At 38.6% G+C, this 72,089-nt stretch overlaps 1 protein-coding gene across 1 annotated transcript; it reads right to left on the bottom strand.

Moving 5' to 3' along the window:
• Positions 1 to 14,995: 14,995 nt before the first annotated feature.
• Positions 14,996 to 63,808, bottom strand: SUCLA2 (succinate-CoA ligase ADP-forming subunit beta). The gene is made up of 11 exons (XM_082602655.1): positions 63,695 to 63,808; positions 57,011 to 57,191; positions 47,046 to 47,145; positions 46,690 to 46,852; positions 35,850 to 35,978; positions 32,792 to 32,930; positions 26,404 to 26,565; positions 26,167 to 26,309; positions 21,638 to 21,758; positions 20,581 to 20,669; positions 14,996 to 15,783 (listed from the first exon to the last, which is right to left on the bottom strand). Exons 1-11 carry the CDS (start codon positions 63,782 to 63,784, stop codon positions 15,709 to 15,711), a joined length of 1,392 nt encoding a protein of 463 aa, XP_082458781.1. The 5' UTR covers positions 63,785 to 63,808; the 3' UTR covers positions 14,996 to 15,708.
• Between the last annotated feature and the right edge of the window lie 8,281 nt (positions 63,809 to 72,089).

Here is a 72,089-nt window from a genome sequence, read left to right as displayed (position 1 = left end):
AGGCCAAGTGCTGTACCACAAAAAGTAACCTTTGCCTGTTGTGGCATTAATGCTCAGCCAAGCAGCTGGTCTCAGTCCACAGTCAAGTACAGAACAGGTATCAAAGGGCAGAATCTAAACCACTGGGGGAAGCACCACAGAAAGGAATCATACCAGACACCAAATGTCAGGAATGCTGGGTTTACCTAAGGTGTCAGATACGGTTCCTTATCTGGTCCTCTTGAGGACCTCCAACAGTAAGAAAAGGATTAGATAGGAAGATTCAGATCTACGCCTTCCCCCTTCACAAGAGTCTTGGTGCACCAGACATAAAGTAAATCATCACTCAAACCAGTATTTCCATTTCTTCCTTATCTGCCCGCACAGGCTTATACATCTGGTGTCAAATATTATAGCTTATTTTTGCTCTAGTAGAATCTGAATCATCAGAAAGAGGAAAGTTAAATTTTTCACAAATAAACAGTGATAACTTTGATAGCTAAATGACTGAAGGGGAAACTCCTTCGCCTGTGATAACTTGTGCCATGGTTTCAACATTCTCCAACCGCAAGTAAAAGTTAAATAAAGAGTGTGTCTGTAAATGCTAGTTTCATGTACATCCAAGAACACACAGGAAGTTGGTATTTAATAAAGATGGTATTCTAAAATTGGTGGGAAATGGATGAAAGAGTAAACAAATTGTGTTTGTGAAGTTGGCCAGCCATTTAGGGGGAATAAATATATGCATTCATAACTCAAGTTCAGACCTTATGCCAAAATAAATTAAGCCTTTCAAAATATGTCACAAAAACCAGAAACCACAAAGACTGTACATTTAATTATATTAAAAAATTACATATGAGAAAAATACTATATGATTCCACTTATATGAGGTATCTAAAATAGTCAAACTCACAGAAACAGAGTAGAATGGTGGTTTTCCAGGGGCTGGGGAAGGGGGAAATGAGGAGCTGCTATTCAATGGGTATAAAGCTTCAGTTGTACAAGATGAACAAGTTCTGGAGATCTGCTAAACAGCACTGTGCCTACAGCTCACAATACTGTTATGTGCACTTAAAAATTTGTTGAGAGGGTAGATTTCCTGTTGTGTTCTCACCACGATAAAAAAACTACAAATGATAAAACATATGTATTATAACAAATGGTTAATCTCAAATACGCAAAAAAGTTCTTAAATATCAAAGAATAAACGGTCATTGGAAAAATAATCAAAGAGCATGGAATGGAAGTCATACACATACACTCCTCCACAAAGGACTAGTAAACAGATGAAAGCCTAGTCAACATTCAACAGGAAGAACATGGTTTTTGCCTATTTGGAATTAGTGACACGCTGTTGTCAAAGGTTTGGAAAAACCATTATGCACCGCGAATGGGAGAGTAACCAGTACAGATTTTCTGCAAAGCAGCTCAGCAACTGCCATGAAAATATTACATACAGTTATGATTCTACACAGCTATTCCACCTACAGGTTTTTATCTGAAGGAGAAATTAACCACGTGATAAACATAGGCACCAGGGCATTCACCTCTGTTATTTATAATGCTAAAAATGTAGAAACTAAATGTCCATAATGCAAGACTGGGTTGTGTAAGATGATAGTACATGCATTCTCTTGTGTGTGTAGCCATTGAAAAAGATGCAGACCTATATCGGACACCATGGAAAGTTACCTAAGTGTTTACTGAAGAAAAGCAAATTGTAAAACATTATATATAATTTGATCCCATTTGTGTAAAAGTATATTCGTATGTCTGTGCACATATGTTCATATGTAGAGAAGACCAGAAGTATGTTTACCAAACTGTTAACAAGTTATCTCTGGGATCTGGCATTGCAATTGATTTTTACTTGTCTTACACTTTCTGTATTGTTGGGGGTTTTTGTTTTTACAATGAGTGTGTATCATTTTCACTAAAACAAAGGTCTCTTTTTGTAAGACGATGCTAGTTTCATCAAACACATATATCAAAAACAGAATAAAAAGATGCTTTCTGTATTTGGAACTCATCAGAGGAATAATCACGCACTATTCAAGGTCTGTCTCCAGTTTCCTTCTTATGAAATGTCCATCCCATTACCCTGGAACATGTTGCCTGAACATGCAAGATCTCAACTGGTGGTCAGGTAACTCCTACCAAAGACATTGATCATGTTAGTATTCAGTTAGCATCATACAAACCAGACTTGAAACTCAGGCCACCCCTGGCCCTTTCACTGCATCCCCCTCTAATTCACTAAATGGATCGATTTTGATATTAGAGTCAACTAGACGCTAGAGCACACAGAAGTCACGTGGCTTTTTTGATGAATGGTAATTGCTTCAGAGATTTACAAAGCTGCGAGTACCATAATGTTCATTAGAAACTATTCAATGTTGAGCCTCTCAACCCTAGATGTTTGTTTACATCCTACTTCCAATTCGTGTGTTTACATCCTCACAAATTGGTGTGATAGAGTCTTCTTTGGTCCTACTCAAAATGTGATATGTGTGAACTGATGCTGATCCACAGATAGTTCGCAAATCTCAAAGACATAAGAAGATATTTAAGAGTAATTAGAAACTCTTATAGCAATTTGAAAAAGCAATTTAATGCTGTTGAATCAAAAATAAATAAAAGAATTGGGGCTTATAATTTGTATGCTTTTTAAAATTTTATTTCTTTAGGAATAGTTTTTATTGTGTGTTATAAAAGAATCAGTCCATGACAGATTAGAAATGTTTAAATTGCTAACTTTTAAAAAAGTCCCTTCACCTCAGTTTCAGGGGTGAAATTAATTTCCAGCAGTATGGATATGTTAGCATATTAAGTTTCCCATTACTGTCGTAACAAATTACCACCAAGTTTAGCATCTTAAAACAACACAAATTTATTACCTCCCACTTCTGTGGGTCAGAAGTCCCAGTGGGCTTGTCTGGTTTCTCTGCTCAGTCTCACAAAACCAAAATCAAGGTGTCAGCCAGCTACACTTTCATCAGGAGGCTCTGGGAAGAATCCACTACTGAATGCATTCCAACTGTTAGCAAAATCCGATTCCTTTCAGCTGTGGGACTGAGGTCACCCTTCCCTTGCTGGCTGTCAACTGAGGGCCATCTTCAGCTAAAGGTCCCTCTCTGGTCCTTGCACATGGATACTCCTTCTCAGAAGCAGCAATGATGCACTGAATTCTCATGCTTGGAATCTCTCAACTTCCCCTTCAGCCGCATTGCTCTTGCTTCCAGCTGGCGACTGTATTCTGCTTTTAAGGGCTCGTGGGATTTAGATTGGGCCTTGCTACAGACTATCTGTGTCCCCCAAAATTCATGTTGAAACTTAATGCCCAGTGTGGTAGTATTAGGAAGTGGGGCCTTTGGGAGGTGCTCAGATTATGAGGGTGGAGCCCCCATGAACAGAATTAGTGCCCTTATAAAAGGGACCCCCAAGAGCTCCCTCACCCTTTCTACCACGTGAGGACACAGTGAGAAGGCATCATCTATGAACCAGGAAGCAGGCTCTCGCCAGACAATGAATCTACCAGTACCTTGATCTTAGACTTCCCAGCCTCCAGAGCTGTGAGAAACACATTTCTGTTGTTTATAAACCACCCAGTCTATGGTATTTTGTTATAGAAGCCCAAACAGACTAAACATTGGCCTTCAGGGATAATCCAGGATAATCTTCCTATTTTAAGGGCCACAGCCTTAATCACACCTGCAAGGTCCTTTGCCATGTAATGTAACATAGGCACAGGTTGCAGGGATTGGAACCACAGGATGTGGACATCTGTGAAGCGGGCGTTATTCTGCCGACCACAGACAGGGCAAGGTGAAGTCCAGGAGTCCTCACATACTTGTTCTGCAGGTGGGGAACCTAAAGGCTAAGTGAAAGGAATGAACAATGATGAAGGAATGACAAACAGTGGAAGTGACCGTGGAGGACACATCAAACTCCCACAGGAAGCTAACCAACCTGACCCTGGAAAGGTAGGCCCTTCCAGTCTCATTTTTCCAGGATGGCTGCTTACTGAGTAGAGTTCGCTGCTGACTGCACCATCAGTGGGATGGTCAAGTGAAAGAAGACAAGTGGCGGTGGCTCCCCCTGACGAAAGCTGAAGGGGAGGCAATACACAGGAAAACAGCAAAGTACACACACAATTGAAAGAAACGAAAAATGGAAAGAAGCTGGTTATGTGTGAAGAAACAAAAAGGTGTCCAAGATCTTACCTCCTTATGAGGCAAAGTTATGAACAACAAAGCCCTTCAATTTCTTCAGAGCAGAAAAAGATGCTGACAAAGCCGGCTTTTTGAAAAGGAGAACAAAGACTGCCAAAGCCTCGATCCGAGAACATTCAGACAGTAGGTCAAATCCTGGCGCTCAAGGACAGTCAGCTCTATCTCCAGTCTCTTCTGCATCATCATGGACAGGCCTTCATTGCTCAGTTTTCTCCTCACCAGGCTGTCACTTAGACACCAACTTTCACATCATTATTATTTTATCCCTTCACGTTCACCTCTTCATTTTAAATCAAACTTTAAACAAAAATTGATTTACCAACCTCTTATCTTTCATTTTAGATTGCAAGCCTCTATATCTCATTTCAGGTTATCACCACACGATAAATTACGTAAATCTGAAAATTGATTTTTCCACAGGTTTTTCTCACCCTTTACGTTTCAACATGACCAAAGGGCATGATTCTAATTACAGCCTTGCACACCTGACCCATGGCCTGCTAACATTTACGCCCATGATCTTTTAATTTCTCTAAATAGAATTCTTTGCCAGGCAGAAACAACTCACTAAAGTGTAAATAGCTTCAATGTCCTGCTGGGGTTGTGAGTGTCGTTTCTCTTTTTTGGTTTATGCTTGTTTTCTCCCTTAACATGTGTTGGTTTTTTAATCCCATCTGCTACGAAGCACCAGTATCTATTGGGCTTACTGTCCTAGGTTCTGTAGCTATACAGTTGATGTAATAGTCAAAATTGGTTATATTCTATGTAGAAACTGGAGACGTTTATATGTATCTACTCAATTGTAACTTAGAGAATTTAAACGTTGAAGTAGGTTTCTCCACATGAAGCAGGTACAGCTGTAGAGAAGGAAGCATCAAGACTGTATAAAGAATATTCATGGGTATACAGGCACACTGCGTTTTACCACACTTGACTTTATCGTGCTTCACAGATGCTGTTTTTTTACAAGTTGAAGGTTTGTGGCATCCCTGCCTATCGGTGCCATTTTTCCAACAGCATTTGCTAAATTAGTGTCTCTGTGTCACGTTTTGGAATTCTTGCAATATTTCAAACTTCATTTTTATTTTATTTGTTACGGTGATCTGTTGTGATCAGTGACCTTTGATGTCACTAATATGACTCACTGAAGGCTCAGAAGATGGTTTGCATTTTTTTAGCAATAAAGACTTTTTTTTTTTTTTTTTTTTTTTTTTTTTTTGCTGTACGCGGGCCTCTCACTGTTGTGGCCTCTCCCGTTGCGGAGCACAGGCTCCGGACGCACAGGCTCAGCGGCCATGGCTCACGGGCCCAGCCGCTCCGCGGCATGTGGGATCCTCCCAGACCGGGGCACGAACCCGTATCCCCTGCATCGGCAGGCGGACTCTCAACCACTGCGCCACCAGGGAGGCCCAATAAAGACATTTTAATGAAGGTATGTATGCTGTTTTTTTAGATACAATGCCATTGCACACTTAATAGACGACAGTATAGTATAAACATAACTTTTATACGCATTGGGAAACCAAAAACTTTGTGTGCCTCCCTTGATTGGATATTTGCTTTATTGCAGTCTTCTAGAACCAAACCCACGATATGGCTGAGGTGTGTCTCTATGCGTGCTTGGGGGATGAGGTAGAAGGGTGTATAAGTAGCCACCAGCCACTTGTTTCAACTCTCCCTTCTCCACAGAATGGACTTCCTCCCCCACCATTACATTACAATCATTCTTACCAAGATTAGTTGTAGCCTGTTTCAGTTCCACTAGATAGTTTTTGTCCTGTTACCTGACTTCTCAGCAGTAATTGATACTATCAATCGCTCCGGGTCCACCAGTTAAAGCAGGGTTTGAACATCAGCAGCCACGGCCCTCTCCCTCTCAGTGGTCTGAGCATCAGAACTCTTCCAAGCTCCTAGATTCTCATTACTACCTCAGTCCTAACAGTTACTAATCTCTGAGGGAACTCAGCATGCACTGTTTGCTTTCAGCACCCAGCAGGAGTTGTGATGGTTCTAAAATATGTCAATAAATGCCCTGATACTTCCCCCTTCAAGAATGGAGCTGGGAGGAGCTTCAAGATGGCGGAAGAGTAAGACATGGAGATCACCTTCCTCCCCATAAATACATCAGAAATACATCTACATGTGGAACAACCCCTACAGAACACCTACTGAACGCTGGCAGAAGACCTCAGACCTCCCAAAAGGCAAGAAACTCCCCAGGTACCTGGGTAGGGCAAAAGAAAAAACAAAGACAAAAGAAAAGGGATGGGACCTGCACCAGTGGGAGGGAGCTGTGAAGGAGGAAAAGTTTCCACACACTAGGAAGCCCCTTTGCGGGCGGAGACGGGGGCTGGTCGGGGGCGGGGGAAGCTTCAGAGCCGCGGAGGAGAGCGCAGCAACAGGGGAGCGGAGGGCAAAGCGGAGAGATTCCCGCACAGAGGATCGCTGCCACCCGGCACTCACCAGCCCGAGAGGCTTGTCTGCTCACCCGCCGGGGCGGGCGGGGCTGGGAGCTGAGGCTCGGGCTTCGGAGGTCGGATCCCAGGGAGAGGACTGGGGTTGGAGGCGTGAACACAGCCTGAAGGGGGCTAGTGCGCCACAGCTAGCCAGGAGGGAGTCCAGGAAAAAGCCTGGAGCTGCCGAAGAGACAAGAGACTTTTTCTTGCCTCTTTGTTTCCTAGTGCGCGAGGAGAGGGGATTAAGAGCGCTGCTTAAAGGAGCTCCAGACAAGGGCGGGAGCCACAGCTATCAGCGTGGACCCCAGAGACGGGTATGAGACGCTAAGGCTGCTGCTACAGCCACCAAGTAGCCTGTGTACGAGCACAGGTCACTCTCCACACCTCCTCTTCCGGGAGCCTGTGCAGCATGCCACTGCCAGGGTCCCATGATCCAGGGACAACTTCCCCGGGAGAACACACGGCACCCCTCAGGCTGGTGCAACGTCATGCCGGCCTCTGCCGCCGCAGGCTCGCCCTGCACTCCGTACCCCTCCCTCCCCTCGGCCTGAGTGAGCCAAAGCCCCCGAATCAGCTGTTCCTTTAACCCCGTCCCGTCTGAGCGAAGAACAGACGCCCTCAGGCAACCTACACTCAGAGGAGGGGCCAAATCCAAAGCTGAACCCCGGGAGCTGTGCGAACAAAGAAGAGAAAGGGAGATCTCTCCCAGCAGCCTCAGGAGCAGCAGATTAAATCTCCACAATCAACTGGATGTACCCTGCATCTATGGAATACCCGAATAGACAACAAATCATCCCAAATTGAGGAGGTGGACTTTGGGAGCAACTATATATATATATATATATATTTCCCTATTTCTTTTTTTGTGTGTATGTGTATGCTTCTGTGTGTGATTTGTCTGTATAGCTTTGCTTTTACCATTTTCCTAGGGTTCTATTTTTTTTTCTTTCTTTCAGTATACTTTTTAGCACTTGTTATCATTGGTGGATTTGTTTTTAGGTGTGGTTGCTCTCTTCTTTCTTTTATTACTTAAAAAAATTTTTTATTCTTAATAATTATTATTTATTTTTTCTCCTTTTTATTCTGAGCCGTGTGGATGACAGGGTCTTGGTGCTCCAGCCAGGCATCAGGCCTGTGCCTCTGAGGTGGGAGAGCCGAGTTCAGGACATTGGTCCACCAGAGAGCTGGCAGCTCCACGTAATATCAAACAGCGAAACTCGCCCAGAGATCTCCATCTCAATGCCAACACCCAGCTCCACTCAACAACCAGAAAGCTACAGTGCTGGACACCCTATGCCAAACAACTAGCAAGACAGGAACACAACCCCACCCATTAGCAGAGAGGCTGCCTAAAATCATAGTAAGGTCACAAAACACCCCAGACGTGGTCCTGCCCACCAGAAAGACAAGATCCAGCTTCATCCACCAGAACAAAGGGACTAGTCCCCTCCACCAGGAAGCCTACACAACCCACTGAACCAATCTTAGCCATTGGGGGCAGACACCAAAAACAACAGGAACTATGAACTATGAACCTGCAGCCTACACAAAGCAGACCCCAAACACAGTAAGTTAAGCAAAATGAGAAGACAGAGAAACACACAACAGATGAAGGAGCAAGGTAAACACCCACCAGACCAAACAAATGAAGAGGAAATAGGCAGTCTACCTGAAAAAGAATTTAGAATAATGATAGTAAAGATGATCCAAAATCTTGGAAATAGAATGGAGAATATACAAGAAACGTTTAACAAGGACTTACAAGAACTAAAGAGAAAACAAACAATGATGAACAACACAATAAATGAAATTAAAAATTCTCTAGGAGGAACCAATAGCAGAATAACTGAGGCAGAAGAACGCAGAAGTGACCTGAAAGATAAAATAGTGGAAATATCTACCACAGAGCAGAATAAAGAAAAACAATGAAAAGAATTGAGGACAGTCTCAGAGACCTCTGGGACAACATTAAACACACCAACATTCGAATTATAGGGGTCCCAGAAGAAGAAGAGACAAAGAAAGGGACTGAGAAAATATTTGAAGAAATTATACTTGAAAACTTCCCTAATATGGGAAAGGAAATAATCAATCAACTCCAGGAAGTGCAGAGTCCCATACAGGATAAATCAAAGGAGAAACACGCCAAGACACATATTAATCAAACTATCAAAAATTAAATACAGAGAAAAAATATTATAAGCAGCAAGGAAAAAACAACAAATAACATACAAGGAAATCCCCATAAGGTTAACAGCTGATCTTTCAGCAGAAACTCTGCAAGCCAGAGGGAGTGGCAGGACATATTTAAAGAGATGAAGGAGAAAAACCTGCAACCAAGATTACTCTACCCAGCAACGATCTCATTCAGATTCGATGGAGAAATTAAAACCTTTACAGACAAGCAAAAGCTAAGAGAATCAGCACCATGAAACCAGCTTTACAACAAATGCTAAAGGAACTCCTCTAGCAGGAAACACAAGAGAATGGAAACACTTACAATAACAAACCCAAAACAATTAAGAAAATGGTAACAGGAACATCCATATCGATAATTACCTTAAATATAAATGTATTAAATACTCCAACCAAAAGACACAGACTGGCTGAATGGATACAAAAATATGACCTGTACATATGCTGTCTACAAGAGACCCACTTGAGACAGGGACACATAAAGACTGAAAGTGAGGGGATGGAAAAAGATATTCCATGTAAATGGAAATCAAAAGAAAGCTGGAATAGCAATTCTCATATTAGACAAAACAGACTTTAAAACAAAGACTATTACAAGAGACAAAGAAGGACACTACATAATGATCAAGGGATCAATCCAAGAAGATATAACAATTGTAAATATTTATGCACCCAACATAGGAGCACCTCAATACATAAGGCAAATGCTAACAGCCAGAAAACAGGAAACCAACAGTACACAATCATAGTAGGGGACTTTAACACCCGACTTTCACCAATGGACAGATCATCCAAAATGAAAATAAATAAGGAAACACAAGCTTTAAATGATACATTAAACAAGATGGACTTAATTGATATTTATAGGACATTCCATCCAAAAACAGCAGAATACACTTTCTTCTCAAGTGCTCATGGAACATTCTCCAGGATAGATCATCTCTTGGGTCACAAGTCAAGCTTTGGTAAATTTAAGAAAACTGAAATCGTATCAAGTATCTCTTCCGACCACAGCGCTATGAGAGTAGACATCAAATACAGGAAAAAGTCTGTAAAAAAACACAAACACATGGAAGCTAAACAATACACTACTTAATAACCAAGAGATCACTGAAGAAATCAAAGAGGAAATCAAGAAATACCTAGAAACAAATAACAATGAAAACACGATGACCCAAAACCTATGGGATGCAGCAAAAGCAGTTCTAAGAGGGAAGTTTACAGCAATACAATCCTACCTTAAGAAACAAGAAACATCTCAAATAAACAATCTAACCTTACACCTAAAACAATTAGAGAAAGAAGAACAAAAAACCCCCAAAGTTAGCAGAAGGAAAGAAATCATAAAGATCAGATCAGAAATAAATGAAAAAGAAATGAAGGAAACAACAGCAAAGATCAATAAAACTAAAAGCTGGTTCTTTGAGAAGATAAACAAAATTGATAAACCATTAGCCAGACTCATCAAGAAAAAAAGGGAAAAGACTCAAATCAATAGAATTAGAAATGAAAAAGAAGTAACAACTGACACTATAGAAATACAAAGGATCATGAGAGATTACTACAAGCAAATATATGGCAATAAAATGGACAACCTGGAAGAAATGGACACATTCTTAGAAAAGTACAACCTTCCAAAACTGAACCAGGAAGAAACTGAAAATATAAAGAGACCAATCACAAGCACTGAAATTGAAACTGTGATTAAAAAATCTTCCAACAAACAAAAGCCAAGGACCAGATGGCTCCACAGGTGAATTCTATCAAACATTTAGAGAAGAGCTGACACCTATTCTTCTCAAACTCTTCAAAAATATAGCGGAGGGAGGAACACTCCCAAACTCATTCTATGAGGCCACCATCACCCTGATACCAAAGCCAGACAAAGATGTCACAAAGAAAGAAAACTACAGGCCAATATCACTGATGAACATAGATGCAAAAATCCTCAACAAAAAACTAGCAAACAGAATCCAACAGCACATTAAAAGGATCATACACCATGATCAAGTGGGGTTTATCCCAGGGATGCAAGGATTCTTCAATATACGCAAATCAATCAATGTGATACACCATACTAACAAACTGAAGAATAAAAACCATATGATCATCTCAGTAGATGCAGAAAAAGCTTTTGACAAAATTGAACACCCATTTTTGATAAAAACCCTCTAGAAAGTAGGCATAGAGGGAACTTATCTCAACATAATTAAGGCCATATACGACAAACCCACAGCCAACATCGTCCTCAATGGTGAAAAACTGAAACCACTTTCTCTAAGATCAGGAAAAAGACAAGGTTTCCCACTCTTACCCCTATTATTCAACATTGTTTTGGAAGTTTTAGCCATAGCAATCAGAGAAGAAAAAGAAATAAAAGGAATCCAAATCGGAAGATAAGAAGTAAAGCTGTCACTATTTGCAGATGACATGATACTATACATAGAGAATCCTAAAGATGCTACCAGAAAACTACTAGAGCTAATCAATGAATTTGGTATAGTAGCAGAATACAACATTAGTGCACAGAAATCTCTTGCATTCCTATACACTAATGACGAAAAATCTGAAAGTGAAATTAAGGAAACCCTCCCATTTACCATTGCAACAAAAAGAATAAAATACCTAGGAATAAACCTACCTAGGGAGACAAAAGACCTGTATGCAGAAAACTATAAGACACTGATGAAATTAAAGGTGATACAAATAGATGGAGAGATACACCATGTTCTTGGATTAGAAGAATCAACATTGTGAAAATAACTATACTACCCAAGCAATCTACAGATTCAATGCAATCTCTATCAAATTACCAATTTTTCACAGAACTAAAACGGAAAATTTCACAATTTGTATGGAAACACAGAAGACCCTGAATAGCCAAAGCAATCTTGAGAAAGAATAACGGAGCTGGAGTAATCAGGCTCCCTGACTTCAGACTATACTACAAAGCTACAGTAATCAAGACAGCATGGTACTGGCACAAAAACAGAAACAGAGATCAATGCAACAGGATGGAAAGCCCAGAGATAAACCCACGCACATATGGTCACCTTATCTTTGATAAAGGAGGCAAGAATATACAATGGAGAAAAGACAGCCTCTTCAATAAATGTTGCTGGGAAAACTGGACAGCTACATTTAAAAGAATGAAATTAGAACACTCCCTAACACCATACACAAAAATAAACTCAAAATGGATTAAAGACTTAAATGTAAGGCCAGACACTATAAAATGCTTAGAGGAAAACGTAACAGAACACTCCATGACATAAATCACAGCAAGATCCTTTTTGACCCGTCTCCTAGAGCAATGGAAATAAAAACAAAACTAAACAAATGGGACCTAATGAAACTTAAAAGCTTTTGTCCAGCAAAGGAAACCATAAACAAGACGAAAAGACAACCCTCAGAATGGGAGAAAATATTTGCAAATGAAGCAACTGACAAAGGATTAATCTCCAAAATTTACCAGCAGCTCATGAAGCTGAATATCAAAACAACAAACAACCCAATCCAAAAATGGGCAGACCTAAATAGACATTTCTCCAAAGAAGATATACAGATTGCCCACACATGAAAGGATGCTCAACATCACTATCATTAGAGAAATGCAAATCAGATCTACAATATCACCTCACACTAGTCAGAATGGCCATCATCAAAAAATCTACAAATAATAAATGCTGGAGAGGGTGTAAAGAAAAGGGAACCCTCTTGCACTGTTGGTGGGAATGTAAATTGATACAGCCACTACGGAGAACAGTATGGAGGTTCCTTAAAAAACTAAAAATAGGGGCTTCCCTGGTGGCGCAGTGGTTGAGAGTCCGCCTGCCGATGCAGGGGACGCGGGTTCGTGCCCCTGTCCGGGAGGATCCCACATGCCGCGGAGCGGCTGGGCCCGTGAGCCATGGCCGCTGGGCCTGCGCGTCCAGAGCCTGTGCTCCGCAACGGGAGAGGCCACAACAGTGAGAGGCCCGCGTAATGCAAAAAAAAAAAAAAAAAAAACTAAAAATAGAACTACCATACAACCCAGGAATCCCACACCTGGGCATATACCCTGAGAAAACCATAATTCAGAGTCATGTACCGCAATGTTCATTGCAGCTCTATGTATAATAGCTAGGACATGGAAGCAACCTAAGTGTCCATTGACAGATGAATGGATAAAGATGTGGCACATATATACAATGGAATATTACTCAGCCATAAAAAAAAATTGAGTTATTTGTAGTGAGGTGGATGGACCCAGAGTCTGTCATACAGAGTGAAGTAAGTCAGAAAGAGAAAAACAAATACCGTATGCTAACACATATACATGGAATCTAAAAAAAAAAGAAAAATGGTCATGAAGAACCTAGGGACAGGACGAGAAGAAAGACACAGACCTACTAGAGAATGAACCTGAGGACACGGGGAGGGGGAAGGGTAAGCTGGGACAAAATGAGAGAGTGGCATGGACATATATACACTACCAAATGTAAAACCGATAGCTAGCGGAAGCATCCGCATAGCACAGGGAGGTCAGCTCAGTGCTTTGTGACCGCCTGGAGGGGTGGGATAGGGAGGGTGGGAGGGAGGGAGACGTATGAGGGAAGACATATGGGGATATACGTATATGTATAGGTGATTCACCCTGTTATAAAGCAGAAACTAACACACCATTGTAAAGCAATTATATTCCAATAAAGATATTAAAAAAAATAATGGAGCTGATTTCCCCTCTTCTTGGGGCCTGGACTTAGTGATTCATTTCTAATAGAGTGTGGCAGAAATGACAACGAGAGGAGAACACAAGTATCTGAGATTAGAACACAGAAGGAATTGTAGCTTCCTTCTTGTTCCCTTGGATCACTTGCTCTGGAGGGGGACAGCTGCCCTATCACAAGGACACTCAATCAGCCCCGAGGATAGGCGGACAAAGGGAGGAACTGAGGTCAACAGCCATGTGTGGGGGCCATCTTGGGAGAACTACTCAAACTTGCAAGTAACTGCATCACCAGAACTACCACCCAGCTGAACTGCTTCCAATTTTCTGACACATAGAAATATTAAAATTTTGTTGTTTGAAAATCACTAAATTTGGGGATAATGTATTATCCAAGAATAGATAACTAGAACACTGGCATTACATCCTCTCTGAAATACCAAGCATTGTCTTTAATTCCTGATTAGACCCAACCAATACAAATGCCAATATCTTCTGAGCTAATCACTGGCTGGCATTCTTTGGAATGATTTTTTTTTAAATTAAAAGCTAAAGATTTGGACTTTTAATTATAACTTTATCACAATTTTAAATGGTTTAAGGGCTCTGATTTAGTCTTTTAATGTATAGGCAGGGAAGACAGACCAATATATCATCATATGATATACATATAGTTGGTTTCAATATATATATATTTCATGTGTTTTCTATATAATTTCCCTCCCTCTGTCTCTTTGCCTCTGTCTCCCTCTCCCCTCTAAATAATTCTAGTGAAGATGAGAAAGGAGCTTGAGGAAACTGAGGTACAGTGAAATTTAGAAACCTGCCCAACTTATATAGCTAGTAAGTAGTGGAGCCAAGATTCAAACCAGATTCACTTTCAAATTCTGCACTCATAATCAATTTATGCTATGCTGCCTCTCATTGTGTGTGTGTGTGTGTGTGTGTGTGAGAGAGAGAGAGAGAGAGAGAGAGAGAGAGAGATCACGTTTTAAGAAATAGGTATAAGTTCTCAAATTCACCAGTATGTTTACCTACATAGTCTACTGCTTGGCTGGTATTTCCTTCCATGGTACTTACACTGTTATTATCACATGGTCTGAACATTGTTAATAGTTAAGTATCAACTGTTCTATGCAATGAAGAAAATATGGACATGTACATATATACATACACACACACACACACATACACAAATTGGGACACAAAGGACAATGCGGGCTTTTTGGAGAGGGTACCAGATAGCACACACGTAAACAGTAGAATTCAACTGAAATATCTGTATATCTCTTTGTAATATGTAATATCATGCCCCAGTACATGATCTACAAATCAGTTCCTGAGAGGTGTTTAGTGCAATGATAAACACATCACCTTCACTGTGTTTACTTAAAAAAGAAAAAAAAAAACACTAATGCAAATCACACTGGGAGATTTTTTATTAATTTAAATTGACATTGTTAATTTTGTCTGCCAAGTCCTTAATAAATATATCCTTACATGATACAAACCTACAGCTTCTTCTCAATACCACAAGATCATGAGGACTTGCACATATCAGTGTTCTGTAATGATTAAAACAATGCTCAAATAATTCACAAGTTACTTTACTGAAATACTTAAAAGAATATTCTGGGGAGTGTTTGAAAGGTCTGTTTATAAATAGTGACTGATATATTTAGTTAGGTATTTGTTGTTGAAGATAGACACTTCTTATATAAACATTGTTTTAATACACTGCTCTACTAATGAAACTAGTTATTAGATATAATACATTTCTAACACTAAAGAATAAAGCTTTGTCTTCATATTTATTTCATTCATAAGACTCTTATCAAGGAAGAATGCTGTACCCAACAATAATAAACTGGCATATTGCAAGTGACATTCTGTGAAACTGAGAAAGAAAGCTGCAACAAAACAAACTAGATAACTGCATTACACATTCTTTATACAAACAGCCCATTCTGAACAGAATTAAATGCAGACCAAATGCTTTTAAAAGTTTTTGTGCCTAGACGGTAATTACAATCTTCACACACTAAAGAGAAAAGGAACAATAATAATACAGAACTCAGTATTTTTAACAATTATAACACATTTAACATCTTCAGCCAACCACTGGGTTCTCAAATCAGATTGGCAACTGAAATTTCACATCCACCTGGGCTTGCTTGGCTAAGGTCACTATCTCAGAGAGCTTTACAACCTGAAAGGAAAAAAACAAGCTTTGTCTCTATTTTCATAAAAACATAGAATCAGAACGATTGGTCAATATAAAATTAATTGCATGTTCAGTCTTTTTCATTTAAAATATCTGGGCTATTCTGACATTGTTATAAATCACTTCACAGTCTTATAAGCATTTGCCGCTCTTGAAGGATAGTCAAATCTAACACTGTTCACAACCCACACCATAACCCACACTGGATTTTATTCATATATATAATATCAGAAGGTATTAAATAGATACATATCTGATATATGTATATATCTCTTCGTCATTGCCTAAATTTTATTTATATTTTTTTCCTTTTTTTAAAATTATAGTTGATTTACAATGTTGTGTTAGTTTCAGGTGTACAGCAAAGTGATTCTGTATTATATTTATATATATATATATTCAGTTTTATATATAGATTCTTTTCTCTTATAGATATTGAATATAATTCCCTGTGCTATACAGTAGGTCCTTGTTGGTCATTTTTTTATATATACTAGTTTGTATCTGTTAATCCTAAACTCCTAATTTATCCCTCCCCATCTCCCTTTCCCCTTTGGTAACCCTAAGTTTGTTTTCTATGTCTGTGAGTCTGTTCCTGTTTTGTAAATAAGTTCATTTGTGTCATATTTTAGATTCCACATATAAGTGATATCATATGGTATTTGTCTTTCTCTTTCTGACTTACTTCACTTAGAATGATGATCTCTAGGTCCATCCATATTGTTGAAAATGGCATTATATCATTCTTTTTTATGGCTGAGTAGTATTCAATTGCATATATATACTACATCTTCTTTATCCATTCATCTGTTGATTTAGGCTGCTTCCATGTCTTGGCTATTGTAAATAGTGCTGCTATGACCATAGGGGTGCATGTATCTTTTCCAATTATGGTTTTCTCCGGATATATGCCCAGGAGTGGGATTGCTGGATCATATGGTAGTTCTGTTTTTAGGTGGGTTTTTTTGCGGTACACAGGCCTCTCACTGTTGTGGCCTCTCCCGCTGTGGAGCACAGGCTCCAGACGTGCAGGCTCAGCAGCCATGGCTCACGGGCCTAGCTGCTCCGCGGCATGTGGGATCCTCCCAGATCGGGGCACGAACCCGCGTCCCCTGCATTGGCAGGCGGACTCTCAACCACTGCACCACCAGGGAAGCCCTGTTTTTAGTTTTTTGAGGAACCTCCATACAGTTCTCCATAGTGGCTGTACCAATTTACATTCCCACCAACAGTGTAGGAGGGTTCCCTTCTCTCCACACCCTCTCCAGCATTTGTTATTTGTAGACTAAAATACAGACTGGCCATTCTGACCAGTGTGAGGTGATACCTCACTGTAGTTTTTATTTGCATTTCTCTAATAATTAGTAATGTTGAGCATTTTTTCATGTGCCTGTTTGCCATCTGTATGTCTTCTTTGGAGAAATGTCTATTTAGATCTTCTGCCTTTATCTTTAAAGATAGAAACAGTGACTGTCTTAGCTGGATACTACAGAACGCAAGGCACATCTAAATAAAAGCAATTCCTTAGTGGTCCAGTGGTTAGGACTCAGCGCTTTCACTGCTGGGCCCCAGTTTAATCTCTAGTCAGGGAACTAAGATCCCACAAGCCTTGCAGTACGGCCATAAATAAATAAATAAATAAATAAATAAATCTTTTAAAAAGTGTAAATAATCTTAACTTACAATGTTGGGATAGGAGCTTGGGTTTAAGAGTTAGTATTTTACTTTCTGTCAGTAAGTTAACAATTATCAAGCTGAATTCCAATGTTCTCTCTATAATCTGTCTGGGAATATCCAGCTGGTACCATACAACATATACAAATTAAACATATCTAAAACCAAACAACAGATTTAGCTTCTCTCCTCCCCAGTAGAGTAGTTAAGAGAAGATTTTAAAGTTAGACACCTTGAGTTCAGATCCCACTCTGATGCTTATGATACATGATCCTGAATAAGTTAATTTATCTAGCCTCCGTTTCTTCATCTATAAAAATGGAGATTATTTCACCAAACTTGTATTAAATAAGATAATAGCCGAAGGAAAAAAAAAGGCTTAGCATTGCATGCACAATAAATTATAAATGGTAGCAGTTGCTAATATTATATTATTAATATTGTCATGACTTCCATAACCTCCTACTCAGTAGAAAAGCACTACAGACACAACAAAAATCAACTGTTCACTTTTATCTTTCATGGTCTATTTGATCAAGGTCCTACTGATTCTTCTCCTTTCTCTCCATGTCCACAAAGCTTTTCTTAATTCAGGCTCTCATTGCAAACAAGCATATTTTCAGAGAAAAGTTCTAACCTATCCATTACCTTCACCTCACATCTAATTATTATACTAGCCAGACTCCTACTGTCCCTCACTCTTCCCTTCAACAACTGACTCCACATCTCAAAGTCAAAACAGGCTTTCTGAAACACTTTCTCCCTAACATTCCCTTGCTCAAAATCTTAATTTAAACTCAGGACTGAGTGTAAATTCCTCTGTCTCTAAACTGCAGTTGAATTTTATTTACTAGCTAAGTTTTTTCCCAAAGTGTGTCCTAAAGAAGGAAATAAGACCTTTATTATTCTTATGAAAAGATATCACATTAACAAAGCAAATCTCAAAAGCCTAGTTACTGATTAAACCATATAGCCCCAAAGAGTATTCTGTGAAACGTCTATAAACATAGGTGGGAAAGAATCAGAAGTTTTCATTTCAAAACATCTCTGTATCTACTAGGGAGTGTGCACCAAGATATAGTGTTAAGTAAAAGAAATGAGGTAAAATACGTTACCATCATATAATGTGGGAAAGTGGAGAGATATATGTATACGTACATCTATATGTATACACATACATTATTTGCTTGTGTTTTTAAAAAAGTGAAAATATGAACAAAAAAATCCTAAGAAAACCAAAAAACTGGTTACCTATGGGGAAGGAACAAACAGGAATAGGTATAAAGGTTAGATTCTCTAAGTATACCTTGTTTTACAGTTTGACTTTGGAAATATTATAACAAAAAAAAATTTTAAGCAATTCCTTTAAAATAAATAAATGAAGCTAACCATGCATCAAAGGTGGGATAAAACAGAGAACTGTTTCATGTGAATTTTAAAATCCAGCAAATTATGGGAAATACTTCAAAGGACAAAAAGAACTGCACATACAAGTCTTGAACTACTTTCAGTAGTCATATTGTTGGTATTATTATTCTAAAACTGTCATGTCTGTATTGAGGGACAAAGCAAAGGAATATTTATGTTAGTACAGAATGGGAAAAAAGAGAAACAGATATCAGATAAGAAAAAAAAACTGTACCTTGGATTTGCATTGGAAATATTGGAAGTATGTACTCATGTATTTATCTCTTTAAAAAATACATATTTTCCTAGATTTGCCACTTAAAAATATCTAGAAACAATGAACAACCCAATAGTTGTAAGCACCCTTAAAGCTTAAATTGTGCTGTCTAAACACCATGTGGCTGATTCCAGGTCTGCAGCAAGAAATATAAAGATGAGCCTGAAAAATCTCATCATATCAGGAAGCATATCACAGGGCATGTAGGAAGGACTCAGGAGTCAACATGAAGAGGTTCCCACTGACCAAACATGAAATAATCTAAGCATCAATAAAAATAACTAAAATGGACTGAACCACATCAAACATATTTAAATCCATGAGTTCAAAATAGCATGTGCATACATGTGTGCATGCAACACACAACACACACACCTAAAAACAAAAACTAAGAAACAAAAAAGCCTGGGTCACTTTAGTAGGCCATAATGGAACAAACCCATTATTTTGAAAACTGATCAATAAAACCAGAGTTAAGTAAGTATCCTGCTTTTTCTATGAAAAATGTACTTCACGCCAACAAATAGTTGATACAAGAAAGTTTCGCTTTTTGTAAGTATGCCATATAATAAATAATCACAGAGTTAGAAAATCACCACTTTGCATAAACAAAATATTGGATCTAGTTATGAATGTCAATGACTGCTAGTATTACAAAAAGAGAAATTATCTGATATTTATATACCTCCTTATGGAATTACACAAAATCAACCATAAAATATTCTTGCTCCCCGCTCCTCAAAATCAAATACATATATGATCAAACCTATAGATTGAACGACCAGTTTACAGGAAATACAGGAGCAGAGAAACATGTTAAATGACACCCCATGAATACAATCATTAAAATCCAGACTACAGGAAACACTACAAGACCATCAGCCTAGTTTTTTCAACCAATAAAGTTAAGAGTAAAAAAAGAGGCAAGGGAGATTCTATAAAAAGAAATTTAGTGATATATTAACCAACTGCAAGCACAGACTTATTTTGATCCTAATTCTAACAAAGAACCTAGGCAAAAAATAAGAGAATCAGGGAAATTTCAATACTGACTCGATTCTTTTTTTATAAAACATAAACATAATACCACTATCCCATCTGAAACAAGTAATAATAATCCCTTTATATCATCAATACCTTTATCTTTTACAGATACATGGTAAGTATGAAATAATATAATGTCTGGGATTTGCTTCAAAATAATCATGGGCAAGGAAGGAAGTAGGTAAGAATAAGATGAGACAAGATTGATCATGAACTGGTAATTGTTTAAGATGGGTGATAGGTATATGGGGTTCAATACTCCTAGTGTTTAGCTGAAACACTAAGTATTAGCAATATTAGCTGGTTCATTTTAGAATCCAAATGTTTATAAATCTTTCATACACTGCAAATTTATCCTCAGATCAACATAACCTGTTTACCATTTTAGCAGCTTCATCCAAGTCATCACAAGCAAGAATTTTAAGTCCACTGTCCGCTATCAGTGCCTTAGCATCATCAACTCGTGTACCTGGAAATGATTTATGCAAATATAGACATTTTAAATATCTACATAAAATCATTTAAAATGTTTGTCACAATATACGTTTACAAATATGAAATTTCAACTCACTTCGGTCATTTAATACAAATGCTTCTAAACCAAAGAAAATACTATAAAAACCTGGAGTTACCTTGTGAAATACTTTGCCTTATCACATTAATGGTAATTCAGACAAGTCAGAATTCAAGATATGCACAACAAATAAATAATGTATCAACTTATACCAAGCAAAACTATGAACAATTTTGCTCCAATGTTAGAATTTTTTTTAAACCCACGTTTTAAAAATTCCCTACTATACTCTCATTTTAAAAATACAGCTATTGGGACAAAGTAAGAGAGTGGCATGGACATATATACACTACCAAATGTATAATAGATAGCTAGTGGGAAGCAGCCGCATAGCACAGGGAGATCAGCTCGGTGCTTTGTGACCACCTAGAAGGGTGGGATAGGGAGGGTGGGAGGGAGATGCAAGAAGGAGGGGATATGAGGATATATGTATTCGTATAGCTGATTCACTTCGTGATAGAGCAGAAACTAACACACTATCGTAAAGCCGTTATACTCCAATAAAGATGTTAAAAAAAAAATACAGCTATTTAAAACTATATTTAAAACTAAATGAACCGGGCTTCCCTGGTGGCGCAGTGGTTGAGAGTCCGCCTGCTGATGCAGGGGACGCGGGTTCGTGCCCCGGTCCGGGAAGATCCCACATGCCGCGGAGCGGCTGGGCCTGTGAGCCGTGGCCGCTGAGCCTGCGCGTCCGGAGCCTGTGCTCCACAACGGAAAAGGCCACAACAGTGAGAGGCCCACGTACCACACACAAAAAAGAAAACCAAAAAAAAACCCCTAAATGAACCAAACCCCTTGGAATTATGAACTTTTAAGCAATTAGAGTTCACAGAACAACTGCAAGATCCTTTTACACTTACCTTGTAACCGTACCACAATAGGTATTTTAATCTCCAAATCCTTTACTGCCATGACTATACCCTGTGCAATAACATCACACCGCATGATTCCTCCGAAGATGTTGACCAGAATAGACAGTACCTGCCAATAAAATGTTTTAGATTAAAATTTTAAAGGAGTGACTGTTTTCCCTTCCTTCCCAAGAAAACACTAGTATCTGTGCCTTATGATAAAAGTTAACTCCATGGAAAACATTTTCAGACCAAACAGCCATACTCTGCATGCAGCTCTCATCACTGAAACCTGTGCAGTCCACCACCCAGCAAAACTTATTTCCCCTCCTTGGGTAATTTCAACACCTGGCTCACAGTCTCTTCTCTCCTGTCACATATTAACAAGACCTCCCAATTCCATTTACTTGTTTCCTATTAAGCATAGTCATTACCAACATTACTAACCCAGACCATGTTGTAAGACAACATCATATGCAAGATCTCCAATTTAGTCCTCATTAACTATCATCTCTTCATTTTTCCCCATCAACTCTACCAACTTTTCACACAAACCAGGCCCTCAAAATTACTCAACATCTGTATGGCCACTCCTGGCTACACATCACATCCAAACCTCAGGGCCTATTTGGGTTGGCATTCTTTCATCATCACACTGATAGTCTGAATCGCTATTCTTCTCCTTTAGAAAAAAACCTTATTTGTGTTTTAAAAAGAGGCTTAGTTTATTCAGCTACACCAGAACTTCTCAACCAGTGAGATACAAATGGGTTATAGACACACCAAGATATCGTTCCCCTCACCCCTTAGAGCAGGGGTCGCCAAGCCCTGGACCGCTACCGGTCCGTGGCCTCTTAGGAACCGGGCCGCACAGCAGGAGGTGAGCGGCGGGTGCGGGAGCGAAGCTTCATCTGCCGCTCCCCACCGCTCCCACCACTCCGCATCGCTCGCGTTACCGCCTGAACCATCCCCCACCCCCACCCAGTCCGTGGAAGAACTGTCTTCCACAAAACCGGTTCCTGGTGCCAAAAAGGTTGGGGACCTCTGCCTTAGAGCAATTAGGAAGGTTCTGGGACGGCTGGCACCTTGAGCCAGTGGCCTCTGACAACAAGAAACCTTCCCCATATACCTCCCATGCCCCACTGAAATGTTACTTTCTGTGAAGGCCATGACAGGAAAAAACTTGAGACACACTGAGTTATACTAAGCGTTCCTTATCTTTACCACTATTATTTCTATACTTCAAGAAATAAAGGTCTAGAATTCATAATGGAATAGAATTCACAGTGGACTCTGGCACCCTCCCATCTCACCCCCTCCCGCCCCATGTGGGATAGCTACAGTATGCACCACAGGCATCATCTAGCACTTGAGCCTTAAAGTGACTGGAGCTCTACCATGTCACTTTTACCTCCAGTCCATATCAACTGATCACTACCAAGGACAGATCCTTGACCTGACCAGAATGAACGTCTCTACAACATCAAATGTGTGAATCCCGCTCTTGCTCGACCTCCTCCCCTTCCACTTAACGCCTTTCATCTCTAAGTCTACCACGTCCAATCTGTTAAAGCCTCTAGTGCCTCAACCCCTTCCTAATCAACCAGTCTATCGGCTCTCCCGCATCTGGCGTGCTTCACGATACAGCCTAGAAGCCACAGCTGAGCAAATCGATGACACTGTTGTGGGCACACTCAGCTTCCTCATAGCCACTCCTCTCTCACACCCAGTCTACCTGCCATCCCCATTCAAATAAGGCATGATTCCAGCCTATTAGTTTATCCATTCCAACTTCAAGAAAAGCAAAAGAGTGGGAAAAAACAAAACCAAACACCAAACCTGTGAAACACAAGCATAACCTGAAGAGCAGTATAATAATGATTCATCAGCAATAGTTTGACTCATACCTTAGGAATCTGACCCATACCTTTCAACTTTCTCCATGAGCCTCCTATCCCACTTGAAACTCTCTAACTTCTAGCATATGATCTTCCTTTTCCAGTAATACCATAAGGAGTAACCTCTTCTCCAAAACTAACCTCATCACTAATTACTGTACTGTGTCTCCTCCAGGTCTTCACTCCTTTAGCTATATTCACTCTCTTCTTTATCTTCAAATCTCTTCTCCAGCTAGAAATAGCCCATCTCCTTGGTCTTCTACACAAACACGCATACACCGCACAGCTCTTCTCAAGCCGACCTCCACTCAACTGCGAGCACTACGTCCTTCTGTGCCTCCTCAGACCCCACCGCCGAAAGAGTAACTCTCCTATATGACTCAACACCCTCAATTCCCAATCACAACTCAACCCACTGCAGCCTGGCCTCTGCCCCGCTCTCCTCTCTTTCAGCATCTAACACCACTGCCCATTCCCTTACTTCTCAGAACTCTTCACCCTGGCCATTGATGTCACCACTCTCTCCTGATCTGCAACTATCTCTGTCAGTTTGTTCTCTCCCTCTTTTATTGGGTCTTCCTTCCTTATTCAATCCTTCAGCACTGGGTGGGAGGAGCCAGGTTCCATTCTTGGCTTCCTCAAATCACTTGCATGAGTCATATCCCCAATGCCTAACACTTCAACTTTTCTCAATATATTGAGGACTCTCAAATACACATCTGACCATTATAGGAAGAATATCTTTACAACTATCTACCAGGTATAATCACCACAGGGCAAACTTAACACATTCATTCAAAAATACCAAATTTCTTTACTTTGCCTCTGACAGCACAGAAGATATCACCAACCAATGATTCTCTGCAGCCAGAAGTGCTAACCAATCCCTCACCATGCCACGCCCAAAAAGGAAAAAAATGAACTTAAAAAATGAAAAAAATGAAACCTATCTCAGCAGTGTAGGTTTCATTGCTTTATTCTTACTGACACTGCCTTCGTTATGGACCTCTTCATCCTTCCCAACAAGCAGGTATAATAACCAAATTGATCTCTCCTGCCAGTGTCTCCCTATTCTCCATTTCACCCTTTACTAGCAGAATTACCTTCTTTTTTAAAAATTAAAAAACAAAAAGGTAAGGAGCTGATGTATGTATTTGTAAATGTGCTGGGGTAGAAGTATTAAATTCAAAACTCCTTAGCTATAGATACAGGGATCTTCACAACTTGGGTCTCAATTTGCCAACATTACTTCTTATCATTCATCCCAATAATGCTGTATCTTTATGCATAAGCATCTTACCAATTCATGAACACAGTGGCCCTCTCTGGACCCCATGCCTCTGCACATTTCCTTCCCCTTGCCCAACTCTTTCAATTCTCAACACAGTTCAAGGTATCTTGATCCCTACCAATGACAAATTCTCAGTCTCAATTCAGTAAGACTAGTTACATGAAGGCCACTATCTTATTTCCATAAGCCTTAAAAAAACCCACATTGGTCACACAGTAGATATATTACTTGAAAAAATATCTGATGAATGATAATATGTCTGTTTCTTGGATCAGAATGCTTCACATCTCTTGTATTCTGATAATCATTTATAAATTCGTTATTAAAATTATGGCATATCTATATATGACAGATTATGCAAACATTACAATGAGTGTTTTAGAATAATACTTTAACACAAAAAGTGCTCAAGAGATGTTAGCAAGAAAAGACTCAAAATGTGTGTATTGAAAGATATATATATGAATGGGTGAAATATATGGCATGTGAATTATATCATTTTTTAATTTTTGGAAGCCAGGTTTTTTTTTGGTTTATTTTTATTTTTATTTATTTTATTCATTTATTTTTGGCTGCACTGGGTCTTCGTTGCTGCCTGTGGGCTTTCTCTAGTTGCAGTGAGTGGGGGCTACTCTTCCTGTGGTGCACAGGCTTCTCCTTGTGGTAGCTTCTCTTGTTGCGGAGCATGGGCTCTAGGTGCACAGGCTTCAGTAGTTGTGGCATGCAGGCTCAGTAGTTGTGGCACACGGGCTTAGTTGCTCCACAGCATGTGGGATCTTCACGGATAAGGGCTCGAACCCATGTCCCCTGCATTGGCAGGCAGATTCTTAACCACTGCGCCACCAGGGAAGCCCCGTGAATTATATCTTAATAAAGCTGTTTCTAGAATGATACATTTGCAATGTGTATGAGTGTATGTGTGAAATATATAAGCATTAACAAGGCTTAAAAAAAATAAATCAAATCAATAGTAACAAAAGCTATGTCTGAATAGAATTAAAGATGATTTTTATTTTCTTTTTAGCTTTACAGACTTTCCAGATTTCTGGCTTTTTTGATCAACTAACAGCTCCAAAATTTTTTCTATAGTAATGGGTTCTCATGCCAAATCACTACCATTTATAGTATTATCTAATATCATCCAGTATTTCTTCACCTTGTTTTCTAAATCACAATGGGAAAGTTTATCTTTCTTTCTTGCTAACTTCTATTTTATTGATTTCAGCAAATTTTTCCAAACTACTGAGGACTTTTGAATTTTAACACTCAACTACTATGACGACCACATTTACTAATTAATCAAGTTACTTCTCTCCATTCAAATTCTAAAACATAAGTTCTGCCCCTACCTTTTTATCTGAAGTGATAAGTTTAAATGCTTCTGTTACTTGATGGACTGTGGCACCACCACCAACATCAAGAAAGTTGGCTGGAGTCCCTCCATGAAGCTTTATTATATCCATTGTGGCCATTGCCAAACCAGCACCATTTACTATCAAGAAGGGAAAATGATTTGTATAAGCAACAAACAAAGAAAATAAATTAAGCTTAGCCAATCCAACTCTTAACATAAAAACAGGTGGTACCTAGACAGCCTATATTTCCATCTAGGCCAATGTAGTTGAGATCTGCCTTAGCTGCATCTTTGTCCCTTTCATCTTCCTGGGTCCAGTCCTGTAGGTCAAAGATTTTCTTCTGGCGGTAAGCTGAATTAGAATCAAAATTGATCTTTGCATCCATACATAGCACTTTGAAGGAAAAAAAGAAAGTGATGTTAATTTCAAGATAGACACAATAAACTATACAGTAATCAAATGTTTTTAACTTCAGAAGAAAAACACATTTTGTTACTTACTTAAAGTATTTCAATCTATGTTCACAATTAATTCAAACTGTTTCTTGAAAAAGAATATGTGAGAATTAAAACTGCCCCATCAAAGTTACTGGTTCTACACCTATCCTAAGCAACAGATAAAGAAGGGGAAAAAAAAAACCCTCAAAAGCATTTAATTTTCTTTTTAATTACCAAGAATTAACTGTCCATGCTCCTAGCTAACTCCTTTGCTTGGGCCCAGGGTCTCAACTCAAGGGGATTGTTCCACTAATTGTCTTTCCTGCACTATAAATTCCACCCCACCCCACTTTTCTATTGGCTAAATCAAACTGACTTGTAAAAATGCTGTTCTTTCCCCCACCTCAATAAAAAGAAAGAAAAAACTCTTTACTCCCTGCCTCCCCCCAGCCCCTTACTCTCCTCTTTCTATACAGCATAACTCACGGAAAGAGTTGACTCTTTAAACCTGGGGTCAACGAACTATGGCCTACAGGCCAGATTCAGCCTGTGCTGGGTTTTTTTGGCCTGTGAGCCTACAAAGGGTTTTATATTTTTAACAGGTTATGAAGAAGAAAGAAGAAAGAAAGGGTAAAGGAAGAAGAAGAACAAGTAGAGAAATAGCAGTAACTGAGACTACATCTGCCAAGCCCTGCCTAAAAAACTCCCTGTACCAAGTTTTTCTCCTGCCATTCTCTCTTAAATCCACTCTAATCAGGCTTTTACCTCCAACACTCTACCAAAATGGCCCTTATGAAGGTTAATTCTCTGACTTCATCTTACAATATGTATTCTATCCCTTCCTTGCTCCAATGTAACTACAACTTTCTCCTTATTCCTGAACAGATAGAGGCTAAAAGAACTGAGCAGTTTCAGCTGTTGCACAAAACAAGAGACAAAGTTTAGAGTCAGCCAAATTAACTATTAACAATAAAAACCAACATTCTTTCAGAGGAAGATGACAGAATTCAGTCTCCCAAAATGTCTAGTATACAACTAGAAATTACTAGACCTGTGAAGAAACAGGAAAATGTAACCAACAGTAAAGAGACAAAGCAGTCAAAAGAAACCAAACTCAAGATGACTCAAATTTTAAAGTATCAGAGGACTGTGAAATAGCTATTTTAAACATGTTTAATGATTTAAGGGAAAATATGGTCATAATAAAGCACCACGTAAATAATCTCAGCAGAAAAAAAAACTATGAAAGGAACCATATTGAAAATTTGGAACTAAAAAGTACAAATTGAAATCACTGAAATCACTGGTGAATGATAATATGTATGTTTCTTGGATTGTGATCCTTCAGATCCCTTGTATTTTGATAATCATTTATAAATTTATAGTTATAAATTGTGGCATATCTATATATGACAGATTTTCCAAATATTAAAATAAGTGTTTTAGAAGAATGCTTTAGTAAATGCAAAAAGTGCTCAAGATATGTTAGCAAAAAAATCTGCATGTAACTTTACAGTTGGCCCTCCATACCTGCAGTTTTGCATCCAAAGATTCAACCAACCACGGATTATGTAGTACTGTAGTACATACTTATTGGAAAAAAAATCTGCTTATAAGTGGACCCTCATGGTACAAATTCATGTTTTTCAAGAGTCAACCGTATATCTATTAAATTAATAAAATTAACATGCCATTCAAAAAACAATGAGGAACACATAGTAAAGGCATTAATCCTTAGTAGGCCTCTAAACTATATAAACTCAAGAAGATAAAGACAGGTTCACTCAGGTGATGGTGATTCTCCAATAAAAACATACTTGGGGTGAAATACCTAGGAAGCATGTTTCCTAGACCTGAGCTCTGCAACAACAGTTGTCAGCCACTGACCACTCTGCTAACAGCAAGGGTATGTGTAATATCAGTAAACAGAGCCCAGACTCAATTCATAGTGTTCAAAAGAGGAAAAACTTTGAAGAAATGTACATTTTGGGGTTTTTCCCCCCCTAGAAGTCACAAACGCACCAGGCCAAAATTAATTCCTTACTTGGATATTTCTCCCAACTGAGTTCAGGTCCATAGGTAAGATAATCAAGACAATTGGCATCCTGGGGAGACTAATATCAGTCCATTCTCTTTCATTCAGCTTTCACTGAGTTTCTACAATGACCCTTGATAAAACGAAGTACATGGTTCTGAGAACATTATTGTGCCTGAGATCACTGTCCCTGGCAGTGGGAATGGCTTGAGTTTTGGGGGGCGTTTTCTCCAAATTTGGTAATTGAGGATCAAAGCTGTGATAAACTTATATGTATTATTAACCTTTTGTACACTTTTAGAATTCAGGCACATAAGAGATCTGAAATTCAAATAATATAACTTCTGAGATCACAAAGAAACTCCACCCATTCCTATGACAGACAGTCCAAACTGCCATGGCTAAAAGAATTTTAAAACTATCTAGAATTCATAACCTCTCATTCAATCAAAATATTTACGAAATTAGAAAGAACATTAATTTCTTTGAACTTCTAACTCAGATAAGAGAATGTGACTTGGGACTTCAGTTCTCTAGGTCCTCTGGACTTTTATCACATTTGGACTTTAAATCCAGCTGTGTCTTTATGTAATTTACTATTAGAGTATTTCAGAGTATTTTAATGCCATAATCTAATCTCACTGATGAACTTTTGAAATTCCAACAGACAACCTGACTGAACATAACATGGTGTCAGAAACAGAAAAGAATAAATTTTCAGAATTGAGCATAACACTTTCTTAAAGCTGATACTGGTGTACTATTTTGACCCATTTTAGAAACTTCTGGGGGTAAAAATCTAAACTACCTATAGATGCTCCCATAATAGCCAAAGGAACAACGGCTGGGATTGGAAAGGCAGCCTCAAAGTCAGAACAAGATTACCCAAACAGACAACTAACCTCTCCTCCCTCAAGAGCTCCACATCCACCCTGACAGATCACAGGCTTGATGGTTGAGCTCAGTGGGTAAAGAAAATACTAAGGAATGTTTGGGGGGGAGGGGGCGGGATCAAGTCTTCCCCACTCCTGATGCTTCCTTTCACATTCAAAGGATTCACTTAGTATAAGATCTGTCTCTCACTGTCTGTTTACTTAATTCTTCCCAGAGGAAAGGACGCAAATTATCTGTCTATTTAATCTAGATATTATAAAACTAGGCATGCATAATTCTGCTCAATCCTTCTTCCTCTTGGGAGTAAGCTTCCCACAGCAAACAACCATTTCCAACTGCTATTCCCAAGGCATAGTCTATCCCTGAAAAGACTGCCCTGTTAAAGCCTCATATTTGAATAGATTTATTAAGTCTGTCTAATTGTGTAATTTAGTTGTCGGATCCATTTTAATTAGAACTCTGTCAGTGAAGATCAATAATCACTGGAAGATCTCTCTCAGAAACCCCAATGATGGCAATGGTATGCTAAGCTATTTAAGCAACTGTATTCAAATATATATATATATATGTATTTTTTTATATTACCTTATGTTTCCAGAGCATTACTAGGAAAATAAGTTTAGAGTCTATAAGCTTTCTTCTTACAATTATTCAAACAATTAAACCAGTACAAATTAAGAGGTATACTTCATTCTATGCAGCATATATGTTCCAAAAAAACTGTGCACAAAGGAAATAATTCCAAATTTAGTCATTCAAAATATCCTTAAACTACTATTTTAAGGAATACTATGATAATTTCCCCAAATGTATATTCTATCTTGTCATATGGTAACTTAGTACCAAAAGGAGACAAATATCTATATTTTCTATTTTTAAAAATATTACTTTTGAAACTCAATATGAACCTTATAAATAAAACATATCAATCTGCATGTGTTTATAACTACATAGTCTGCATTGGTCTAAAGCCTCCATTCAAAATATATAAAGAAAGTACTGTGAGAAATGTCGATCTGCTAACAGAGCCTGAGCTTGAACTCATCTGTAAAATAAAGCCTTCTCCTTTCCATTCCCACTGCCTTTGTTACCTCCTGCTTAGATTACTGCTACAGCTTCTTAACCTAAAAGATATACCTTATCGCTAATCTCTTCCTACTCCAATAATGTTGATATACTACTCTCTACCCAAAATATCCCTGTCATACAACTGTGTCATATGTAAGAGTACAAATTCTGCAGTTGACTGTTTAGATTCACCACCCAGTTATACCACTAGCTATGTGTCCCTGGGCAAGTCACTTAACCTTTTGGTAACTCAGTTTCCTAACCTATAAAATAAGGATAGTAATAGTATCTACCTCACAAAACTGCTATAAACATTTAATGAACTATAGGGGTCCATATCTGAAAAGTTCTTACAATAGTGCCTAGCATATAGTATTTGCTATGTTTTCATTAAATAGAGTTTAAAAAAATAAACTTTACTATAGGAAACCAAAGTATACTTAGAATGTCTCTTCTGTACGGTCAAAATTCAAAACTATGTACTATGAAAGAAGAAACTGAAAATAAACCTAAACATGGGAGACAAGCTGAAACCGAGCAGAGATATTTTTCAAAGACTAAGGAAAACAAATGCAACAATAGAATTAAAATCTTCAAATGAAGAACAAAATCAACAGTCTCTGTATACCAGCAATAAACAGTAAGAAAATACAATGGCAGAAAAGATCCCATTCAAAATAGCAAAAAAATATATTTCTACAAATAAATCTAAAAAGAAATATAATACCTATCCAAAGAAAATAAGTCTTATTTAAAAAAATATAAATCAAGACTTACATAAATGGAAAAATAAGGTATTTCTAGTTGGAAAAACTGATTACTAGGAAGATGTTAATTTTTCCCTAACAATTTATAGGATGAATACAATTCCAATAAAATTCCAGTATGATCGGTTTTGAAACCTGACAAAAGGATTCTAAAGGTTGCCTAGCAATAGGAGTTAGTAATTTCACATCCAAGTACCAAATGCAGGACCAAAGGCTTCAAGGAGTTTGAGAACCCCTAAACTGCATGAAAAACAGTGCATATGCACATGCACACATGGGAACACTGGTGCAGACTCCTTGGTAAGGGTTGCTCGTTTTCATGCAATTTTCACTGCATTTCTTAAAATTTGTCCTTGACCCACAAAGGGTTAAGTAATGCCAATCTAAAAGAATAAATAGGTAAGAACTGCCTCCCTTAAAAAAAAAATATCGGTTTCATACAGATAATTCTCCTTCACTGGACATTTCATTTTTAAAATGTGCATCAGCCCTCACTCTTTAAAAAAATTTAATTATTTTTAGTTTTATAAACTACCTCTACAATCACAAGAAAATTTACTCATTTTTCTTTATACAACCATATAAATGACCAGTTAAAAACTGACTTCTATAATAATGAATATAACTAATTAGAAGTATAAAAGTGAAAGAGAGCTACAAATGCTTAAGATTAGAAATGTCCAAAGAGACTTGAAACAAAATCAAACAAATTACAGCAACAGAAGCAATTAATGTAAAATATCAAGAAAAATTTAGGCTGCAATAAAGCAACTTATATTTTTAGAAAAACTATACATGGAAGGCATGATAATTCAAAACCTGATTTACCTTTTAAACATACGTAAAAGAAAAGCTGTCAACGTGACAAGCTAATCTTACTTCCCTAATATTAAAGGACTCTAGTATCAGAATACACACTTTGTACAATAACAATCATGGTGTCTCTAAAGTTTGAAACCTGGGGAGACTAAAATGGCTAATTCCCCAAAACTACAAGTATTTATTCACTACTGTAGTGGACACTCTAATCCATCACTGCCCAACAGAACTTTCTGCAATGATGACACTGTTCTTTATGTGTGCTGTCCAACACAGAGCTGTCCAATACATGGGCCTACAGAGCACTGGAACTGTAACTACTGCAACTGAGAAACAGTTTAATCTTGTATCATTTCAATTAATTTTAACTGCCTCATGTGACTGGTAGCTGCCATACAGTGCAGCTTTATATACTTATTTAAGGTGTTTGTTTTAAAGGGTCTGTTTAATATTTGGTCACATTCACTCTTTTCATTATAAAATAAGCTTCTACATAGAAATGAGTTCACTTCCTTATGAGTTCAACTTCCTCAGTGAAGAATAGGATAAGTGGATAAACAGACAATCAATGTTTGATAAAAGAAGATAAGGTACCTTACCAGCTCCGTCTGAATCCTCTACCATTGGATTTATTTCTACCATGGTTGCATCATATTTCAGAAAAAGGCTGTAAAGCTTGATCATGTTTTCTGCTGCAGAATCCACAATATTGGCTGGAAATCCCATCTTCTGTGCAAGCTGAAAGCAATTTGTCTCTTTATTATAGGAATGCTGTATACATCCAATCAACATTAAATTATTACAAATAAAAAACCTTGTAGTTTATCATTTAAATAATAAGCATGTCTCATTTATGGTCAGACATCAATCACTGAAATAGCATCTACTATCACTAAATGGTTAAACAAAAGTTTTTATTCAAAATCCTCACAAAGCAGGTAGTATGCCCATTTTACAAAGAAAGAGATTCAGAGAGGTCAAATGACTTGTCATTCGCCTCAATTCCTGTCCCTGTGTTATTCCATAGCCTCCATACTACCACTAAGCCTTATGGCCAACCTAAACTGAAAAAAGAGGCTTACATTTTATTAAAACTACATATAAAAGGTAGACCGATAATCCAAATGGTCCAAAAACAATGGCCAAAATATTAACTCACCCTATTTTACCTTTTAGGTAATTTATGAAGAGTGTCTACCAAGCAATGAAGACACATCCAGTCAAACAAGTATTATCCCATTCATTCAAAAATCTACTGAACACCTAACATATGCTAGATTCAAAAGATATACAGGTACTTAAGCTTCTAATCTAGTAGAAGAGTTTACAGTCTTGAGCAGAGATACCTCCCTAAATATACCTGAAGAGCTTTTTTTTTTCCCTTTCAATTTTTATTTATTTATTTATTTATTTTTGGCTGCATTGGGTCTCCGTTGCTGCACATGGGCTTTCTCTAGTTGTGGCGAGCAGGGGCTACTCTTCATTGCGGTGTGCGGGCTTCTCATTGTGGTGGCTTCTCTCGTTGCGGAGCATGGGCTCTAGGCACGCGGGCTTCAGTAGTTGTGGCGCATGGGCTTAGTTGCTCTGCGGCATGTGGGATCTTCCCGGGCCAGGGATCAAAACTGTATCCCCTGCATTGGCAGGCAGATTCTTATCTACTGTGCTCTTCAAGGAAGCCCTGAAGAGCTTTTTAAAAAATACACACACCAGGACTTCCCTGGTGGCGCACTGGTTGAGAGTCCGCCTGCCGATACAGGGGACACGGGTTCGTACCCCGGTCCAGGAAGATCCCACATGCCGCGGAGCGGCTAGGCCCGTGAGCCATGGCCGCTGAGCCTGCGCGTCTGGAGCCTGTGCTCCGCAACGGGAGAGGCCACAACAGTGAGAGGCCCACGAACCGCAAAAAAATACATACACCAAGGTCTCAACCCAGAAGTTGTGGTTCACAAGTTCTACAGTGGACCAAAAATCCATAAATATTTTAAAGTTCTATAAGCAATTCTGAACCACTGGTGTAGAAGCCACATGTCTCTTTTTTTGTCCTAACTGTTGCAGCTGCTCAGGAAACCTATGGAGTAGTTTTCTCCTCACTTCCAATTGCTATCTAAGGCTACAATATATCTGACTTTCAATAACAGAAAATACTAAATTCTTTGAAAGTGAATGTGATTCTTGCAAGAAGACAAATGCAAATAATCAAATGAAAATAAAGTGGATGATCAAACTAAGAAATGTAATTTTGGGTTAAATATTTCAAAAAAAGAATAATGAGAAATAAAGTACCATTTCATTTAGAAAGATTTTCACTAGGTTACAATCTACTGTTTTAAATGTAAACATCTGAGAATTGCAAAAGAATTCTGATCAGCCCAGTGTGACATTAGTTTGTCAAGCACTGGGCTGGGAACTATTTCTGTTCATCCATCACTCAAAAAGGTACAATCTTAGTAGATTATTCCTTCAAGTATTCTTGTAAATCAAGTATTTTCTTTTTCATTTAAATTTAAGTCTCCAGTCATCACTCTCACATAACTACCTAATGAATCAAATCTCTGTCCCCTTTAAACATTTATACGATTCACTTGCCTAAATGACTTGCTTCATGCTTTAGCAGGGAAATCTTTGTATCAGTCAAAATTCCTGCTCTATTGTACTTCAATACCATAAGCTTCTTTTGACAGTTTCCTAATAAGAGATGTTAATTTCATTCAAACTTTAATATTCAAACTTCTTTTTAAGATGGGTCACTCTTTTTTATATATAAACTAAACAATTTAATAGCAGTATTACAAACATTAACAAGCAACCCTCACAGGCCATAATACTAAACTTCATGGTTAAGTTTTTGTTTTGGGGGGCTTTTCTTGGGTGGGGTGGGAATCAAATGGGAGGAAGAGGCATACAAGAAGGATGGTACAGAAAACTAGTGAAACTGTAGGCACAATTTACTGAGTATGTGCATACACTGAGAGAAAGTCCACAGCTTTAAACAGATTCTTAAAAGCGTCCATAAAACCCCCCAAAAATAAAATCTCTGATCTATCGTAGGGATCTATGAGACAGTGTCCCTACCATTCCATACAACTTACAGGAAATAAAGGGGGGGATAGGACATGTTAAATGCCACCATGGGGATGTAAAATCTAGACTATGAAAAATGATAAAGTATAATTAACCCAGGTTCTTCAACAAAATGAAAGAAAATGGGTGAAGAAAGTGAGGGAAAGGAAACCTATAAACTAGAAGAAGACCTATGAGACCTATTAACCAACCACAGTGAAAGAACTTATATGGATCCCAACTCAAACTGTAAAAGAAAAAAAAAAATTGAGACAATTAGGGAATTTGAATGATTGGGTAAGTGATGATATTAAGAAGTTATTGTTAGTTTTACTAGGGATGGCAATAGTGTAGTGGCTATTTTAAAAGAATCCTTATCTTTTAAAGATACATAGTAAAATATTTATGGAGGATATGAAGAAAAACGCTTTAGATACTTCTAAAAAGTTGCAATTTCAAACTACATATTAACATGCCTTAACACTCAAAAAATTTTTTAAGAAGTTTTGTCAGTCACTTCACTTATACAGAGTTAATTCTCTTTATGGGTTGTAATTATCCAATCAAAAGCTAGAAATGTTTCGGAGTACAACATACCCGGACAGCTTGTTCCTTTTTGATACCTTCTACAATATCAATAGGTTCTTTAACTATGGCCTCAGGAGTCTCAGCAGCAACATCTTCAATGTTGACACCACCTTGAGAACTTCCTATCAATACAGGACCCTAGCAGGAGGGGAAACAGCCAAAATATCTAGATTTTATTTTGGAACCGTCAATAAAATCTTAATATCTATTTGTGTACACTATCAGACTTATACATCTATCACTCCCCACTATTTTTAAATTCCCTTGAGAATTTATCCTTGCATCTCCTGCACAATGCCCCCCTAAGTGTTCAACTGAAATAATGGAAAAGAAGTGAAAAGGAAGAGGAAGACAATGGCTCACCTGTGAGGGAAAAAGATTAAAAATAGATACAAATGTATACCAAACAACTTAATATAAACACATACATATGTGAAATATAACCTAAGCATTTTTCACAAGAACTGAAGGGACATTAAAGTATTGTTTAAAAAACATTAAAAAATCATAAAACAGTTTACTGATATTTAATAAGGAGAGCCTAATAAACAAAAGGTCCTGATTTTGTAAGCTCTAGCCCTACTGGAAGTCAGTAAAAAAGAAAGCTACCTACCTTGAAAGAATAGCTCTGGCTATTATCATGAGCAATATAAGAAGGTAAGATGATAAATACCAAACAATTAAGTTAACTTTTAAGTCTTCTAAAATCAATCAAGAAAAAACAAAGTAAAATTATCTAATAGATTTACTAATTTATGCACAAAACCAGAAATAATCTTAACATGCAAAAACAAGGAAATGGTAAAACCATGCTACTAAAGATTATTTAATGCATCTAGAAAGGAAAATGATCTCAGCAGTGTAATCTGGGAAAAAATGATACAAAACCTTAGATTCTATTCTCAACTGTGTTTTTTTTTAACATAAAGTGTGTTTAAATATGCACCCTCCCACTATTCACACAAGCAGAAAAAAGATAAGAAATAAAACATTAAATGATAAGACTTTTGTTATTTTATGTGTCACTATTTTCCAAAAAAAATTTCTACAGTGAATATATTATTCTTAATCCAGAAAAAAGAAAAAACAAACCTCAAAAGACTAATTTCACTTTTCTATCCCAGCACCTAAGTGTTTCAGTAACAAATTCATTTCAAGGTATAATGTAAAGAAATAATATTATATTCATTACTGTTTGGAGAACAATACAGTCCTTCAAATCCTCAAAATATGGCAATAGCCAAAGGGACCAGGGTGGGGGAGGCGGGGGTGGGGGGTGGAATTTATTATTTTTTAAAGAGAGTTAACTGTTATTTAGGCAAAAAAAAGATTTAAGTATCAGCCTTCCAGGAGAAAAACTGGGTGCTTGAGGAACAAGGATGGGTGGAAGATTTGTATTTCCCTGTACATCTTTGTACCTTTTAAATTTTATACTGCCTGACTAGATTTCAATATGCACGTGTAATAGAGAATTTGGCTGGCCTTTGTCCCCAGTGCGTGGGAGGCAACTTCTAAACCCTCCCCTACATCTGAGAGTTTATGTTAATGAGGTGACTCACAACGGACCCCTAGATAATACAAAGGAGATGACTCAGGTGGGCACTGACCAGGTCAGAAAGACTAATGATGTGATTAGAAGGTTGGAGCTTTGAGCCACATGATATCAGCCTACACTTCCAAGAGGGAAGGAGGCCTGGAGATTAAGTTTAACTCAGTGGGCAATGATTCAGTCAATCATTACTACTTCATAACCCCTGCACACCCCCACTGCCACTACCCAAAAATACTCTGGACATCAGGGTCAGCAAGATGGTGGAAAAGAAAGCCCCAGATTTTGCTCTCCCACAGAAACACTAACTTAACAACAATATATGACCAAAAGGTCTATTAGAGAAAACCAGAAACCAGTTAAGAAGTTGCAGTACCCCAAGCAAGTTCAACTGCAAGGAAATGGGTAAGAAAAGTCATTTTATTTCATCTAAGTGAGCCCCTCCCGCAAGCCAACACAGCTCAATATCTGAGAAATAGCCCAATGCGGGGCTTCCCCCTTGGGAGGGAAAGAGAAGAGTCAAATGTGCATCCAACATTTCTGCTTTTCAGGGGTCTGTCCAAGGAACTGGTTTCTGTCTCACCTGACTTGGAGGGCTAACAGGGAACCTGCCAACTCTGAATGTCTTGTGGGGGAGAGGCACTGAGAACAAAAGAAAGCTCAGCAACTTGTGACAGCACCAGAGACCTTGTAATACTACAGACAGAAGCCAACACAGCTCACCAAAGTTGGAGGAAAGCACCCGACTCATGGCTTTCTTTTTAACAACTCAAGGAAGTAGAAAAAGAAGAACAAACTGAACCCAATGTTAGCAAAAGGAAGGAAATAATAAAGATTAAAGCAGAAACATATGAAATAGAAAATTTAAAAAAAAACAGAAAAAAATTAGCAAAACTAAGAGTTGGTTTGTTAAAATGATCAACAAAATTGACTAACCATTAGCTAGACTAAGAAAAAAAGAAAAGATTCAAATAACAAAAAGCAGTAGTGAAAGAGGAGACATTACAACTGATGCCGCAGAAGTGAAAAGGACCATAAAAGACTACTATGAACAATCAAACACCAACAAATTGGGTAACCTAGAAGAAATAAATTCCTAGAAACATACAATCTACCAAGACTGAGCCATGAAGAAATAAAAAATCTGAATAGACCTGTAACAACGAGATTGAATGAGTAATCAAAAACCTCCCGACAAAGAAAACCCAGGACGAGATGGCTTCACTGAAGAATTCCACCATTCTTTCTCAAACTATTCCAAAAAAAAAAAGAAAACTGAAGAGGAGGGAACACTGCCAAACTCATTCTATAAGGCTAGCATTACCCTGTTACAACATCAGACAAAGATACTACAGGAAAACTACTGACCAATATCCCTGATGAATATTGATGGAAAAACTCTTAACAAAATATTAGCCTACCAAATTCAATGACACATTAAAAGGATTATACATCATGATCAAAGGGGGTTTATTCCTGGAATGCAAGGATGGTTCAACATTGGAAAATCAATCAGTGTACCACACCACATTAGTAGAATCAAGGTCAAAAACCACATGACCATCTCAATTGCTGCAGAAAAAGCATTTGAAAAAATTCAACACCCTTTCATAAAAACACTCAACAAACTAAGAAGAGAAGGACTACATCAACATAATAAAGGCCACAGATGAAAAGCCTACAAAGAACATCATATTCAATGGTGAACAACTAAACGCTTGCCTTCTAAGATTAGGAAAAAGGCAAGGATGCCCATTCTCACCATTTTATCCAATATAGTATTGGAAGTCCTAGCTAGAGCAACCAGACAAGAGAAACAAACAGAAAGCACCCAAATAGGAAAGGAAGAAGTAAAATTACCTCTGTTCACAGATATGATCATGCATATACAAAACTCTCAAGAATCCCCCAAAAAACTGGCTAAGAATAAATGAGTTCAGCAAAGTTATAGCACAAAATCAACACACAAATATGTCTTGCATCTCTATACACTGACAATGAACAATCCAAAAAGGAAATTAAGACAATGATCCCATTTATTGATATAACAGAGTCAAAAAGAATAAAATACTTAGGAATAAACTTAACCAAGGAGACAAAAGACTTGTACACTAAAAACTACAAAACAATGCTGAATGAAATTGAAGAAGACACAGATAAGTAAACATCCTGTGTTCATGGATTGGAAGACTTAATATTATTAGAATGTCCAATACTACCCAAAGCAATCTACAGATTCAATGCAATCCCTATTAAAATCCTAATGGTATCTTTTCCCCAATACAATCTTTTTTCCACTGTCCATTTTTTGCAAAAATAGGGGAAAAAATTCCTAAAATTCACATGGAATCTCATAGGACCCTGAATAACCAAAATATCTTGAGAAAGAAAAACAAAGCTGGAGGCCTCTTACTTCCTGATTTCAAAACATATTACAAAGCTATAGTAATCAAAACAGTATGGTTCTGACATAAAGACAGACCTCAATGGAACAGAATAGAGAACCCAGAAATAAATCCTCATATATATGGTCAAATGGTCTTCCAAAGGTACCAAGGCTACACAATGGGGAAAGGACAGGCTCTTCAACAAATGGTATTAGGGAAACTAGATACCACATGCATAATAATGAAGTTAGACCCTTACCTTATACATATGCAAAAATTATCTCAAAATGGATGAAAGACCTAAATGTAAGACCTGAAACTGTAAAATTCCTAGAAAACACAGGGGGAAAAAAAGCTTCATGACATTGGATTTGGCAATAATTTCTTGAATAAGAGAAAATCACAGGCAACAAAAGCAAAATACACAAATGGGACTATATCAAACTTAAAAACTTCTACACAGCAGAAGAAACAACAAAAAGGCAACCTAGAGACTGGGAGAAAATATATGCAAACTGTATGTGAGAGATTAATATTCAGAATACACAAAGAACTATAACTCAACCAGAAAACCAAACAATCCAATTTAAAAATCGGCAAAAGACTTGAATAGACATTTCTCCAAAGGAAATACACATCTTAGCTTAGGATGCTATAACAAAATACCAGACTGGGTGGCTTAAACAACAGACATTTATTTCTCACAATTCATGGTTCACACCCATATTAATCTCCTTATCAAATGGTTCTTCAGCCACACCCTTCATAATTATCTTCCGAATAGCTTTCTAGTTTTTTGCAATATAGGCAGGCTGAGAATTTTCCAAACGTTTAACTTCTGATTCCTTTTTGCTTAACAATTCCTTCTTCAATTCATTTCTCTCTTCTCAAATTTTACTATAAGCAGTAAGGAGAAATGAAGCCACCCCTTCAATACTTTGCTTAGAAATCTCCTCAGGGGCCTCCCTGGTGGCGCAGTGGTTGAGAGTCCGCCTGCCGATGCAGGGGATACGGGTTCGTGCCCCGGTCTGGGAGGATCCCATATGCCGCGGAGCGGCTGGGCCCGTGAGCCATGGCCGCTGGGCCTGCGCGTCCGGAGCCTGTGCTCCGCAACGGGAGAGTCCACAACAGTGAGAGGCCCGCATACCGCAAAAAGAAAAAAAAAAAAAAAAAAAAAAAAAAAGAAATCTCCTCAGCTGGGACTTCCCTTGTGGCGCAGTGGTTAAGAATCCACCTGCCAATGTAGGGGATATGGGTTTGAGCCCTGGTCCGGGAAGATCCCATGTGCCTCAGCGCAACTAAGCCCGTACTCCAGACCCCACGAGCCACAACTACTGAGCCTGCACACCACAACTACTGAAGCCTGCACACCTAGAGCCGGTGCTCTGCAACAAGAGGAGCCACCGCAATGAGAAGCCTGTGCACCGCAATGAAGAATAGCCCCCGGTCCCGCAACTAGAGAAAGCCCATGCGCAGCAACGAAGACCGAAAGCAGCCAAAATTTTTTAAATTAACAAATAAATTTGTTTAAAAAAATCTCCTCAGCAAAATATTTAATGTCATCACTCCCAAGTTCTACCTTCCACAAAACACTGGAACATGAATACAATTCAGTCAAATTCTTTGCCACTTTACAACAAGGATCATCTTTTTTGCACCATCCAAAGACATGTTCTTCATTTCTGAGACCTCACCAGAATGGTCTTTACCATCCGTACTTCTACCAACATTCTGTTCATGATTATTTATATAATCTCTAAGAAGATGGAAGCTTTCTCTGTATCTCTACTCTTTTCTTTCTGAGTCCTCACCAGAATCAACTTTAAAAGTCCTTTCATGGCAATCTCAGCTTTTTCTAGCATGCACCTCAAAACTCTTGCAGTTACACAGTTCCATGACATTGGCAGTTAAGGCTTCAATATATGAATTTTGGGGAAGACATAAACATTCAGTCCATAATAACATACAAATGGCCAACAAGCATGTGAAAGGGTACTCAATATATTATTAATCATTGGGGAAATGCAAATCAAAACCACAATATTACCTCATACCCATTAGGATAATTTCTGTCAATAATAATAATAATAGTGTTTATGAGAAAGTGGAGAAAATGGAACTCTTGTACTCTGTTGGTAGAAATGTAAAATAGTGGACTCACTGTAGAAAACAGTACGGAGGTTCCTCAAAAACTTCAATATATGATCCAGCAATCCCACTTCTGGGTATATATCCAAAAAAACTGAAAACAGAACCTCAAATAGATACTTCCACGCCCATGTTAACTGCAACATTATTGATAATAGCCAAGAGGCAGAAGAAACCTGGATGTCCGCCAACAGATGAAAGATAAAGAAAATAATGTACATAAATACAGTGGAATATTACTCAGCCTTTAAAAGTAAGGAAATCTTGACATATGCTACAACATAGATGAACCTTGAGGACATTAGGTTAAGCAAAATAAACCAATCGCAAAAAGACAAATACTGCATGATTCCACTGATATGAGGTATCTAAAAGAGTCAAAATCTTAAAAATAGAAAGAATGGTGGTTGCCAGGAGTTGGAGGAAGGGATAAAGGAGAAGGTGTTTTTCAATGGATATACAGTTTCAGTTTCACAAGATGGAAAATGTCCTTGGGCTTCCCTGGTGGCGCAGTGGTTGAGAGTCCGCCTGCCAACGCAGGGGACACGGGTTCGTGCCCCGGTCCGGGAAGATCCCGCATGCCGCGGAGCGGCTGGGCCCGTGAGCCATGGCCGTTGGGCCTGCGCGTCCGGAGCCTGTGCTCCACAACGGGAGAGGCCACAGCAGTGAGAGGCCTGCATACCGCAAAAAAAAAAAAAAAAAAGAAAATGTCCTTGATCTGTTGTACAATATGCACAAAGTTAACATTATTGTACTGTACACATAAAAGCTGTTAAAGATAGTAAATTTCATATTCTATGTTTTGACCACAATTTAAAAAATAAAAACCACTCGACTAGAAACTCAGTGAGCTTTTGTGGCTGCCAATATTCTGTGTATTGTCACATATCAATATGTCAGGAGGGTGACACATCCCTGAAGCAAATGGAAACTTTATGCTTGGGACTCTCCCAGACCTTGCCCTATGCATCATCTGTCCATTTTGCTGGTTCTGATTTGTATCCTTTGGCAATAGTAAAACTGTAATCACAAGTGTAGTATTTTCCTAAGTTCTGTGAGTCATTCTAGCAAATTATGGAACCTGAGGGGTACTAGGAATTCCCAAACTTGTTGCCAGCTCATCAGAAGTGAGGGTGACCTGGGGACCCCCAAACTTGAGGCTGATGTCTGAAGTGAGGGCAGTCATGTGGAGGACTGTGCCCTTAACCTGTGAAGTCTGGCTCAATTCTGGTTACTTGGTGTCAGAACTCACTGCAACAAACACAAAAAAAATTTAATAGAAGAATTCATTGTGCGTTTCTGAGACTAAAGAAGAGAACAATGGCAAGCTTAAGTCAAGGGAAATGTTTGAAATTAAAGTCTAATTTTTACTTTCTCTATAAATTTCAAATGAAAAGGTATTCTTCATTTCCTCCCTAGAAAGGCAATTCAAAATTATAAGCTTTTACAGAGATCTAAAGAGAGAGGAAAAAACTCAGATTTAAGAAGAATCTATCAACTACTGTCATGCTATTAAAGTAAAATATAGATAATTGAATCTACTGTCATGCTATTGAAGTATAATATAAGTAAATTAATCTACAGATAACCCCCAAATATAATTTTATTCACCTGAAAAGGGAGAATCAACAAACTTTTAAAGTATTTGAACATTTTATTCTAGTTTTACTGTCCTTTTCATACCTACTGATAAGAGAAGTGAAAAGCCACATAAAAGGCAGCACTACTGGGGGAAAAAAGTTTCTCACTAAAGTAATGATTAGATCTCCAAGAGTTCGCTATAAGTTAGAGAAAAGTCTAAAAAAAAATACATATGAAATAATAAATATATAAAAGAAAGTGAACAAATTCTCTTTGTACTAATTCTCTGACCAACTAGAAAGAAACCCCAAAATTTATAGCCGATTAGTCAGAAGAAAGCTTACATAGGTAAATAAAATAGAGATCAGTTAAAACAATGACTGTATTTTTGCATATGATCATGACTGCTGAAATGAATTGGTGCTTCTGTTTAAATGATTTGGTTTTAACTTTTAAATTTTAGTAATAAGCTTTCAGAAAAATTTAAGTTCCAGCAAAGAACTGTAATTTCAAATAAATTAATAATGCTATTTTCACCTTCTTAACCTAAATCCTCTTTTCTTGTTGGTCTTGCAAAAGGTTTTGCCTTAAAATGGATTTGAATTTAAAATCATATGACAAAGAGGCCACTTAAAATAAATATCTCTTTTTAAGAAAAGTATGGAAAATAAAATTTGGAATTCTCGCAGCACATTTTATATTTAATCCAAGCAAAGTAAAAAACTGACACAGTTAAACGTACCATTCATTTACAGCAGACTGCAATGTTTTTACTAGGAAAATAAAGCAGCAAATGTGATTTGTTAAATCAGATTTGTCTCAGCCCAGAAGTTCCCAACAGGCACTGGGCAAATGTTAAGAAATCTGATTTTTAAAAAGTACCAAAACACAGAATAGGAATTTAAATTGATTTTTTTTTGGCATGTCAACCCCATGGTACATATCTGCCCAGGCTTCCTGATGAAATACATACAAAGAATACCAGTAGAGTTTATGATTCATCTTCTGAAAACAGATAAGCAACAAAAGCAATTTTCAAAGATCAGTTAAGTCCTGGACTTCCCTGGTGGTGGAGTTGTTAAGAATCCGCCTGCCAATTCAGGGGACATGGGTTCAAGCCCTGGTCCGGGAAGATCCCACATGCCGCAGAGCAACTAAGCCCGTGCGCCACAACTACTGAGCCCGCGTAACATAACTACTGAAGCCTGCATACCTAGAGCCCGTGCTCTGCAACAAGAGAAGCCACCACAATGAGAAGCCCACACATGGCAACAAAAAGTAGCCCGTGCTCACTGCAACTAGAGGAAGCCTGCACACAGCAACCAAGACCCAACGCAGCCAAAAATAAATAAATAAATAAATAAATTTTTAAGCCCGCATATTAAAAAAAAAAATCAGTTAAGTCCTAAGCATATGACTTTAATTCAATCAAAATGGGCTTTTCTTTTTAAATAGCTGACTTATTTTTTGTTGTTTAATAGGAACCTGTCCAGAGGGATTCCTAAAATAGTTCTTTTTACCTCAAAAAGGAACACCAACCAACTCCACATTGGCCTAGTATGATAGCATCAAAGCACATTACAATGTCTTTAGCCAGATGGTTCAACTAGTACTATTGAATTTTTAGCATGAATTATTACAACTATATATTACTTGTGCAAATGAAATAAAAACATTTTTCCTTAATAAGACTCAGAGTTCTGCAAAAATTCAAGTTCTTAAAATGAATTCAAATTTGATCATTTTTCCTAATGCTTTAACATATCTTTAATACAATACATTCACTGTGTTATATACATATCTTTAATAACACATATTCAGTTTGCTACATTTATTCTAATCAAGATGAGCTACTCTGTGCAATATTACAGGACTCATATCTTAAACTGTCCAGGCACATATACCTTGTTCCTGGCTATACAGAAAGTAAAAACATTAATAACTAACAAAATGATAGATGTTGATATATAACATCAATGAAAAGGAAAAGAAAATGTAGTGAAAATAAATGAATTTGTAAAAACATAATTTTTGAAAATATTTGTAATATATAAGGTTATTGCCATGGGATTTCTAAAGTAACTTACAAAACTAAATTCTATCACATAAAGAAACCTACAGAGGTAAAGACATCACTTAGGAACAAAACAATGTTCTTTAATCTTATATTCTTAGTGGGTTTTTACTACCATCTAGTGTTATACCTTGAAAAATACTTTCTTATAAAAATTCAAAGTTACAAAAGATATTTTATAATATCACTCAAACATTACAAGAAAACTTAATTAACTGTAAAAAAAATCACAATATGGAAAACAGCTATTTTTTAAAAAGCTGTTTTATATAAGAAAACATTTTCATGACCCCTTAAAATTTTTGTTACATTACTAATTATGTAATTAGTGATGTTCTACATTAAATCCTGACTAGGGCTACCAAATATGTACCAGCCTGCTTCAAAAGACAAGCTAGTTACTACACAGATTCAGCTCATAAAAGTTAACCAATGCACTCAAAAAGCCAGATAATTACACCATAAAATCACTGTCCATGCCCTTTCCAAGCCCTAGGTCTATGAAGGAATTTTCTCTTCATGTGATGCCTTAAGTTCATTGCTAGCATTCTAAGTTCCATAAAGAGAACAGAGCAGAATAAGGTTATGCTCCTTAGAAGCATACTGTTTGCTACTGAATGCCATCCTTGAACTTACCAAGTATCAAATCCTCTTGTGAAACAAACTGCAAACTATAAAAAATACGAAGAGGTTGAAAAAGAAAAAGATGAAGCCAGGGATACACATTCTCTTAGCGGTTCCAGAGACTTTCTCTTTGGTTAGAATATCTTACTATGCTAGAAGTTATTTTCTCAGTCTATGGAATCTAAAGGTGAATCAGAAATGATTTAAGCTGCTCTTAGCAAATTAACAATTTGGAAATTCTGTGGATTTTATTTCAGCATGGTTTTGCCTGCAGTTTTTATTATCACAATATTATAGTATTAAGTTTGATGGCATTAATCATGTTGGTTTTTAAAAATGACATAAAAATATTGTTCCCATGACATATACAAATAGATTATGGACCATACCTTTTTAACCCTTCCCATACAAATAGAAATAATAATCAACTTTTGAAATTGAATGTAATAAGATCATCCTAAATGTATCATGTCTACAATTACTCACTTGAAATGACCTTTCCATTGTAATAGCAAAGTAGTATTCTCTCCTGGGATATCTTCGCTCACAAACCAATACTTGATTGCATATTCTGCCCTTTTCTCCTGTTTGCTTGGTAAACAACCTTTTCCCAATCATCTGTGAGGAAACAGCTTTTGCTTCTTCTGGACTAAAATAAGAAAAAGAACTCTAACTCTTTTCTCCTCCAACTGAGAAAAATAAAAGCACATGACAGCCAAAATCTTACCTCATCTAATACTTAAATCTCAGTATTTTTATCAATTCAATAATAAGGGGCATCTTTTACAAATATACATTGTTTTCTTTAATAATGATGTTTGTATGTGTAAAACGTAACTTACGAGAAAACTATCTTCACTCCCCCTTTGAGGCCACTTTCAAATGTTCCTTTTCCTCTACCACCAGCTAAAACTTGTGCCTTTATCACAACATCTTTTGAACCTAGAAGAAAAACACTTCTATTAGATACAAAGTATGGGGCAGCATGCAACACACAATATTTTGTTATTAAACATACATATTAAGCAGTGTTATTAAACGTAGTAAAGTCTCATTTACCCACAAAGTCAAAAAAGGAGGCATTCCATGTACAGATTTTCTAGATTAGAACACTAAAACATTCACCACCAAAAGACCCACAAACTTAAAAAAATGAGCCACTCATATTAAGCCATTTCTTAAAGCATACTGAAAATAATTTTACCTTTCCTTGATACTTTAAATATCTAGTACTTTGCAAGGTACTAAAAGTACAAAATTGAGGGTCAAATGTCTTCCTAACAATTTCTTCCCTCTATTGATATGTAAACTTACTACACTATGACAATTTGAATTATAAATGCTGCTTTGAGTAGAAATGTACAATGACTTTCAGGGAAAGTGCCACTATTGATACCAATTCACACTGTCCCACTGACAGAAAGTCCTGTTAATACACATTCTTGAACTGTACTGTTGTGAGAAGGACTATTAGGAGTTAAGGTATATTTATCAAAAGATTCTAGAATGTTACACTTCTAAGTCTTTAAAACATTTTTTAAGAAATACTCTGAATTTTTCTTCTTTAACAGGTAAACTGGTCTCTCTCTTTTCTTCCCCTTTCTAACATGCTGAAGAAAATTACCCAACTAGCTGTTTAAGCCTAGGTACTACTCTTCATGACCCAGAGCAATACATCTTAGAGGGGCATTCTGTCCCCCGAGACAGGCAGAATTTCAAAGCCTCCTCATGTCGCTTCTCATTGTATTTTGCCCAATAGTAGCAGTGTAACACCAATATTACATTATGAAAAACAATTAACCTTTAAGGTCAGGGTTAAGGACATTGTCTTATTCGTTGTATCCCTAGCACAAAGCAGTTCCTGGGATATAACCACCACTCCATAAATGTGTATCTGAATAGGCTAAAGATGGGAATTCTACTACTGGGGAAAGGCCACTCCCTAATGCGCATATACCAAGCTGAATGAGAGGGCTCTCCCATCTGATCAAGGAGGTAACAAATAGTTTGTGATCAAACAAATAAGAAATGACCAAAAGTTAACACTTAAACAATTACTACAAAATGTTTAGAAAATTAATGATATAAATGTGTCCACATTGGAGATGTACACTTAAGTCAGAAGACAGCCCTATGAATCAGTCCAGGCAGTGTTTTTTAAAAAAAATCCTCTTTCTCATACTCCACATCCATTCAGTCAGGAAATCATAGTGGTTCCACCTTCAAAATGTATCTAGAATCTTGACCACTCTTCATCACCTCCATTTTAGGCCCTGGTCCCAGCCACCATTACATCTCACCTAGATTACCCTTGTCCCCAAAAGAATATTCTCAAAGCAGCAGCCAAAGTACGCATATAACTTCCTCTACTTAAAACCTTGCACTCAATGCCCACTTCACTCAGAGTTAAAGCCAGAGTCCCTACAATGGCCTCAAGGCCCTGTGTAATCCCCCAGCACCCTTGCCCTTTGCATCACACCCTCTCCATTGTTCACTCCACACCAGCAACTCTAATCTTCCTGTTCCTGGGCATGTTCCTCCCTTCTCTTAGGACTTGGCACTGATGCTCCCTCTCTCCCTGAATACTCTTCATCCAGGTATCCATTTGGGAAAGGTCCTCATTCCCTTCCAGTTTTTCTTTAAGTCTAAATTGTCCATGAGACTTACCCTGATCACCCTACTTAACACTGCCAACTGCCCACCCATGACCAATCCCCCTTAGCCCGCTCATTTTTTTTCATAGAAATCACCTTTGAACATAACATATAATCTTCCCATGTTTATCATTTTTGTTTTGCTCCCCCCCTAAAATATAGACTCCAGGAGGGCAGAATCTTTGTTATGTTCGTTGATGTTTGCAAGGTCCTGGGAGGGTTCCTAGCACATAATATTTTCTGAATGATAAATAAAAGAACATTTAGAAATCAAGAGAATTCTTATGAATCTAGATCTTCCACTGCTCTTGAGAAACACAGAACTGGAAATCCTGGGCCCTGCAACTAGAACTGACCGCAAGTGCCTTGTTTACACAAGACATCATTTTAATTTGCCACAGTCCCCACCATTCCCAAGTGCCACAACTAATATCAGATGAAGATTAGAGAAAGTTTAGAAATTTCCTTAAAAGTAACAATAATTTTCTTACTGAGAAGACAACAGGTAGCCTCAGGGACTATGGCAAATTAGAGAGTTCATGCCCGAACTAAAAGGAGCAGCCACTAGTCATTCTACCTGTTTCTGGTTACCTGTCAAGTCAGTTTTCTAGTACTTCAGCAATATTCATTTATCTCCAAAGAGGATACCTATAATCCAAACAGTGTAAATGTAATGTAAAAATGGACAACAGTTAAACTGGTGCTTTGCTGGGCTAAATTCAAACATTCCTATTAATTAAGCTGGGAACTTAACATACTGAGCTATTACGTAAGAGTAATGAAGCTCTATTTTTTCAAAAACATTTTATAAGACAGAAGGCTCTTCCCTAAAGTGTCAATTTTCTTTTTTTAAGAAAATAAACTCCTTTAGGGCACAGATGATTCTTCAAAAATTCCTTCTAAAAAAGCCCTGGGCTTCCCTGGTGGCGCAGTGGTTGAGAGTCCGCCTGCCAATGCAGGGAACACGGGTTCGTGCCCCGGTCCGGGAGGATCCCACATGCTGCGGAGCGGCTGGGCCCGTGAGCCATGGCCGCTGAGCCTGCGCGTCCAGAGCCTGTGCTCCTCAGCAGGAGAGGCCGCAACAGTGAGAGGCCCGCGTACCGCAAAAAAAAAAAAAAAAAAAAAAAAAAGCCCTTCACAGGGACTTCCCTGGTGGTCCACCCTGGCCAGAGAACCAGATCCCGCATGCATGCCACAACTAAGAGTTCACATGCCATAACTAAGAAGTCCATGTGCTGCAACTAAGACCTGACACAGCCTAAATAAATAAATAAATTTAAAAAAAATTAAAAATAAAAAGACCTTCACAACAAAAGAAAAACAAACAAAAAAAAGTAATGACATACAATCTCATCAACTATCAAGACAGGGAGAAGAATTAGAAGATAAATCTGAGGACAACTGACTGAAACAAAGATTTTATTCAATTCCATTAATTCAGTCAACAGTTACATCTACATACCAGATACTGTGCTGGACTTGTAGATACAACAATGAGCAAATCAGTCTTGCTAGATTTGGCCCTTTGCTCTAGCCAGACAAGATAGTTTATGGATCCCGAGATTGTCTTTAAAATATATTCACCATCCCTCCTAGCTTTAGTCATTCACAAATGTTGTAAGCATTCCTCATTTACAGTCATCTAATAAAACAATGGAAAAAGGAAAAAAAAGGCAAAGTCCTACTGTATGACATGAGAAATCTCCCTCTGGGCTGACATTCATTAATTGACACCCTCTGCATGTTTATTCACCCAGAGAAAAATTCTACGTTAACTATACTAGAATCCAAACTATATTTCCACAGTCCATAGGGAAATCATAAGAACTCTGCTAAATGCCTTACTGAAATCATATTTTCTTGTAACTACAAGAAGGAGGTGGGAATCTGCTCTTAGAACTGACCCCAAATTATAACTACTTCATTTCTCTGTGCTTAACAACCATCCCTTTGATAATCCATTCCAGAAACTTCTCCATGATCTTCCAGCTCATCAACCTTCATTTGTGGACTCATACAGTCTTTTAAAATATTGGAATTAGATTTCTCTCTAACCATTTTTCCACCCCTAACTTCAGTTATTCACAACAGGTAGAACTTGCCTCCAGGACAGTGTTTTCCAACTTTTATCACATCATGACACACACAGAAAATGACGGAATTTGTAGGGAATACTGGGGAAAGAGGTCAGAACTATTTTGGGAGGAGTTACCAGCTATAGGGCTCAGGGGCCCCAGTCCCCATGTTAACTCAGCTTCTCTTGCCACCCACAAAGACAAGCAATAGTTTGCCACACCTGTAAGGCATTTATGCCCTAGTATATTGCTTGATGAGGTAAGACTTTTTAAATAAATGGGAATTAACATTTTATGAATTTTGCAGTAACTGAGAAGCAAAAATTAGCCAAAGTCAGCACTGGGAATTGCTAGCTAGATGGAAAGAACCAGGTGTATTTCTAGGGCACCTCATATCACACCCTGTGCAATTATATCTCATAATCAATATCTTCTGATATTAATGACTCACCACAAAAAAAAAACTGTCTCAACATCCTCAAAGTAGCTAGGAAATACATCTTTTAAAAAGTAGCATTTCTGGGCTTCCCTGGTGGCGCAGTGGTTGAGAGTCCGCCTGCCGATGCAGGGGACACGGGTTCGTGCCCCGATCCCGGAAGATCCCACGTGCCGCGGAGCGGCTGGGCCCGCGAGCCATGGCCGCGGAGCCTGTGTGTCCAGAGCCTGTGCTCCGCAACGGGAGAGGCCACAGCAGTGAGAGGCCCGCGTACAGCAAAAAAAAAAAAAAAAAAAAAAAAAAAAAAAGTAGCATTTCTGCTCCTCTAGATTTAAAGGTCCTTATTAGTCACTAATCCCACTCCCATACTACAATCATCATTTGCAGCCTTCTTTGACAAAGACACACTTTGTAGATAAACAAGATGCCTTCTGTTTCAAGGAGCTGAAAATCAGAGCTGCCTACCTGCTGCTTACTACCTGTAAGTCCTGGTTCCAGAGAACTTGCCAGAAATACTCACAGTTATAGTATATCCTATACATATTAACTATTCCTTTTTCTACAGCTAAAAATCATTAAAGATTTTTACAATGAGTAAAGAAATCAAGAGACTGGCATCTGAATAAATCCTACTCGTTTTATGAAAAAGTTTGTATACAAATTATTTTTTCTGACAAAATAGTGAAATTTGACTAAATGAGAAAACATATGGAAAATTAAGAAAACCAATTATAATAATTTGGAAATAGAGAAAGAAATACTGGCTTTCACTGACTGACTTCATTAAATCAGGCCCTTTAATCAGTGGTATGAAAAACACTTTATGCCTTCAGCATTATTAAGAAGGAAAGAACTGGTAAACAAAATATGCATCACTCAAGAGATTAAACTAACAAAATTAAAAGAACAAAGTCAAGGGTCTGAAATTCATCCTTAAGGATAGAAGGGTAGGATAAGAAAACCTTATACTTTCTCAATTACATTTCCAAATTTTCCTTCATACTTAGCTGGGTCTTCTTTAGAAATTAACATTTAGGTCATATATATAAGATTGAATCTCAAGAAGGTAGTTAATAAAGTGTCTTTGCAAGAAATACTACAGAAATACAATCATGAGTTTTCTTTAAGCCTTGACCCTTAAGAGCCTCTAACATACTTAGCGTTTTAAAGGTTAAAATGACGTACATCTTTTACCATGGACAAGTTCAAACTACAAGTCACCATAAATTAACAAAAATTTCAGCAAAAGTAGTATGAATTTACATAAGGCTTTTGCTGAATAAAAAGAAGCTTGCTTGTAATCTGAATAAAAAGGATTGTTTTTCTAAGCTTTTGACAAAATTCAACACCCATTTATGATAAAAACCCTCCAGAAAGTAGGCATAGAGGGAACTTACCTCAACATGGTAAAGGCCATATATAACAAACTCACAGCCAATATCATTCTCAATGGTGAAAAACTAAAACCATTTCCTCTAAGATCAGGAACAAGACAAGGTTGTCCACTCACACCACTATTGTTCAACACAGTTTTGGAAGTTTTAGCCACAGCAGTAAGAGAAGAAAAAGAAATAAAAGGAATCCAAATTGGAAAAGAAGAAGTAAAGTTGTCACTGTTTGCAGATGACATGATACTATATAGAGAGAATCCTAAAAATGCTACCAGAAGACTATTACAGCTAATCAATGAATTTGGTAAAGTAGAAGGATACAAAATTAATGCCCAGAAATCTCTTGCATTCCTATACACTAATGACGAAAAATCTGAAAGAGAAAGTAAGGAAACACTCCCATTTATCACTGCAACAAAAAGAATAAAATACCAAGGAATAAACCTACCTAAGGAGACAAAAGACCTGTATGCAGAAAATGATAAGACACTGATGAAAGAAATTAAAGATGATACAAATAGATGGAGAGATATACCATGTTCTTGGACTGGAAGAATCAACATTGTGAAAATGACTATACTACCCAAGCAATCTAAAGATTCAATGCAGTCCCTATCAAACTACCAATGGCATTTTCCACAGAACTAGAACAAAAAATTTCACAATTTGTATGGAAACACAAAAGACCCTGAATAGCCAAAGCAATCTTGAGAAAGAAAAACAGAGCTGGAGGAATCAGGCTCCCGGACTTCAGACTATACTACAAAGCTACAGTAATCAAGGCAGTATGGTACTGGCACAAAAACTGCAATATAGATCAATGGAACAGGATAGAAAGCCCAGAGATAAACCCACACACACACGGTCACCTTATTTTTGATAAAGGAGGCAAGAATATACAATGGAGAAAAGACAGCCTCTTCATTAAGTGCGGCTGGGAAAACTGGACAGCTACATGTAAAAGAATGAAATTAGAACACTCCCTAACACCACAGACAAAAATAAACTCAAAATGGATGAAAGACCTAAATGTAAGGCCAGATACTACAAAACTCTTAGAGGAAAACATAGGCAGAACACTCTTTGACATAAATCACAGCAAGATCCTTTTTGACCCACCTCCTAGAGAAATGGAAATAAAAACAAAAATAAACAAATGAGACCTAATGAAACTTAAAAGCTTCTGCACAGCAAAGGAAACCATAAACAAGAACAAAAGACAACCCTCAGAATGGGAGAAAATATTTGCAAATAAAGCAACTGACAAAGGATTAATCTCCAAAATTTACAAGCAGCTCATGCAGCTCAATAACAAAAAATCAAACAATCCAATCCAAAAATGGGCAGAAGACCTAAATAGACATTTCTCCAAAGAAGATATACAGATTGCCAACAAACACATAAAAGGAAGCTCAACATCACTAATCATTAGAGAAACGCAAATCAAAACTACAATGAGTTATCACCTCACACCAGTCAGAATGGGCATCATCAAAAATCTACAAACAACAAATGCTGGCGAGGGTGTGGAGAAAAGGGAACCCTCTTGCACTGTTGGTGGGAATGTAAATTGATACAGCTACTATGGAGAACAGTATGGAGGTTCCTTAAAAAACTAAAAATAGAACTACCATGTGACCCAGCAATCCCACTACTGGGCATAAACCCTGAGAAAACCATAATTCAGAAAGAGTCATGTACCACAATGTTCACTGCAGCACTATTTACAATAGCCAGGACATGGAAGCAACCTAAGTGTCCATTGACAGATGAATGGATAAAGAAGATGTGGCACATACATACAATGGAATATTACTCAGCCATAAAAAGAAACGAAATCGAGTTATTTGTAGTGAGGTGGATGGACCTAGAGTATGTCATACAGAGTGAATTAAGTCAGAAAGAGAAAAACAAATCCCGTATGCTAACACATACATATGGAATCTAAAAAAAAAAAAAAAAAAAAAAAAGGTTCTGAAGAACCTAGGGGCAGGACAGGAATAAAGTCCCAGACATAGAGAATGGACTTGAGGACACAGGGAGGGGGAAGGGTAAGCTGGGACGAAGTGAGATAGTGGCATGGACATATATACACTACCAAATGTAAAATAGATAGCTAGTGGGAAGCAGCTGCACAGCACAGGGGGATCAGCTCGATGCTTTGTGACCACCTAGAGGGGTGGGATAGGGAGAATGGAGGGAGACACAAGAGGGAGGAGATATGGGGATATATGTATAGCTGATTCACTTTGTTATAAAGCAGAAACTAACATACCATTGTAAAGCAATTATACTCCAATAAAGATGTTAAATAAATAAATTAAGTAAGTAAGTATGTATGTATAAGCCCTTCAAGCCAGCAGTTTCACTCCTGGGATTCTGTACTAAATAAATAAAACCATCAGTCCTTAAAAAAAAAAAACAAAAAACCTGTTTCTCTGATTAACAATAAACAAAACTGTAAATTAAAAATCATGCTTCCGGGGCTTCCCTGCTGGCACAGTGGTTGGGAGTCCGCCTGCCGGTGCAGGGGACACGGGTTTGTGCCCCGGTCCGGGAGGATCCCGCACACCTTGGAGCGGCTGGACCCGTGAGCCATGGCCACTGAGCCTGAGGGTCTGGAGCCTGTGCTCCGTGGCAGCGAGGCCACAGCAGTGAGAGGCCCGCGTACTGCAAAAAAAAAAAAAAAAAAAAAAATCATGTTTCCTTGACATATATACACTACCAAATGTAAAACAGATAGCTAGTGGGAAGCAGCTGCATCACACAGGGAGAACAGCTCGGTGCTTTGTGACCACCTAGAGCGGTGGGATAGGGAGGGTGGGAGGGAGACGCAAGAGGGAGGGGATATGGGGGTATATGTATATATATAGCTGATTCACTTTGTTATACAGCAGAAACTAACACAACATTGTAAAGCAATTATACTCCAATAAAGATGTTTTAAAAACAAATCATGCTTCCATGTCAAGGAAATCAAGCCTACCTCATTCAAAAACATATCATATAATATATGACAACTTTCTTTTTTTTTTTTTTTTTTTATTAGTTTCTGCTCTACAACAAAGTGAATCAGTCATACATACACATCTGCTCCCACATCCCTTCCCTCATGCATCTCCCTCCCTCCCACCCTCCCCATCCCACCCCTCCAGGCGGTCACAAAGCACCGAGCTGACCTCCCTGTGCTCTGCGGCTGCTTCCCACTATCTATCCACTCCACGCTTGGTAGTGTATATATGTCCACGCCTCTCCTTCGCTTTGTATGACAACTTTCTTATCTTCTACATGCTCTCACTTTTGAAAGAAAAACCCATTCTAGAAACAAATAAGTACAAATAGAGATGAAGACTTTTACAATTTTAAAGTTTAAAAGGTTCCATATCTTTCTTGAAAAACTAATAAAAGCAAAATCTCCACCAAAGCACATTTAAAGCCATATTAATCAAATGTACATAAAAAAGAGATTAATTATGGTAATCTACATAAAATTGTTGGGATTTTAAATATTACTACTAAGAAAATGCAGTGTATAGCTATTACATTACTCATTATCATGTTCTTATTAAATCCTTAAAAAGATAAAGTGAAGCATACTTTCCAAACTCAAAATTTATTTTATAATTAAAAGATTAATATAAATTAACAAAACCTATTAAGATTTTTGTTATCAATAAAATAATCTACTAATAAACATAGGCAACTATTTAATTCATTTAACGATATTAATATTTATTGATTACCTAAGTGTCAGGCCCTCTTCTAAGAGATTGGGATATTATCAGTGAACAAAATAAGACAAAGAAACCCTGCTCTTATAGAGCTTATATTCTAATGCTCAACTTCTTTTTTCCCCCTTCTGGCTCTCTATTTTTCACGTCCAAAAAAAGGACAGGAGAAATACTGGACCTCCCTTTACAATCACATAAACAGGTAAGATTTTCTGTCACCATTTCCCTGAAGAATCATCACAGCCAGAATTTTCTTCCCCATAATTATAGCATATAAAAACAGGACTTCAGCTTCCCGAAGCTTTGATTCTTACGTTATCAGCACTACGGGAGCGCAGAATAATCTCATAATAATTTTAGGATGCCAACAATCATAAGTTCCACCTTCTCTTTTACGTTAATAAAACTTATTTTTTAAATATAAAATAAAAGCCAAAAGTTGTTATTAAACCAAAAGTAAAGTTCGTATCTTATCAAAGATCCCATGTCGAGATGGCATAAGTTTTTGTTAATTTAGTACCTAATTTTTTGGCAATTGCATAAGCCTCATCTGGTGACTTCGCCACGTGTCCTTTGGGAATGGAGACGCCAGCTTCTTGCAACAATTCCATACTCATGTATTCATGTAGTGAGAGATTCCTTTGCTGTTGCTGCTGTATTTGGAGTCCATGGTTGTTAAATAATCCAGAACTTCCCAGAACCTAGAGAAATTGGGGACACATTTATACAGAGAGTGATTTGGCAGTAATTCTTGTTAAAAACACCTTCTGAAAATAATTTATTTAGAGTACTCCGTTCTTCAAAACTATAACAGAATTGTTATATTAAGACATCAAAATATAATATTCAGAGTAAATTACAACACAAAACTAAGAGCTAATCTACTAGCTAATACCAAATGTTACCCTTGCAGTTTTAACTATTTCCTCATCACCTCTAGTCCTTATCTTTTATTTGAGCTTTAGTACCATATCTCTAATGATCTACAGAGCATTTCTACCTCAATGCCAAATTTCGCAGATCTAAAACCAATCTCCTATTTCCACCAAATCAAAAATCCTTCCCATCTTTCTTCTCTCCACCATTCCTCCAGAACCTAACAAATTGCCTGACACTAGATATAACTGAATGATTTGGTACCATTAAGCTTTTGTGCATTCAAAGCTAAAACCCCTACTTCATCTGTAGTGCACATTGTGGTGTGCTGCCCAGATCCTCCCTTGGGACCAAGGCATTCATAGCCCAGCTGCTGGGAGTGTTGGCAGCTGACAGGTCTCAGCTGAGTCCCCTCACTGGAGCCTCCCTGCCTTAAGTCATACCTCCTTTCCCACTGTCAGCCTGCAGCCAATGACTGGCCAATGAGGGTTAAGGGAAGGATGTAAAGACCTGGCACCTCACCCCAATTTGGGACAGTTCAGGACCATCCTAGCTGCAGACCTTCCATAGGAAGAGCAGAGGTCCCCAATGCACTGCACCACAGTTCTATGACTCCCTCTATTCAGTCCTCCTTCCTTCACTCTCCCGCAGGTGTTGATTCAGAGATCACTTTCTAGTAAACTTCCTCCATGACACTCTCCATCTAAGAGTCTGCAAATTACAGCTCAGAGAACCAATCTGCAACATCATCTTTAATGCATTCCTTCTAAATGATTCCTTTAACTGGTGTCTCCTTTACAAACCCAGTTCAGGTGTATGTCCTTCACAACTGAACTGCGAAAACTTCCAAGAAAGAAATGCCCTACAAACTTCTCTTTTTCAATCTACATAGAATGTTCATTCATTCAAAAACTTACTGAGCACCTAGACACTGGAAATAGTGAGGTGAACCCAACAAAACCCTTGCACCTAAAGCTGACAATCTACTGTGTATTTGTGAGTCGGGGGTAGGGGGAGGCACAGACAACAAACAAAATACATCAAACAGTAGTAATAAGAGTAAGGAGACAGAAAATAAAAAAATAACAAGTGCTATTTTATACAGCTGGAGGAGTTTTCTCCACTAAAATATCCCTCAGTAGAGCTGAGTAAGAATTATTTTTTCAAAAAGAAATAAGTAGGAAACAGAAATAAGATGTCCCTCTACCAGCTGAATAAGTCACTGCTGAAAGACAAAGGAGTATGAGAGCTGTCAGCCACCAGTGGCAAGGCCACAACAATGAGAACTATTGAAGGAAGGATGCAATCAGAAAGATCTCTAGCATCTATGGTCCCAAAGCTCTACTAAGTTAGAGCCTAGTCTTAGCCTATCATTAACAACACACAGAAACACCTCCCTCCCTTTTTTCAAACTCCTCAATCCTATCAACTTTATATGGCAATATGTAGAACAAATTAAGTGCTATGAAAGCCTTGGAAAACTGCACTGGAATCACACATTTAAGTGTTATCCACCCATACATTCCCATTATCTCCACACAGAATACAGAATACTGAAACATCGTATATACCAAACAGTATCGTAAGAACTGAATTGAAAGAAATCTTATACAAAACAGTCTGATTCTTAAAGAGAAAAGTCTGCATCAAAATTACCTGGGAATGCCTCTAAAAATGCAGATTCCAGGGTCCCCCTTTCATCTACAAAATCAGAGCCTCTGGATTGGGCCACAAGAAATCTGCACTTGTAAAAAGTTATTCAGCTGATTCTTAAGCACGCTACAGCGCGAGAACCACTAGTCTAACAAATCAACCACATAGAATAGCAAGCTATTTCTGATTCATCTGGTAAGCTAAAATCCTGGATAACATCTCTCTTGGGTAGCTCAATTCCCTGATTTAGTTTCACTTTGATATTAAAAACCAACAACTTCCCAAACTTCAGTATACATCTACCTTGTGAAATCCCATTCCTGGGTATACACTCAACAGAAATGAGTGCTTAGTCTACCAAAAGGCATATATAAGAATGCTCATAGCAGGCTTATTCATAATAGACAAAAAAATGAATTGCCCATCAATAGAAGAATGGGTAAATTGTAGTATATTAATATAATAGAATAATACAGAGCAAAAAAGAAAAAACCTACTGCTCACAAAACAATGGATTAATCTCACAAATATAATTTTAAGGGAAAGAAGACAGACACAAGAATACATACTTATATGATTTCTTTTTATATAGTTCGGACCCAGTCAGAATTAACATACAGTGATGGAAGTCAGAATAAGTGGTTACCTTCTATTAGTGAGTATTGGTAAAGAGAGTGCCTTCTGAGGGCTAAAAACACTGTATGTATATCTTGATCTGAATGGTGGCTACACAGATGGACACATACATAAAAATTAATCTAGCTATCCACTGAAGTTGTACATAAATTATGCACTTTGCTGTACATAAGCTATACCTCAAAATAATAAAAATAAGGGGGGAAGGGGGAGTACCTAGCATAAGCTTGGCGAAAATAGTCATACACTGAAACATTTTTGAATGACTATATACCAGACACTGTACCAGGGACACATAAAGAATGAGGCCAACCACAGAGTTCACAGATGTATAAATAAACAGCTGCAACACATATAAGAGCAATCACAATCACTAGGTGGCACCTAATTAGCTGGACAGACCAGAAAAAAATACCATAGAGCCCTGATCCTAGTTTAAAAAAAAAAAATCTAACATTTATAGAGGACACTTTGGGGACAACTGGGGAAATATGAATCTGATTTATACGCTAGACATAAGTATTTCAGCAATTTTAAATTTCCTAAGTATGATAACTATATTGTGGTTATTTAGGAGAATGTCCTTATTCTTAAGAGACATACACTGAAACATCTAAGGGTGAAGAAGTGCCATGATACCTGCAACTTACTCTCAAATGGTTCAGCAAAAATAAATGAATATAATTTATACATACATACATATGTATATAAATTATATGACTGCATAGCATATAATTTTTTTAAAGATAAAGCAAATGTGGCATAAATTTAATGTAGGTGAAGGCAATATGGGTGTTCAATGTACTGGCTGGAACATACCTATCAGTTTGAAATTTTTCCAAAAAAGGCTGGGGATAAATCCATGATGCAAAACTCTAAGTATATTTTTATGGTTTCTTTCAAATATCTACATCTATTTTCAAATATCTTTATTTACAAAGAATGAGTAGTACTCATAAGGTATTGCTGATAGTTTTTTATACCACTTTAAAGTTTTTTTAAATATCTGAGATATTTTGAGAATCCTTTCCTTGCACCACTACGAGCTGTAACTTGAAATACCATCAGCTGTGAATTCTGCTGGTAATACAAAGCACTGCATAATCACAAAGATTCCTACATTTAAGTGTTTTTCTTTCCTGATATTATCACTGAGAAGATTCCTACTGCCAAAAGGCCACAAATTCCTGGCCAAATTCCTACCCCACCACCTATCCAATCACATACCTAGTTTAAATAATTCTTAGTCAAAAGTGGAAAAATGTAGTTACTGGGGAGTATGATTCACAACAAACAAGAAGATACCTTAAATTATTTAACTTGAACTATTCTTACCAAATATACACTGGACGAAAGACAGAGAAACTAGAAAAGGGTCAGAGAACTAAACAAAATGTTTAAGAGAATTTGCTAAACTCAGTGGGTGACCTCGAACAAGATTCCTTAGGCCCTACACCTCTATGTCCCCATGTACAAAAGCAAGAGGTTAGACCCAATTTTCACTGCAGCACAATTTACAATAGCCAAGACGTGAAAGCAACCTAAATGTCCATCGAAAGACGAATGGATTAAGAAGATGTGGTACACATATACAATGAAATACTACTCAGCCATAAAAAAGAATGAAATAATGCCATTTGCGGCAACATGGATGGACCTAAAGATTATCATACTAAGTGAACTCAGTCAGACAGAGAGACAAATACCATATCATATCACTTACATGCGGAATTAAAAAAAAATTGATACAAATTAACTTATTTACAAAACAGAAACAGACTCACAGACACAGAAAACAAACTTATGGTTACCAAAGGGGAAACGTTGGGGGGGGGGGTGGAGTGATAAGTTAGGAGACTGGGATTGACATATACACACTACTATATATAAAATAGATAATCAATAAGGACCTACTGTATAGTACACGGAACTCTACTCAATATTCCGTAATAACTTGTATGGGAAGACAGTTTGAAAAAGAATGGATATGTGTATAACTGAATCACTTAGCTGTACACCTGAAACTAACACAACACTGTAAATTAACTATACTCCAATATAAAACAAAAATTAAATTTAAAAAAAAAGCAAGGGGTTAGACTAAGGTGATTCCAAACTCTAAAGCTATATTACTTAATGTGAGGGTGGAAGAGAAGGTGTTTAAGACAATATAATAAGCATCTCTATATGGAGAGATAAAGACTTTTAAAGGAATTTCCAAAAGTATAAAGACAATGTTAAGAATGGAAACATATTTGTTCACCAAAGTCTCATTTTCTAAAAACTAGACAGCCCCCTTTAAGACCCATAAGAGGGAAGTTCAAGGCCAAAAAAGAATCACTTCTCCTATTAGGAAGCAAACTCACAGAATTCACTAGGTTGAAAGTATGAATAGTTCTAAAAAGAAAAAAAAAAGTCTAAATCAATTCATTTATGGCATGTCTGAGGTTACTTCAGAACACAACCTAAAATTCTGGAATTGACTTAGGAAGCTAATCATGATCTTCCACAAATTTATCAGTGCCAATGTTGGAAAGAATTGTTTAATTCTTATGCTTTGGAAAAAACGTAAAGCAGATTCAAGCACACAGGTTTTAGAGCCAGACACTTCTGGAATTAAGCCTCAGCTATGACCTCACCTGCTTGGTGACCTAGACCAAATTACTCGTTCTCTTAGCCAAGGTTTCTCCATCAATGATGCGGAAATTAATGACTGACTTACAGTGTCGCTGAAAAGCCTACTGAGAGATTACATGTAAAATGCTTGGCACAGTTCCTGGCCTACAATAAATGCTCCAACTGAGCCCTCCTACAACCAAGTTCCCTTACTGAACTTATGATTAATCTCTCTACCCAAAAGCTTATTCCCTTTCTTGTCCCCTCCAACTTCAATCCTGTGTTAACTGAACACCAATCAACCAGAGTCAGATGACTAAAATTGCTGTGTTGATAACATCATTAATGCACTAAAATTGCTATTGCAGATACCATCATTAAAGTACAAACTCAGGTTGTTTCTCCAGGGCAAGATGAGTTAATAGGCCCCCAAGCCATGGACCATTTGGCCAGAGAACCATAAACAGGAGACAACCTGACCCTCTGTAACTAGAATTAAGAAATGTCACAGAAATTACACAAGCCAATGATTAATCCCAGCTTCTTTGTTCTTCCCCTTTAAAAACAACTCCTAACTCAAAAGACCAAGTTGTAGTGGATTTGTGACTTGTCTCACACTCCCTTGCTTGGCGCGCTGCAAATAAACGCTTACTTTGCTGCAAACAACCCCTGACAGTTTGGCTTTCTGTGCCACGGGCACACAAGCCCTTGCTCCCTTACACACACACACACACACACACACACACACACACACACACACACACACACACACACACACCCTGCGTCTATGCGTCTATCATACTATATTCCATGCAAAAATGAAGTGGTAAGCTGGTAAACAGCGTGTCACTACCGCTATTAAACAGAACAGTACACCACTACTTGGGGGAGATGGGACACTTCCCGGCCTCGTCCCAGAAAAGGCCAGTCAGCAAGCACGGCTGGTTCTGTGAAGCCACTCCTACGTGTGACAGCTTCCAAGAGACACAAGAGTACATCTGAAGGGCATTTTCCCCCTCCCCAAAGAGGGGCCGCGGAAACCTCGGCCCACCGCGCCGGACGCTGGAGCAGCAGGAGAAAGCGTCCGGCCGCCACCTCTCCACACGGAGCCCACCCTGGCTCCCCGCCGCCCCCCTCAGTGACTAGGTGAGCAGCCCTCGCCAGAATGCTGGAGCTCCTCGCAGACTTAAGCCTGGAGCAGAAAAACGCAAACAAGAGTCCGCTCGCAGTCCTGGCGGGCAGCACTCCCGGGCAAGCCGCCCGCCGACCCGGCGGGGCACCCCCTGTTACCCAATGTCACCGACTGCGGAGTGACCCCGAGCCGGGCCCCGGATCCCCTCACACCTCGCCCACAGGAGACAGTCCCCCACCTCGCCCTTTCTCCTGCCGACCCTCAAAGCGAGGGCAGGCTGGGCCGCAATACCTGGGCAGCGGCCCGCAGCGCCGTCCGGGGCCCGTGGCTCCCAAGGGTGGCGGCAGCCAACAGCCGGCTGTAGAACATGGAGGCCGCCATTTCTGAGTCCGACCCAGGCTCCTGGGCGCCGCGCGCAGGCGCAGAAGCTCTAGGCTGCGGACGACGCAGGGGCTCCCGACACGCGGACCGCCCCTGGCCCCGCCCATGGGGCGGAGTCTCGGGTTAACTCTGCTGAGGCTGCTCGCCCCGGGCAGGCAAAGCAGGAATTGCTCCTGAGAAGCTGGGCTTGGCGGGCGTAGAGCAAACTTTGACCTTTGTAACTGTTCACTGCAGCCTCAATATACGACCTTCGGCCATCGCTCAGCAACCTGTAGTTTTCCTAGCTAAATGTAATAGAGAGACGACCAGCGCCACCACCTGTATGATCTTAAGTTCTCTGAGCCTCAGGTGCCTCATCTCTTTAAGATGGGGTTCATTCAGAAAATAAGATACTGCATGTCTGTTTTGTGCCAAACACTGCAGTTGAGCTTTGGGATACAGCAGTGAGTAAAACAGAGCGGTTCTGCCCTCTAAGAGAAGATGCTCAGCCACTGGTTACTGAGAACTGTTGCCGGGAGACAGCCTCTCAGCTCTGAGGAACTGCTCCAAAAAGGTAAGGGAGGAGCCAGGTTGTACAGGAGTTTTTTGGTGGGGAAAAAAAAACATGTAGTCGAACATAGAAGGATCACTGCTAATCACAAAGAGCAGACATCTCAAGTTAATGATTTTAGTGCCTTTCTAGGTATGGGAAGATGCAAGGATCTGGGTTCATTGAAATTATTCCTCAGAAATGCATCTTAACTAGGACCAGTATCCAGAGCACAGAATGCTTCCTGTTTTTCTCCATCCTGAATTCCCCTCGGGGCACACCCGGGAGAGGAGGTGTATGTGTCTGGGGCTCCGGTGGCTGATGATGGCTTGATCCTTGGGTAAGTGGAATGGGGGGCAACATTCGCTATCCAGATTACCAACCCAGAGGAGTATCAGAATCACCTGGGAAGCTTTTTAAAAAAATGCTTTCACCAGAACCCATCTAAGGAGTGGAGTCAGGGCATCTGTAAGAGTTCTGCAGGCGAATCACATGCACACATTGTGCATGGAAAACCCTGAGATGACATGTGCCCCACCAAAGAGTTGACCACTGGACAAATGACTGGGTGCCCATTCGGCTCTGAACAGCGAGCTTTAAAATGTGTCAAAGCGATTTCTGTGGGCAAGATCTTAACCTAAGAGTAAGTGGGCGTTGCTGACAGACAGTAGCCAGGCTCTGGCACCTACCTCTGATGCACAGTGACCCGATCCACAGAACAGCACTGTGCAAAGAAAAAGTGAATCTAAAACAAGCAGCCTATTGAATTAGGGAATGGAAAGGAGCTTTTTGCATCCCCCCTTCCCCCCCACCCAAATCTCTTAAGTTCTTAAAGGTAGGACTTTCTTAAAGACTTTATTGTTTCATTGACACTCATGCGGGGACTGACCTCAAGTCTCCTTTCATCACTAATTGATATTTTGTGCAGTTAGAAACAGGAAGAGGGGAAACAGACATTAGCAGTTCAGATGTCTCTTGCTCCACTTTTCTACTGCCCAATCTAACCAATCAAATAAAATCTGGATAATGTCCCAAAACCCAGCATTGAGACCTACTGGTTTCTGTTAGGAACAGCTATCCCATCAGATACGAATAGAGCTTATACTTATTTTCAAGCCAGCTCTTTTTAATTGACAGTAGACACAGTAGTTGAGCTACCAAGTACCACCAACCGTCTGAGTCCAAGGCCAGTTATTTAAAGGGCACGTGGGTAAACCCAGAATAAGTCAGCATACTAAAATAAGATGTAATGCTATAGCCCGGCTAGGATCCTGACTGGGTTAACTTTGCTTCACAAGCTTCAAGTCGGTCATAGGTGATTCATTAAAGAAAACATCTCCACTGCCATGCCCTCTGCAATACTAGCTCAAAAACAAGAACAGCAACAGCAGAAGTAGGGAATAGGAGCAGGAGTGAGAAAGAGCACATGCAGGTCCCATGGGCCCCAGCTCCTTTGGAAGCGTAGGCAAGGAGGTGGGAGCAAACTCGTCCCACAGCATTTCTTTGCTGTGCTCAGAGCTCTGTACCTCTAGATAGGTAGGTAAAATGATGATGGGGGCCTCCCTGGTGGCGCAGTGGTTGAGAGTCCGCCTGCCGATGCAGGGGATACGGGTTCGTGCCCCGGTCTGGGAGGATCCCATATGCCGCAGAGCAGCTGGGCCCGTGAGCCACGGCCGCTGGGCCTGCGCATCCGGAGCCTGTGCTCCGCAATGGGAGAGGCCACAACAGTGAGAGGCCCGCATACCGCAAAAAGAAAAAAAAAAAAAAAAAAAAAAAATGATGATGGGCATCATACCTGCTAAGTGCTTCACCACTACACAACAAGCCTTAAAAAATGAAATCATTTTATCAAGAAACTACTTTTTGCACAGCAAAAACGTGTGCAGTCCTTATCTACAAGGATCTTAGAAACTAGTAATGAGCAGTAAAGGACAGCAGAATGTGATTAAGGAAAATAGACGCTGAGGTCTTGGTTTGCTTTTTTTTTTTTTTTAAGTTGGGAGAGGTAGGAGGGAGAATCCTTGAGGAAGAGGGGAAAGGAAGAATTGTTCTTCAGGTACAATGGCATTCCTATCCTTAACCTTTAGTCTCCCACTTTGTCTATCTCTTCCTTTTACTAGGTGATTAACGGTAGGATGGTATGCAGGAAAAAAGGCAAAAGAAATTTCCTGAGGGAAATTTAATTTTAATTTTTAAATTAACTTTTTCACAGTTTTTTAAAAACATTAAAGGTTTACACCCTCTACATTTCAATGCCCAGAGCAAAGCCTTAGCTAAACTGTCCTATTGTTAACTATAGAATTAATAGAATTACAAAGTGCTGTAGAAACAACTTGCAACATATCTGCTTACCCCAAACTTCTAAGGGCTAAGATGAATAATAGCCATCTACTGAACACTTAGTTTTTAGTGCCAGATTCTTACATCCATTTTCTTTCTTTTTTTCCCCTATCCTTTATTTTGCCATGAGACATTTTCAGAATTCTCTGGTTTTCATCTTACTCCATTTTACACATCCAACCTCTGCAAGAGAAAGAAACTAACCAGATATATACAGTCTCTTGAACTAAAGTTTGGGGGTGAAGGAAGATCAGTAACAAAACATAGGACAGCTGGATGTTTACACAGATTTCTCTTAGTTCTCCTGAAGCCTCAGAAATGGAAGGAGAAGCCTCATCTAGCCCACCCTTGAATGGCAGTGGCAACAGAGAGAGAAACATACATTTGCATATTAATCCTCACAACAAATCCTGCATTTTACATAAAGGAAAACTGAGGCTCAGAAACAGTAAGTAACTTGCCCAGTGTCACAGCTTTTACTTGGCTGTTGCAGCATGATATTTGAACCCAATTCTGGGTGGCAGGATGAGAATTTGAGATAACAACTGAGATTCAAATCTTCTTCTTTACTCCTTTACCTTTCACACCATTTAGTTAAAAGTACTCATCACCTAAAGAAAAAAATGATAGTGCAGACCAGCAGAGGACAGGTTTTGAATTGCAAGTTCAAGAGCTTTGAATTGCAAGAGACTGAACTTTAAGTCAACGTCCAGTAGGACTCAAGGAAGGTTTATGCCTCAGAAATAGAATTGGAATTACCTTGCCCCTCGAGACAGTGGGCAGGAGAGTAGAAGGGAAGCAAGACACTCTCTGGTGGTTCCTTGAGGAAGGTCCCCTTGCTGTGTACTTGCCAAAGCCATTGTCTCCAGGACAAAAGGCAATTCCACCCCCAAAGAGATTCAGGAATCTAAAACAAGGAGCACTGGAGAGAGATTCAAAATCCCTTGAGTACAGGGATGGCACAGGGGTGGAAACCTCTGGCAGGCTGGTGCACCCCTGCAGATGGAGCTGAATAATATTCTCAGGATTTGGGAAAATCTACAAGGGCTTTCTGAACCCTTGAGAGTTATGTCGACAAGCATGGAGAGCCAGCAGACCAGAACAAGAAAGGATAGACCTGTAAGAAGAAATGACCCAGAGCATACAAGAAGAGGGTGTATCAATATATGCCAGCTTAGTTAAGTATATGCCAAGGACTAGATGCTCCCTGCTGATCTGTCCTGCATGTATCTCCTGGATCTAAAGAGGAGGGTGAGAGATAGATCCTAATTTAACAAAGGTTAAGTTTCTGGCACTTGATGCAATAACAGTTAATAATAGAATTCAAATTCAAATGTAGAAAAATATACAAATATTTTCATAAATATGAATATATATGAATGAACTTGGAATCACTGCACCGCTGGTTCTCAACCTTGGCTGCCCCTAGCATCACATGGAGAGCTTTTAAAAATACCTTTACTTGGGCCCCACCACCAAAGAGTCTAATTCAGTTGTCCAGGGTGGGGCCTAGAGTGGTATTTTGTAAAAGTTCCCCTAATGTTTCTAATAAGCACCCAAAGATGACAACCACTTCTGTCTTGCTCTTTCTATGATCCTCTCTGTCTCACTGAGGGAAGGGGCTCAGTAAGGGAGGAGGCAGCCACCATGGATGAGCATTGGATTTAAAGTCAATAGACCTGGATTTGAATTCCAGTTCGGCCACCTGCTAGCAGTATGGTCTTAAACAAGTTGTTTATTCTCTCTGAGTTTCAGGTTCTACATTTGTAAACGTGGGTGTATTCATTTCCGATAGCTGCTGTAACAAATTGCCACAAACTTGGTGGCTTTAAAACAACAGAAATTTATCCTCAGTTCTGAAACCAGAAGTCCAAAATCCTTATCATTGGGCCAAATTGAAGGTGTCAGCAGGGACATGCTCCATCTGGAAGATTTAGGGGAAAACCTGTTCCTTGACTTTTCCAGCTTCTGGTGGATACTGGCACTTCTTAGCCTGTAGCCACGTTACTTCAACCTCTGCCTCCTTCTCTTCTATCTGTGTCAGATCTCCTTCTGCTTTTCTCTTATAAGGATACATGTACATTTAGGGCCAACCATAATCCAGAATGATCTCCTCATCTCAAAATCCTAGTTTAACCACATCTGCAAAGTACTTTTTGCCATATAAGTTACAAAGTATGTAAGGTAAATGTAGTTAGGAACAACTAATATAAGTATGTGAAAGCTCTTAAATTTTAGACAAATATAAGCTGTAATCAATATTGCCAGTTTTCATGACTTAGCCTCTAAAACCCCCAATGGCGTGTGCTGTGCCCCTGGCAGCCCTGGCAGCTTCCCAGCTGGTCTCCTAGAACATCTCCCTTGAGGCAGAACCAGCACCACCCCAAGTCTCTACAGTCCCTTATGAGAATTAGAAAGGGAAGTGACTCTATCCTCAAGACATTTCACTTCTGCCTGTTGGAAAATTAACAAAATATATTCTACCATCTCTCAAAAACTTGTTGTAAGAGGAAATTGAGCAAATAAGTGACTATATTAAGAATAGTGGGAGGCAGGTTTCTCTCGATCAAAGAAGGAACTTAAAGCATAGCAAGAAAGAATTTCCTCTCAATTGGAATTAAGTATTAGTGTAAACTCATGGTTTTCAATATATAGATATAAATATACATATTGTATTAGGATTCTCCAGAGAAACAGAACCAATAGGATATGAATATATATAGAGAGAGATTGATTTGGGTAGATTAGCTCATTCAATAATGAAAGCTGGCAAATGCAAAATCTACAAGGTGAGTCATCAGGCAGGAAACCCAAGGAAGAGCTGATGTTGTGGTTCAAGTCCAAAGGCCATCAGGCAGGAGACACAGGGAAGAGCTAATGTTTCATTCAAGTCCAAAGTCCATCAGGCTGGAGAATTTGCTCTTTCTTGGGAGAGGTGCGTCTCTTGTTCTAGTCAGGCCTTCGGATGATTGGGTAAGGCCCACCCACACTATGGAGGACAATCTGCTTTACTCAAAGTCCACTGATTTAAATGTAAATCTCTTACAAAAACACCGTCATAGACACACGTAGAATAATGTTTGACCAAATATCTGGGCACCATGGCCCAGTCAAGTGGAAACATAAAATTAACTGTCACAGATATAAATATGTGTGTGTGCTCTGTCCACTGAGAAGGCCTGGGAGCAGCAACCCCCAATAAAAATAAGCACATCTAGTGCCCATATATAACTACCCTCCTCCACTAGAAGGTACTAGAGCTTCTTAGAGAAATGGCTGCTTACAGGATTGGGCAGGGAAAGTACAAGATGAGCCTGGAACATTTTGTTAGCCCAAAAAGTTAGGATGTGTTGAAAGAATGACGGAAATACATCAGATATATGCAGAAGCCAATTTGAAGAGTCTCCCAGTGGCCAGTTATGAGAAAGTTTGAATAACAAAATAAGTAATAGTGGGGAACATGGAGCAGATGTACTTTTCCTATTCTTCCCACTTAGTACAACTAAAAACTGTAGACATTATATATAAAAAAATCATAACAAGATTCTGATAGGAGGCGAGAAGAAGACAAACCAGCTGGGAACCTCTGGAACCAAGGAACAGCATGGTGGTGAGTTCCCTGGGTTTTCCTTTCTGCCCTATATATCCCAAATTGGTGCTAAAGAAGCTAGCAAGCCAGAGACGCCATTGGGTGCAGACCAGAAAAAAGCACTCCCGTCCAAGCCAGCTCACTGTAGCTAAAAGACTAGGAAATGTACAGCCTAACAAGATAGAAAGTTTTCAGACAACAACATTCTACTCTGGCCAAACACCACAAGTAAAACTGTGGCCCCACTTCCACCAATGCCAACAAAGTCTGAGTGAGGCATCAAGAATTTCATCCTTGCAAGAGTGTAGCTAGTTGCTCCAGCACCCCACTAAGGGTGGTGTGTCAGAGAAGGACACTGAGAACCTTATTTCCACTGACTGACATTGAGCTCCCCCCATCCCTCAGTGTTAGTACAGACCATACAGAGAACCTGGACTTCAGCCCCAACCCAGAAGTAATGAGATGCTCCTCACCTTCCCCACTGGGGTGGGGTAAGAAGAAGCCTAATGGAGAGTCAGTATTTTCATCATTGAGGAGTGGTAACAAAACCACCTCCACTGTGGTGTCAGTGGAAACCAGGACTCCCATTCCCACTCAGCAGTAATAAGGATCTCCCCACCTTGGGGGTCCATGAAGGCCAAGAGGAGAACCTTGTCTTCTACCTCTACCTGGCAGTATCTAGGCAGCACTGCCCCTTTTCCCTGACAAAGCAGTGTCAAAAAAAAAAAAGTTTAAATAAAATGCACAATCTCATAACATAATACAAAATGTCCAGATTTCAATACAAAATCATTCATCATATGAAGAAGCAGAAAATATCAAACTGAATGAAAAAAGACAATCAATACATGCCAACACAGGGATGATACAGATGTTAGATTACCTGACAAAGATTTTAAAGCAACCATGATAAAAATGCTTCAATGAGCAATTATAGACACGCTTGAAACAGATGAAAAAATAAAAAACCTCAGCAAACCATCAGAGATATAAGGAATTTCCAAATGGAAATTTTAGGAATGAAAAGTACAATAACTGAAATAAACGATGGGCTCAACAGCAGAACGGAACAGAGCAAAAACTGAGTGAACTGGAAGATAGAAGAATAGAAATTATCCGATCTGAACAACAGAAAGGAAACAATAAATAAATAAATAAATAAATAAATAAAATAAAATAAAATAAACAGAGCCTCAGGGACTTACAAAACTGTAACAAAAGATTGAATATTTATGACATCAGAATTCAGAAGGAGAGAACAAAGAGGACAGGGCTGAAAAAGTACCCCAAGAAATAATGGCTGAAAAATTTCCACATTTGGCAAGAAACATAAACCTATAGATTGAAGAAGTTGAGCAGACTCTAAACAGGACAAACCCAAAAAGATCCACACAAGACACATCATAATTAAACTTATGAAAACAAAGAAAAACCTTGACAGCAGCCAGAGAAAAATGATTCTTAACTGAGGGGGAAAACAATTCAAATCATAGCAGATTTCTCATCAGTGATCTTTGAGGCCAGAAGGAAACAGCACAATATTCCTCAAGTGCTGAAAGAAAAGGATCATCAACCCAGAATCCTATACCTAGTAAAAATATCCTTCAGGAACAAAGAGGAAATCAAGACATTTTTGAATGAATGAAAACTAAGAGAATTTGTCACCAGAGAACTTAAGACCTAAAAGAAGGTATAAAGGGAGTTCTCTAAACAGAGGGGAAAAGATCAAAGAAGAAACCTTGGAACATCAGTAAGGAAAAAGAACATGGCAAGCAAAAATATGATTAATACAATAGGTGTTCTTTTTCCTCTTGAGTTTTCTAAATTATGTTTGATAGTTGAAGTAA

This window comes from Mesoplodon mirus (genome assembly GCF_964341445.2).
Source record: "Mesoplodon mirus genome assembly, chromosome: 17".
In the NCBI taxonomy this organism is placed as follows: Eukaryota; Metazoa; Chordata; class Mammalia; order Artiodactyla; family Ziphiidae; genus Mesoplodon; species Mesoplodon mirus.
Note: the sequence above shows the minus strand (reverse complement) of the source record. Positions and strands in the feature narration are given on the sequence as shown.

Bases quoted from the DNA above. Each gene is read 5' to 3' on its own strand.
- SUCLA2 (XM_082602655.1), bottom strand. From the start codon at position 63,784: ATGGCGGCCTCCATGTTCTACAGCCGGCTGTTGGCTGCCGCCACCCTT. The intron at 47,146-57,010 runs GTACTAAATTAA...TTTTTCTTCTAG, and splicing joins TGCAATTGCCAAAAAATTAG to GTTCAAAAGATGTTGTGATA. The intron at 32,931-35,849 runs GTATGTTGTACT...AATTGCTTTCAG, and splicing joins AAAAGGAACAAGCTGTCCGG to CTTGCACAGAAGATGGGATT.